The sequence below is a fragment of the Macrobrachium rosenbergii genome, chromosome 5 (genome assembly GCF_040412425.1).
Source record: "Macrobrachium rosenbergii isolate ZJJX-2024 chromosome 5, ASM4041242v1, whole genome shotgun sequence".
NCBI classification, from domain to species: Eukaryota; Metazoa; Arthropoda; class Malacostraca; order Decapoda; family Palaemonidae; genus Macrobrachium; species Macrobrachium rosenbergii.
Genome location: NC_089745.1, coordinates 17,035,279 through 17,107,367, shown reverse-complemented (window position 1 = coordinate 17,107,367; position 72,089 = coordinate 17,035,279). Strand labels below are relative to the sequence as shown.

General features: G+C 36.7%; 3 protein-coding genes across 14 annotated transcripts; all 3 read left to right on the top strand.

Annotated features, from left to right (window-relative positions):
* The first annotated feature begins 17,434 nt into the window (after positions 1-17,434).
* On the top strand, positions 17,435-21,437 carry LOC136838992 (uncharacterized). Its single transcript, XM_067104675.1, has 7 exons — positions 17,435-17,826; positions 19,012-19,060; positions 19,570-19,645; positions 20,186-20,329; positions 20,457-20,575; positions 20,735-20,846; positions 20,983-21,437. Exons 1-7 carry the CDS (start codon positions 17,720-17,722, stop codon positions 21,096-21,098), a joined length of 723 nt encoding a protein of 240 aa, XP_066960776.1. The 5' UTR covers positions 17,435-17,719; the 3' UTR covers positions 21,099-21,437.
* Positions 21,438-23,012: 1,575 nt separating this feature from the next.
* On the top strand, positions 23,013-35,856 carry LOC136838552 (uncharacterized). Of its 3 annotated transcripts, none has more exons than XM_067103674.1 (7): positions 23,013-23,287; positions 29,753-29,891; positions 32,246-32,306; positions 32,568-32,738; positions 34,102-34,229; positions 34,541-34,643; positions 34,772-35,856. In XM_067103674.1, the coding sequence occupies exons 2-7, from the start codon at positions 29,844-29,846 to the stop codon at positions 34,873-34,875; spliced, it is 615 nt and encodes a 204-aa protein (XP_066959775.1). In that variant the 5' UTR covers positions 23,013-23,287; positions 29,753-29,843; the 3' UTR covers positions 34,876-35,856. The 3 variants fall into 3 exon arrangements, with proteins under 3 accessions (XP_066959775.1, XP_066959776.1, XP_066959773.1); XM_067103675.1 differs by having other exon boundaries at positions 23,052-23,300; XM_067103672.1 differs by lacking the exon at positions 23,013-23,287 and adding an exon at positions 27,560-27,843.
* Positions 35,857-38,402: 2,546 nt separating this feature from the next.
* LOC136838560 (heterogeneous nuclear ribonucleoprotein H-like) lies at positions 38,403-63,110 on the top strand. 10 transcript variants are annotated; one of them, XM_067103701.1, is made up of 12 exons: positions 38,403-38,523; positions 45,679-45,798; positions 49,435-49,593; positions 49,890-50,033; positions 50,644-50,782; positions 52,306-52,478; positions 52,769-52,884; positions 55,796-55,891; positions 56,061-56,180; positions 56,298-56,532; positions 61,437-61,496; positions 62,431-63,110. In XM_067103701.1, exons 1-11 carry the CDS (start codon positions 38,466-38,468, stop codon positions 61,448-61,450), a joined length of 1,374 nt encoding a protein of 457 aa, XP_066959802.1. In that variant the 5' UTR covers positions 38,403-38,465; the 3' UTR covers positions 61,451-61,496; positions 62,431-63,110. The 10 variants fall into 10 exon arrangements, with proteins under 10 accessions (XP_066959802.1, XP_066959799.1, XP_066959796.1 ...); XM_067103698.1 differs by having other exon boundaries at positions 56,298-56,536; XM_067103696.1 differs by lacking the exon at positions 61,437-61,496 and adding an exon at positions 43,314-43,481 and having other exon boundaries at positions 38,473-38,523.
* Positions 63,111-72,089: the final 8,979 nt, after the last annotated feature.

Genomic DNA, 72,089 nt, shown 5'->3' with positions numbered 1-72,089 from the left:
AACGAATCTCTTGTTAATGTTATCATTTACATTCAGAGAAAGTCATGTGCTATATATTTTTTGTAACGAATCTCTTGTTAATGTTATCATTTACATTCTGAGAAAGTCATGTGCTATATTTTTTGTAATGAATCTCTTGTTAATGTTATCATTTACATTCTGAGAAAGTCATGTGCTATATATTTTTTGTAACGAATCTCTTGTTAATGTTATCATTTACATTCTGAGAAATTCATGTGCTATATTTTTTGTAACGAATCTCTTGTTAATGTTATCATTTACATTCAGAGAAAGTCATGTGCTATATTTTTTGTAATGAATCTCTTTTTAATGTTATCATTTACGTTCAGAGAAAGTCATGTGCTATAATTTTTGTAATGAATCTCTTGTTAATGTTATCATTTACATTCAGAGAAAGTCATGTGCTATATTTTTTTGTAACGAATCTCTTGTTAATGTTATCATTTACATTCAGAGAAAGTCATGTGCTATATTTTTTTGTAACGAATCTCTTGTTAATGTTATCATTTACATTCTGAGAAAGTCATGTGCTATATTTTTGTAACGAATCTCTTGTTAATGTTATTATTCACATCCTGAGAAAGTCATGTGCTATATTTTTGTAACGAATCTCTTGTTAATGTTATCATTTACTTGCTGAGAAATTCATGTGGTATATTTTTGTAACGAATCTCTTGTTAATGTTATCATTTATGAGAAATTCATGTGGTATATTTTTGTAACGAATCTCTTGTTAATGTTATCATTTACTTGCTGAGAAATTCATGTGGTATATTTTTGTAACGAATCTCTTGTTAATATCATCATTCGTTGGAGGAATACTGAACATATTTTCATTTCAAAACGATGTTTAGCGTGGCCTTTGAGTTGCTCACATGCCGTCCTCTTGTACATGCCATGTATACTTGTAACTAGCTTTTCCTAAGTACGAGAAAAAATGAAGGAATATGGTCTTGGCGAGCTGGGGATCTTTCCTAGACAGTGACCCCCCAGCAAAGTTCGTTGTCCGTTATCTAGGACTGATATTTCTTTGGGGTCATTATCTTTATGACATTTACAATCTTTTGTTAGTTCCTCGTTGGACGGGTCGGTATAGTTCTCGGATAGCACTCTGCTGGACCCGCGTTCGAGTCTCCGGCCGGCCAATGAAGATTTAGAGGAATTTATTTCTGGTGATAGAAATTCATTTCTCGGTATACTGTGGTTCGGATTCCACAGTAAGCTCTAGGCCCCGTTGCTAGGCAACCAATTGGTTCTTAGCCACGTAAAATAAGTCTAATCCTTCGGGCCAGCTCTAGGAGAGCTGTTAATTAGCTCAGTGGTCTGGTTAAACTAAGGTATACTTAACTTTTTACTGTCTTTTGTTTATGTTTTTACGGTCATCCTCAACGGGCTTGTACTAAACACGCCGCAAAGGTGGATACATAACCGAGCTAAAACCCTTAGGGTCACTATCTAGGAAAGTCCCGTAGGGGGGGCGATTAGTGCCGTGAGTGCACCTCACGCGCGGTGCACTGTAGGCATTACTTAAGGTTCTTTGCAGCATCCCTTCAGCCCCTAGTTCTAACCCCTTTCGTTCCTTTTACCGTATCTCCTTTCATATTCTTTCCTCCATCTTACTTTCCACCCTCCTCTAAAACAGTTGTTTCCTAGTGCAACTGCGATATTTTCCTCCTGTTACACCTTTGTAACCTTCTGTTCCCAAATCTTCCTTTTAGCGCTAAATGACCTCATGGGTCCCAGCGCTTGGCCGTCGGCCTAAATTGTGAAAATTGCATTCTATCTAGGAAAGAGGCCGAGAGGGGGGCGTGTGACGGCGGCTCCCGCGTAGGGATTTCCCCGCCGGGATATCCTAGATACAATGAGTGAATGATTCAGAAGGAAGGGAAGTGTCTTTCACGATGTCTGATAGACGGACGCACGATGTCACCGCGAGTTTCTGGGACACGGGATGTCAGCTGTGGACTGGTAGACTACGGGAAGTGGAATGTAACCGGTTAGGTTAGGTTTTTCGTCACATTTTTTTTTCCTCCGTCTCGAATCGTGGTTCTCATCGTAATCGTAGTTATTCCTAGAACCGCGGACATTTAGCTGAACGTCCGTGGTTACTCTGCATGATTTGGCGAAAAGGAATGCCTGCTATATAGAATCTTGTACATTTTTCGAGAGTGATTAATTAACTATGTGTATATATATGCATTTATAGATATGTGTGTGTATATATATATATATATATAGAAATAATCAGCAAACAATCACGTGTGGAACAGAAATAAATGTATGGCCTAGTGGGCAGCGCCCTTGCCTTTCAATTGAAAGACCTGGGTTCGATGCTGATGTGAGTCAGAAATTTAATTATATATATATATATATATATATATATATATATATATATATATATATATATATATATATACATTTATTTATATGAAACATTTATTTCCATGTGTCCATTTCATTTCCACACACAAGCACACACACACACACACACACACACACACACATATATATATATATATATATATATATATATATATATATATATATATATATATATATATATATATATATATATATATATATATATATATATATATATATATATACCGTATATAATATTTTACCTCAGAAGGATATCTTTTGTCATGCAGTTCAGTCGGGCATTTCTCGACAAAAGTCAACCAATAAATAAACCTTGTCCGTATAAATAGGACTGTTAGAAATAATGGAAGGTACTGTCCCAGTGACATAGGAAAGAATGTCACCCTTCTTGAGAATCATGAAGAAATAATGGAAAGCAAGCGATGAGGGCTTTGTGGAATCGCGTGCTCTCTTGCCTTGAGTCATCTGAAATGGTCCGCTTCTTTCGCGAGTCGTGGTGCAATTTAATGACTGCTTTTGAATCGCTATTTTTAGGTCCAGTTTTCGTTTGCAATTGCACTCTCTTTTCTAATGCCCATCTTAATCATTCATACGTGTTATTTTCACAGCAGTTTCAACTGATCTCCCATTACATTAACTTTCGCATTCCAAGAGGGTTCGGCCTATTTCATTCTTATTTATTCACGGAGATATTCCCTGTTCCTAATTTCTACTTCCACTTAAAATCGAAACCTTAATATTGCTAACATAAACGCTCTACTTTCTCCACTTGCCAGCACTTTCCCAAATTTTCACCAGTCTCGGCTGCTTTTCTCCACTGCCACCTATAGACACTTATCGTCCGCGGACTTCACTGCTCCATCCTAGATAGTGACCCCCAATGTATTTTCTTGGGTCGATATCTACGACTAATATTTCCTGGGGGTCATCATCTTTATGATATTCGCAGTCTTTTGTTCATGTTTTTACGATAATCCCAACGGGCTTATGCTAAACACGCCGCAAAGGAGGATACATACGGGGTTAAAACCCTTGGGGGTCACTATCTAAGGAAGAACCTGCTAATCATCTTATTATGAGACTATAATTATCTCTACCTAGTTCAGTGTTGAGCTTACACTCTAACGCAGTCAGATAACTGGGCTTACGATGCTTACTAGATGTTGGTTTTAATGCCAGATCCTTGAGGCTTTTACTCTGCCTGGAAAATCTGCAGCCTGCCAGGAACTTCATCTTCTTACGACTGAGTTGTTAGAGGTTACGTTATTCTTCTTCTATTCAAGAGTCACCATGAGTTTAGGTCGTCTCCACAATACATCTTATGTATCATGGACATCTCACGCAGATAATATTTCAGCAGAGAACTTCAGTTACCGCGCTGAAGAAAACCTCAGTTTTGCTGACTTATATTGGTGCTTATGCACTTTATTATTATTATTATTATTATTATTATTATTATTATTATTATTATTATTATTATTATTATTATTATTATTATTCAGGAGATGAATCCTGTTCATATGGAACAAGCCCGCAGGGGCCATTGACTTGAAATTCAAGCTTCCAAAGAACGTGTTGTTCGTTAGGAAGAAGTAACAGAAGGTAACAGGTAATACAGAAAGAAGGGATCAGCTGTTAGAAAAGAAAAAATTGACATATTAATAAATAAACAGATAAAAACGTAATTAAATTACAAAAGACAACGAGAATTCCTTTAGGGTAATGTTGCATTACATTTCCTGGATGGACCAGCGTTGGTCAAATACTGGGATCGTGAGTAACAACAGCTTCAGCAATTGATTTCCTCTCTTAGTCATTATGACTTGAAATGTCAAAAAAGAAAATTATAATAATAGACAAATTAAATACGAGATGTCAGATATGGTGCGGATGATGAACGCTTGCCGGATATTACCTTATCACTACACTGCTTTTGCGTCTGGAGAATGGATGTTGCACAACGATTGGCGTGTGTATCTTGGATGTCTGTGGTTATTGCAATGTATATATATATATATATATATATATATATATATATATATATATATATATATATATATATATATATATATATATATAAATATATATATATGCATATATATATACATACATATATATATATATATATATATATATATATATATATATATATATATATATATATATACATATACATATATATATATACATGTATATATATGCTTAAAAATCACAGTATATACACTTGACTTCAGTGTATAAGAGAATCCCATAGGAAAATGACAGGCTTTTGCGTCTGGAGAATGGATGTTGCACAACGATTGGCGTGTGTATCTTGGATGTCTGTGGTTATTGCAAATGTATATATATATATATATATATATATATATATATATATATATATATATATATATATACATATATATAAATATATATATATATATATATATATATATATATATATATATATATATATATATATATATATATATATATATATATATATATATATATATATTATATACATATACATATATATATACATGTATATATATGCTTAAAAAATCACAGTATATACACTTGACTTCAGTGTATAAGAGAATCCCATAGGAAAATGACAGGCAGAAGTTCAGTACCAAGCGCTTTCACGTTTATTAAAGCATCGTCTGGCCACAAAAAAAAAATAAGTAAATAAATAAATAAATAAACGTGAAAGCGCTTGGTACTGAACTTTTGTCATTTTCCGGTGGATTCATATATATATATATATATATATATATATATATATATATATATATATATATATATATATATATATATATATTTATATAAATTTACATATATGTACTTATGTATATATATATATATATATATATATATATATATATATATATATATATATATATATATATATTTTACATACATATATGTATACATATGTATATATAAATATATATATTTACATATATGTACTTATGTACTGTATATGTATACATACATATATATATATATATATATATATATATATATATATATATATATATATATATATATATATATATATATATATATATATATACTGTATATGACCAGTTTTACTTATTTATTCATTAATTTTTCAATTTATCTGTTTTTTTAATAACTGTTCTATTCTTTCTGTATTTCACATTACCTTCTGTTACTCCTTCCTAATGAACACCACATTCTTCGGAAGCTTGAATTTCAAGTCATTGGCCTTTATAGGCTTGTTCGATATGAATAGGGTTCATCTTCTGAATAATAATAATATATTAATGATAGATACAGTATAGTCTCACTAAGTATGATTGTATGGTTATTGTTTGTATGTATGTATGCATGTGTGTATGGTATAATGGAGGGAAGAACAGTGGATGGCGGTATACCTGATCATTATTTAATTGAATCAAAGGTGAAATTTTAAGGGTTTTCAGCTGGAGAAGAATAGTAAGAATGGTTCTAAATGTGGCTATAGATATAATCATAGTCAGACAAGTAATTGGTTTAAGAAAGAATTGTGAATAAAATGGGTTAGAGTCAAAGACTCCAGCGTGAGGTGATAAGACGTACGAAAAATTGCACAAACAGCTGAAAAGACCATGTATGTATGTGTATATATATACATATATATATATATATATATATATATATATATATATATATATATATATATATATATATATATATATATATATATATATATATATATATATATATATATATATATATATATATATACACAGCGTGAGTTGATAAGATGTATGAAAAATTGCACAAACAGGTGGAAAAAGACCATGTATGTATGTATGTATGTATGTATATATATATATATATATATATATATATATATATATATATATATATATATATATATATATATATATATATATATATATGAGTTGATAAGATTTATGAAAGATTGTACAACAGGTGAAAAAGACCAAGTATATATACAATCATATATATATGTGTGTGTGTGTGTGTGGTGTGTGTATGGGAACAGAATTTGCATCTTAAGGAGATATAATTTCAGAAATGAAAGTGAATGAGCAACTGGGTCCCAGAACAAAAGCTTCAAATGGAAGTAAAATCCTGGAAAGAAAATAATGATGTGTCTGAAGATCTTGCGAAAACAGTCCAGAGGTAGCTCTGAGGGATTCAGTAACGGTAAGAGCTGATGTAAATTTAAGAACGTTTCTGGAAGTTGCTGTAGAGAGTGTAAACAAATGTTGAAGAAATCAGTGACTGACCAAGATGTGTCAGGTAAGACTGGAACTGAGAAAGGTTCCAGAGGATTGACAAAATGGAATAATAATTCCTTTATATAAAAGAAAAGGCAAAATTCCATTGAACATTTGACAGATGAAACGTTGCTCATAAAAGTTGCCAGTTCTTTATTACTTGTATTCAGTTTCAGTTTGATGGAAGATGTTTACCTCTATTATTTAATTAACGAAAAGAGTACATAACAAACAGGATATATTCATTACAGGGCGTCTGAGGTCACTCAAAAACAAGAACAACTCATTTGTACTCGCTACTGGGCCATTCGCTAACCAGCCTCCATCATTATCAAAACGTTATAAATCGTGCCTCAGAGTCAAAGCTTCAGTTCTGTAATGGAATGCAGGGTCTTTCCTCCTTGCCTTCTGATTCCTTCTACAAATCCAATTTATGCTCGGCCAGATGAGACGTCAATAAATCAGGAAATGTAGTGATGCTGTCATGATAGGATATTACACTCTAGAGGAAAACCTTCGGATAATTCAACAGACACAACGGAAACACCAGCGTATGACACTGACGCGACAGATATCATGTATTGTCAGCGTAGTCCATATGACGGTCAAAGGGTATGCTGAAAGAAGCTCATGTAAAAGAACTTGAACCACAGTATTTATTTGCAAGAAAGGTATGAAAATCAGTAAGGAGGAACATGGCTAGGTTACACAAAGGTTGTTTCCACTTTCCTACGCTTTCGCTTCCACAAACACCCACTCATCTCCAGCTTCTGACGATGGATTTCACAGTTGCACCTCTTCATCGTGTCCTCAGCTGCAGCCGTTCTTCTGTTTGTTGTCGGGTCGCCGGAGTTGTGCAAAGGTTTGTCTGGTGGCCTTGAGGAGGAAACCCAAAGCTGATTTCATATGAATTTCACTAATTATCGTTTGTTTGTTTATCTGTCTTTCTTGAATGGAATGGAATATAAAATTTAGGCTGAGGCCAAGTGCTGGGACCTATGAGGTCATTCAGCACTGAAAAGGAAATTAAAAGTAAAGAAGATTTTAAAGGTGTAACAGGAGGAAAACCTCGCAGTTGCAATATTAAACAATTGTTAGGATAGGGTGGAAAGTAAGAAGGAAGAGAGAATATGAATGGAAGTACAGTAAAAGGAATGAAGGAGGTCGCAGCTAAGGGTCGAAGGGACGCTGCCAAGAACCTTTAGTAATGCCTGCAGTGCACCGAGTGAGGTGCACTGACGACACTAACCCCCTACGGAGCCTTGTTTATCACTAACTTAACGTTAACCAAAACGTCTTCATAGGCATTCAAATAAGAGTCGAGAGTCAGTCGCTAAACAATGTTTGTTACATTTGACAATTGTTCACCTTTAGCCACCAGCGCGCGTCACCACTCCCCCTTCCTCCCGCCCCCTCTCTCTCTCTCTCTCTCTCTCTCTCTCTCTCTCTCTCTCTCTCTCCCCGCACATCGCAAAGACAAACAATCCATCAGTCTTTCTACATGAATTGGAATTAGAATTGTGCCTCGTAGAAGGTTAGTTTATTCGACACCCCCTCCCATCCTGTGAGAGGCGTAGCATCAGTAAAAAATACATACACAGGACGCCCAAAATGGTTGAGTCACATAGTGAAACAGCCCCTGTCATAGGTACTGGAAAGGTCAGGCATTTATAACTTTACTGACAAGAACTATTCCCTAAGATGTTTCCCCTTCGTCCAGCTCACGGTCTAGTCTAGACTGTGGTCCGGCTAATCAGAAGCGGGGTGACATTCAGGTCCCGAGGGGATAAATATTATTCCCCACGCGAGAAACAATCATGTCCCCGGGACAATACTCCTACGGCACTTTCCCCCGGCTATGGCAGGAGACAGATAGCCAACATCCCTTCGCAGATGAAATGTTGAACGTTAGCTGTCAGCGAAACGTTCGACGACCGTCATTTATTTTGCTCCTGCTTCTTCTGCTTCCACAGGACCAAAATGGTACTTTCCCCTTTACAGGCACCGATTCCATATAATAATGACTCGTGCTTATTCTAGGAGGCCATCAATGGTGCAATCAGAATGAAGTTTCTCTTCTAGATACATTCGGATGATAAGATTCTAGACTCATTCCACGAAAAAGTAGTATAGGATCCGTTGCCCTTTCACAAAACGGAAATCTTAATCTTGAGAAAATCAAACTTTACATTTCGTCACACGAACAAACACCCTCACCATCGTTTTTTTTTTTTTTAATACGTTCCATAATGAAAAACAAATTGACCACCATCTTCGACGGATGGCGTAACTATTGTTTTGAAGTAGGATGAGTCAATTAAGTTACTACGAAACGAAAGTAAACGGAATGTGGTTACATGAAGAATCCTCACTGACCCGGGGACAACGTTACATTTCTGAGGCAACTTCACATCCTTTTTCTCGTTAGAGTTATGGTGACGGTCTCTACTCTCTGACCGTTCCGTTGCCATCTAGATGATGTGCCGTTTCAAAGGCACATCCCTCCTCCTGCTACGATTACTACCACTAATACACCAGCCTTTGCTATATCATTGTGATTCAATCCTGCAAGATCTATAGCTTAAAAAGATAATGTCCTTTTGGCTAAAAACATCGCTACCCTATTAAGAGATTTCCCTTGATTGCGTAATGAGTCTGAGTATGTCGGATGCCAAATTTTTCACTGGAATTCTTGAATATCAAGACGCGTAGAGGAAATCTTTGAATTAAAATGAGATATTCTATTTTTCCTTAGTTTATCTTTTGTAAAAAAAAAAAATGCAAAACCTTCTGTCTATTGCTGGTTTCTTTACTTTTAAAAGCTATTAAGTTTTTTATGTACTTGTATTGTGATGCAAGTCGGGTCAAAATTGTCAAAACAAGTCAAAATAAAAGTTGTGATGAGCATAACGAAACAGCTAAGAAAGATAAAAACGGGACCTGACTTTCACTCGTTCATTCTTCTGTCTTACAGTTTTCCCTTGGGCGGAGGGACGAGAGAGAGAGAGAGAGAGAGAGAGAGAGAGAGAGAGAGAGAGAGAGAGAGAGAGAGAGAGAGAGAGTTTCCAAGTTCGTTCAGATCTGCTGCGGTGTCATTGGTAATACTGTGTTCTTGTAACTCCTAGCATCTAGGATGCGAGTTCAAACCGCGTGAGAACTGACACTCATTCTCTCAAGTAACTGCTAGATTTGAAAATTCATGTATATTATATGAAAGTAATATCAAATTCACTTTTACGCTGGAACAACTGATTCAAAAAGAATTACGCAGTGTAAGTCCTATAACCCTGACAAAATATGAGCTTAGGCCTATACCTTTCTGAGCAGGGAGTAAGGTGACAACAGCTATAACCGCTAAGCCATCACGACGTTCTTAGCCATTATTATTATTATTATTATTATTATTATTATTATTATTATTATTATTATTATTATTATTATTATTATTATTTATTATTATTATTCAGAAGATGAAACGGATTCGTATGGAACAAGCCCACAGGGGCCACTGACTTGAAATTCAAGCTCCCAAAGAATATTAAGGTGTTCATTAGGAAGAAGTAAGAGGAGGTAAAGGGAAACACACAGAGGAGAGATCCCACTTATTAAAAAGGAAAACAAATAAATTAACAAACAGATAAAAATGTATTAAAATACAAGGAGAATATTATTATAGTAGCACTACACTGCATCTTCGCTTGAACTTCTGAAGTTCCAATCGCACGACATCCTCTGGGAAGCTGTTCCACAGTCCAACGGTGTAAGGAATAAAGGACCTCTGGAACTGAGAAGTTCGACAGCGAGGCACATTTACTGCATGCTGGTGCTGCTGTTAGGCGAATCTGATTGCTCATGTCGCAATCATTCTGTATATAGAATGCCAATCAACTCCCTTCATATAAAAAGATTTGCTATATCTTTATTTCGTCTCCGTATAAGTCATTCGCCGCATCACTTGAGACTCAAGACATAATTTCCCTCTCGAGAAAACAGGAAGAAGAAAGCAACTTCCTCTTCTTTACGGAGAACGCAATGACGTCAGTCCCATGTACGCGGCTGAGCATCAGCAGAAGCTGTGAAAAACCGTAGTCCTATCTGACTAAGTGTTTGATGCCGTCTCATACAGTCTGATACAGTTTAAGTAGGAAGGAAACTGTTTATAATCTCGGAAGGAAGTCGCGCAGTTTTCTCTTTCCTTTTTCAGAAAGTTGTTGTTTAGACGTTGGGATTTTAAGAATCCGAGCTGTTGTTAATCAGCTGATATTGTTGTTGTTGTTGTTGTTGAGTGGGCCATGACTTCTCCACAAAAATACTCTGGCTCCAGCAGATAGGAAAATCTGAAATGCAGGTCAACCAGACGCTTCGTAACGCCATTTAATATCATCACTACACTAACAATGCTAGAGAGAATCTACCGTCCACTAAAGAAAAACTCATTTATTTTTGGCTAATTCTCTTATGTACTGTATATGAATATACGTACATATTATATATCTATATATATATATATATATATATATGTATATGTATATATATATATATATATATATATATATATGTATGTATGTATATTATATACAGTGCATATATATATATATATATATATATATATATATATGTATGTATGTATGTATGTATGTATGTATGTATGTATGCATATAATATATATATATATATATATATATATATATATATATATATATATATATATATATATATATATATATATATATATATATATATATATATATATATATATATATATATATATATATATATATATATATATATATATATATATATATATATATATATTGCCTTATTTCAGGATACGGTACAAACTATTTCATCGTATGGGCAAAAAATTGATACGTCTCATATCACGTAGACAAACGATGGTACAGTACTGTTAATTTCCTCTACTAAGCGTGACGTATTGTCATTCGTTATCCAAGAAACTTCAATTTCCGTTGTACCCTTACGGTAGCTAACCTAATATCGTATTGTGACGAAAAAACACTTTTTTTCTCCTCTTGTTGAAGAATCTTTAGACAAATAGGAAGTTTAAACGTATAAGCCGATCTTATAGTTTTCTGTATTCCCGAAAGACTAGACATATCAGTAACTATAATCTAGCTCCATAATGTTCATTTTATTTCCAACTAGAAACAAAGAGAACAAATACAGATTACACCACAAGATGGATTTTTTCCGAGAAAAAAACTTAGCTGTTAAAATAACGAATGCTGGCCACGATTCAGATTATAGCTGGAAGCTCTTTTAAAATGCATTAACAGGTAATTGTTGTTACCTCGTTCTGATACTCCGGACCCGAGGTCGAATCGCTGCCGGGCATCAGAATATCTTCATTTCTTTCTTAATTTGGATCTAGGCCTAGTAGTTACAAATGTCTCCAAAATGCGAAGACATCGAGGATCTAAGAGGGCATTGCGGTTAATAAAAAGTTACACACACACATGTTCATATAGCTTCGAGGAAACATTTAAAAATAACGGGAAAATTCATAGGGCAATGGTCTCAGCTAAAAGTTATCATAGACATTGTTGATTTTTTTGTTCTTAGAATGACTTTTCTCTATTCTTTTTTGACAAAAGCGAATCATTTTTATGCTCTTAAGGTTTCAAATAAATAAAAAACGAATAATTGTAAATGCTGAGGAACTTTCAATTCACCTCAGATCAGCAATTTTTGCACAGGTCACCCAGAGACACGTGACAGAGAGAGAGAGAGAGAGAGAGAGAGAGAGAGAGAGAGAGAGAGAGAGAGAGAGAGAGAGAGATAATCGCTTGCTCCCCTTCATTCCATTTTAAACCTCAGATATAAAGCAGCAGAAATGAAGGACAGGTCATTGCGCATGCGCACAATATCCCAGAAACTGAACCATCTCTAACCGCGTATGGACTAATCAACAGGTGGGCCTATGCACCACCCGACACCCTCCATCCCAAGGTCTCAGGCAAAGCGAAGTCGCATGACAAAAAAAAAAAAACAAACATTGGCAAGTTACGTAAGTTTATTAGACCCAGGTATATCCAGGGCAGGGATTCTACCATGTCTGCCACCTGTATGAAACGAGATATTGAATTCTACTGCTGCGTGTCTCTCTAGATCGCATGTTTCGCCGGGTAGTTAAGTTAATGAATAACCTCTGCTTGCAAATGTTTAGCGCTCTTTTCATTTCCTTGAGTTTGCTTGTTCTTTACGGGGTGCGCTTTCGTGAATTATGTTACATACATACATATATATATATATATATATATATATATATATATATATATATATATATATATATATATATATATATATAATATATATATATACATATATATATATATACGTATATATATAAATACATATACATATATATATGTATGTATGTATAGTGTACATGCATACATCCGCATAAAACATCTACATAACTAATTTTTTCAAGCCTTCGAACTTAGCAGCTGCATAAAACGTTCTCGTCGGTTCACTAGAAATGAATATTCTATGGACTTTTTTCCGCTGATCTTTGAAAAAAAGAGCCTTCGTTTTTCTCACAATATTGTATCACTCACGATTCTGACATTAACGTTTGGATGACCGGAGTTTTATAATAATTGCTCTCTGAGGTTTCACGATGTCTGAATATATACGAACGCCCCCAGTCTAAAAAATAAAAACTTTGTTGTTTGAATATATACGAACGCCCCTAGTGTAAAAAATTAACTTCGTTGTCTGAATACATGCGAACGCCCCCAGTCTAAAAATAAAAAATTAACTTCGTTGTCTGAATACATGCGAACGCCGCCAGTCTAAAAATTAAAAACTTTGTCATCTGAATACATACGAAAGCCCCCAGTGTAAAAAAAAATTAAAAACTCCGTTTTTTAATACTTGCGAACGCCACCAGTCTAAAAAATGAAAATTTCGTTGTCGGAATACAGACGAACGCCCCCAGTCTAAAAAATAAAAACTTCGTTTTCTGAATACATATGAACGCCCTCAGTCTAAAAAATAAAAACTTCGTTTTCTGAATACATATGAACGCCCTCAGTCTAAAAAATAAAAACTTCGTTTTCTGAATACATATGAACGCCCCCAGTCTAAAATATAAAAACTTCGTTTTCTGAATACATATGAACGCCCTCAGTCTAAAAAGTAAAAACTTCGTTTTCTGAATACATATGAACGCCCTCAGTCTAAAAAATAAAAACTTCGTTTTCTGAATACATATGAACGCCCTCAGTCTAAAAAATAAAAACCTCGTTTTCTGAATACATATGAACGCCCTCAGTCTAAAAAATAAAAACTTCGTTTTCTGAATACATATGAACGCCCTCAGTCTAAAAAATAAAAACTTCATTGTCTGAATTTTCTGAAATTAAAAACTAAATACATGAACGCCCTCAGTCTAAAAATTAAAAACTTCGTTTTCTGAATACATATGAACGCCCCCAGTCTAAAAAATAAAAACTTCATTGTCTGAATACATGCGAACGCCCCCAGTCTGGAAATTAAAAACTTTCTTGTCTAAATACATACGAAAGCCCCCAGTCTAAAAATTAAAAACTTCGTTTTCTGAATACATATGAACGCCCTCAGTCTAAAAAAATAAAAACTTCGTTGTCTGAATACATATGAACCACCCCAGCCTAGAAATTAAAAACTTAGTTGTCTAAATACATACGAAAGCCCTCAGTCTAGAAGTTAAAAACTTCGTTGTCTAAATACATACGAAGGCCATCAGTCTAGAAGTTAAAAACTTCGTTGTCTGAATACATCCGAACGCCCCCAGTCTAAAAAATAAAAACTTCGTTGCCCCCAGGCAAAAAAATAAAAATATATATGAACGCCCCAGTCTAAAAAATTAACTTCGTTGTCCGAATACATGAGAAAGTCCCAGTCTAAAAATTGAAAACTTCGTTATCCGAATGCATACGAAAGCCCCCAGTCTAAAAAAATTAAAAACTCCGTTGTTTGAATACATACGAACGCCCACAGTCTAAAAAATAAAAATTTCGTTGTCGGAATACATATGAAAGCCCCCAGTCTAAAAAATAAAAAAAATGTTGTCTGAATACATACGAACGCCCCCAGGCAAAAAAATAAAAACTTCGTTTTCTGAATACATACGAAAGCCACCAGTCTAAAAATTAAAAACTTCGTTGTCTGAATATATAGTCTAAAATTAAAAACTTCGTTGTCTGAATACATAAGAAAACCCCAGTCTAAAAATTAACTTCGTTGTCTGAATATAAGAAAACCCCAGTCTAAAAATTAAAGCCGTTGTCTGAATACAAAATAAAACCCCCAGTCTAAAAATTAAAAACTTCAGTATAAGTTGTCTGAATACATAAGAAAACCCCCAGTCTAAAAATTAAAATTTCGTTGTCTGAATACATACGAACGCCCCCATTCTAAAATATTAACTTCGTTGTCTGAATACATATGAACGCCCCAGTCTAAAAAATAAAAACTTCGTTGTTTGGATATATACGAAAGCCCCCAGTCTAAAAAAAAAAAAACTTCGTTGTCTGAATACATACAAACGCCCCCAGTCTAAAAATTAAAAGTCTAAGAAAACCCCAGTCTAAAAAAAAAAACTTCGTTGTCTGAATACATACAAAAACCCCAGTCTAAAAATTAAAAAAATTAAAAACTCTAAAAATTAAAAACTTCGTTGTCTGAATACATAAGAAAACCCCCAGTCTAAAAATTAAAAACTTCGTTGTCTGAATACATAAGAAAACCCCCAGTCTAAAAATTAAAAACTTCGTTGTCTGAACGCCCCCAAGTCTAAAAAATTAACTTCGTTGTCTGAATACATACGAACGCCATCAGTCTAAAAAATAAAAACTTCGTTGTCTGAATACATACGAACGCCCCCAAGTCTAAAAAATTAACTTCGTTGTCTGAATACATACGAACGCCCCAGTCTAAAAATTAAAAACTTCGTTGTCTGAATACATACGAACGCCCCCAGTCTAAAAAGTAAAAACTTCGTTGTCTGAATACATTCGAACGCCCCCAGTCTAAAAAATAAGAACTTCGTTTTCTGAATGCATACGAACGCCCCCAGTCTAATAAAATAAAAACTCCGTTGTCTGAATACATACGAACGCCCCAGTCTAGAAAATAAAAACTTCGTTGGTGGAATATGTAAGAAAGCCCCCAGCCTAAAGAAAAAAAAAAACTTCGTTATCTGAATACATACGAACACCCCCAGTCTAAAAAATAAAAATTTCGTTGTTGGAATATATACGAAAGCCCCCAGCTAAAAAAAAACTTCGTTGTCTGAATACATACGAACGCCCCCAGCCTAAAAAAAAAATTCGTTGTCTGAATATATACGAAAGCCCCCAGTCTAAAAAAAATGTGTACTGTTTTGAATTTCATCATATCAGTCGGTTACATAATAAATAAATTAAATTCACTGAAGACCGATATAAAAAAAAAAAAAAAAAAAATCAGGCGCGCGCACACACGAGCTTTCGAGATAAGGCATCCGGGATATAACCAAGAAAAAAAAAAAACATAACTTTCAATTGAAGTGAATGAATGTCATTAAAAAAATATTTTGAGTTCAACAGAAGGAACATCATTAACTAAAATACGCTTAGAATCACTCAGAGGAAAATGCAAAGGAAGCTTACGGTTAATTGACCTCTACATGGATGGAGAAATCATAAGATTTTATTTTATTTATTTTTTTTTTTTAACCGGAGAAAGGGGTGTACTACCTAAACCTCCTTTGATAGATAATTTTTTTTAATATAAAATGGAAAGAATGGAGATTGAACTGGCGGACATTATTATTATTATTATTATTATTATTATTATTATTATTATTATTATTATTATTATTATTATTATTATTATTATTATTCAGTTGATGAAACCGATTCATATGGAACAAACCTACAGGGGCCATTGACTTGAAATTCAAGCTTCCTAAGAATATGGTGTTCATTAGGATGAAGTAAGAGGAAGTAAAGTGAAATACAGAAAGAAGAGATCACACTTATTAGAAAGAAAAAAAAAATAGATAAAAATGTATTTTTATCTAATTATTACTAGAGAATGCCAAACTTTGAAAGGAAAAGGAAAGATTAAGAGTAATTTACCTACGGGATATTATCTACGCTTTCCAGCCAAGATGAGACGGCAAATGGTCAACAGGAGGAACTTTTTTGCGCGAGCAGAGAAAGTCACCCGCATACGAATGAGCCTCCAGGTGAACAAGGTCATCTCCCGAATCCTTCTTCTCTCGAGAATCAATAGGACGGCTGGAACGTTCACAGCTCTGAGTCATGAAACTTTTTTCCAGTCACTTGTTTTCATCTTCACTCTTTCAATAGCCTGCGAGTCAGCCATAGGGATAATGATTACGTTTATGATCATGATCATGGCAGTCTAAACGTACTGTATATTCCATTATTCCATGATTTCTTCTAGGCGCCTGAGAAGATTCGACGAGCGTTGCTCGTCAGAATACGCGTCGCAAAGATATGATTGCGCCAGGACTCCCATCCACGTAAGATTGGACGTTCATGAGAGACGATCACTACCCGTATAGCTGAGCTTACACCACGTGACGTACGGCATAAGAACGTTAGTCCCTCAGCGTTTTCGTAAGCAACACTTTCCCCAAAAATACTAACCTACTACGGCTCGCGAGAGACCCCCGGAAACGAAGGCTGGAGACTCTCCTAGAGTAATTTCCCCGCTTGCTCGAACCACGTATAAAAGGCGGTTAAGCTATTACTTGGTCACATTGCGACTAGCGATCAGCAGAACCACAAGCTCTGCATTTCGTCAAAAAGTGTCGTTGGACGAGAATTTGATTCATTCAATCCTCAACTGCTGTTAGAGGTAAAACTCGCTCCCGGTCAGAAATTCAAGAGTACTGCATCTGTGAGAAGTGGAATAGATTGAAAAACAGTTGTCTTACTCTCCAAAGCTAAGCAGGAATTCTTGAAACATCTTACACATTTCTCTGCTTACCCTGCGTAGGAAGGACGCTTCCACATCCCGACGTTACCGTAACTTAAGAAGAGGGACCTTCGCTCACCATGAGACTTCCACAGAACGTTACCGGGACAGACATGACCCTCCCTAACACCCATGGGTCCTTCGTCGGCGTTTCGGGAGTCGCTCTTCTTCTGGGACTCTTGACTGGGTAAGAGAGAAGAGGAGATGAATAATACACACACACACACATATATATATACATATATATATATATATATATATATATATATATATATATATATATATATGCAAATACACATACTCACACACACATACACACACACACACACACACACACATATATATATATATATATATATATATATATATATATATATATATATGTATATATATATATATATATATATATATATATATATATATATATATATAGATATACATACATATATAAATAAAAAAAAATAAAATTCCATGTATGTGTATGTATATCCATGCATATATTTATGGTTTATATATATATATATCCATATATATATATATATTATATATATATATGTATATATATATATATATATATATATATATATATATATATATATATATATATATATATATATATATATATCCAAGGCGCAGATAGATGAAGGCCAAGAGTGACATCAAATCACAGGTTAACTAAGGAGACAGGTCATTTTCTACATTTGTCTAATCTTTATTCGGACGTTTCTTAATATTACCTTTATTACATCTTCTGGGAATCTTCAGTTCAGAGAGAGGAAGACTGAAGATTCCCAGAAGATGTAATAAAGGTAATATTATGAAACGTCAGAATAAAGATAAGAAAATGAACTGCTTCCTTAGTCAACCTGTGATTTGAGATATATATATATATATATATATATATATATATATATATATATATATATATATATATATATATATATATATATATATATATATATATATATATATATATATATATATATATATACAGTGTATATATATATATGTGTGTGTGTGTGTGTGTGTGTGTGTGTGTGTGTGTGTGTGTGTGTGTGTGTGTACCTTGCAATGTTCTACATTAGCGTCACACTAATCGCGTGTTGATTTTATAGAAATAACTCGGTGAGTTTTTTCAGTTATAGCAAAATAGTATAACGCTAAAACTCTGATTTGCAATGTAGCATATCTGAATACGTAGTGATAAGTAAAATATAATATAGAAATAAGTAAAATATAATACAGTTATAAGTGAAATATAATATAGTAATAAGTGAAATACAATACAGTGATAAGTGAATTATAATATAGTAATAAGTAAAATATATCTAATGTACGATGACAATATTCCATAATGTCTCTCTAATTGCAGATTACGGTCTCCGGCCACAGAAAGAACTGACGAAAGCGACATATCAAGTGTAAGTATTTTTTCCGCTCAAATTCATTATCTTTAAACTTAACTGGCATGAAATGAGTTGCCTTAAATACCTACGAAAATAAATTTAAAAAAATCATTGAATCATTGCACTTGGTTGCCGTAAATACCTACGAAAATAACTTATAAAAGAATCATTGCCTTAAATGCCTACGAAAATAACTTACAAAAGAATCATTGCCTTAAATGCCTACGAAAAATAACTTACAAAAGAATCATTGCCTTAAATGCCTATGAAAATAACTGACAAGAGAATCATTGCCTTAAATGCCTAAGAAAATAACTGACAAAAGAATCATTGCCTTAAATACCTACGAAAATAACTTACAAAAGAATCATTGCCTTAAATACCTATGAAAATAACTTTAAATTAATATCATCACACTTTTTCCACACGCTGTTGTCTACAAAGTTAAAGATCGTTTTTGCTATTTTATGTTTTCACCTGCCATTATTTCCATTTACTGACTTACTTACTTCTGTGTCTTTTAGAACCCCCTCCCCACCGAAGACATTGATTTCTCATCTCCTCGTCTGAGCGACGCTGATACCCACTACAGGTCTCGACGTAAGTGGAAAACATTGCTCGTTTATTTCATCCGTTTCACGTTTCCATCATCCGTAGTAGCTCGAATCATTTATTCGTATTAATCTATTTATTTATTTGTTTATTTATGTTTTTTTTTATTTTCTAATCACTGATTTGTTCTTTCTGACTCTCCCATTATCTTCTGTAAGTTCTTAAAAATGAACACCATATCCTTTCGAAGCCTGAATTTCAAGCCGATGGCCCCTATAGGCTTGTTCCATGAGAATAGGGGTCTATCTTCTGAATAATAATAATAATAATAATAATAATAATAATAATAATAATAATAGTAATAATAATAATAATAATAATAACAATAATTACCATTATAATTATCATGATAATTATTACTATTGAAAATTGGCAACAGCACTGGTTAGGGTAAAACCTTAAGCTTCACTTTTTTTGACTGAAAGCCCTTAAAAATCTGAAAGTGAAACTGGGATGCATATGACCGTAGATTTTAAGACATCGACTACCATGAACGTCAACTTCAACTGAGATTCTGTCCGATTTCAGGCTCAGCAGAAGGCATTAGTCCCAAGAGGAGTAAGCATTTGTCGACGCAAGCCTTTAAACTTCGGCTAAACAGCGATTTCATCAACTTCTTGCATATCGATAACGGATCGGTCGTCGTTGGCTCAGGACAAATGGAAAGCAACTGTAAGTATGACGATAATTCGAGATGAATTCATTCATGAACTTTTTAAAATGACTTTGAGAAATGGATCATTTCCTCCTCCTTTCACTTAATGGCATCTTCTTCTTCTTCTTCTTCTCCCCCGAACAGTGTGTTTGAGAAAGCACAAATTCAGAGTCGCACTTCTGGCCAGCGGAGAGTTTGTCGTCATCGAGTCTCAACAAGGAGGCTATCTGAGTGAAAACGCCAGCGGGACAGTTGGAGTCCATGTAAGTATTACGTGTGTGTTATGTGGGCCTGAATATGTGCATATATATATCTACCACAGCTTCATCGAAAAGGATCTCTCCTACGGAGATTCTAAAACAAATGTTAAGCGTTTGTTTTCAACAATAGGCTAAACCAGACCGATTCTCTTTACTTGCCAGAATGATGAAACGAGTGACGTCACATCAGCAACGAGGACAGACAACAGATTCTTCAGGATATTTAAGAAAGATGAGGGAGACGCGTATTACGTCATACAGAACATGCACTCTGGTAGGCCCATAGCACCATACAGACATTGTCATTTGAGCGTTGTAACACATAGACACACATTTATTTATTTATTTATTTATCTATCTCTTTATTTACTTATTTGTTTATTTATTTTTCAACAAATCTCTTATTGCAGGTCGGTACCTACACATCGAGAACGGCACCGTTTCCACAATCACTGAAGGAGAGCTGGAGAGCAAAGGAGCCGGTGTCCAGTTTGATATATTCGACTGCGACGTCACTTCCGGTTGATGCTGTCACTGGTTGCGTCAACCGTAAAGCTGGGAAAACCAAAGAGTGCGAGAGATCTGGCGGGGTTGATTTGCCTTGAGGAAAATAAATTTAAATATGCTGTAGCCTCGTAAGACGTCTTTGAAATCTCTCTCTGTACATGTTTTGTTGTCTGTTATTGTATTCGTCTATTTATTTATTTATTTATATATTTATTCTTTTTTGACCAAAGAGTAACGTGTATGAAACTTTGTAACCTAAGGCCTTGTGCGAATATTTATTTTTTTCCTAAATGGAAGTGGCTGTGATATACATGTAATGCTTCTTTGTAGTAAATAAAACGCATTTTTTAGATCTTGATTGTTTTATAACTTTTCCTGTGTGTGTTTGTCTTCCCCTTCCAACTTATATTGCAGCTTCTCTCTCTCTCTCTCTCTCTCTCTCTCTCTCTCTCTCTCTCTCTCTCTCTCTCTCTCTCTCTGTAAGGTTTTTATCCCTCCCTTTTCCCATTGCAATACGTAAAGGAAGAAGAGCACATGAAAAAGAAGGATAAGCCTAAGTCCTTCATTATGACCTTCACTGTAACATCCTGCGCGTTTTATTTGGCAAGCCCGTTAAGATCGGTCACTGAGATGTCTTTCTTTATCATTTTAAGGTGACATAAAAATCTGTAACCAGTATCTCTGTAACCAATGATAGATGCCGACCAAGATCTTCACCAATCTCGATGAATTTCAAATATCGGATACATTTATTGGTGCTACTTTGGCCTGTTATCTACGCGTCACCTATTCCGAGGTGCTAGTACTAAACATGGCGGAAGCTCTTTGGGATTCCATGTTTATTACTAGCCCTCGGGGATCAAAGTATTATATACACCCACTTCTATATTGTGTGGTCGACAAATTGTATTAATAAGCGATATCTTCGTGCGGCCGTCTACTTTATATTTACTATCCGGTGCTTAGTACTAGCACCTCGGAGTAGATGACAGATATTTATTGACCGTCAGCTCCGAAAACACAGACTATATATATTGTTTGACCAACTTTCACTGTCCTGTCCATCTTCTCAAGAGTGCAAACCTTGTAATTATCATCTCTTGGTCATGCACTTAATTAGTACTAGGCAAAATCGTACCTGCTTAAAAAATACATGACAGACACCTAGATTATCTCTCTTTAGAATATGTGTAATGGACACCAAAATATCTATTTGGTCTTTGGCCAGTTGTGGTGATGTAAGTTTCTTAGCCAAAGTAACCTTAGGACATGTATGAAACATGACTGACAAAATTCGGTTTCACCGAACAACGACAGTGTAAGAGGCAGTTGGTAAGTATGCCGTTTAGTTGTGCTTGCTTTGAATTACCAGATTGCCTAAATAATAGATATTAAATGATGATACTTTGGAATGCCAAGTAAAAGATATTCATTGGCATTTTGAGATGGATAAGGTGTTCGACCTTGTTCAGAGTTTCTTCTATTTCCTTCACAACAGCTTACTTTACTTGGATGAGTTATGAATAGCAGAAGTGTCACAAGCTGTCTTGACTACGGTTGTAGTTTAGAATAGGTCCATGCAGTGTTGCCGAAACGTGGGAATGTGGCCTCCGGTGTGGAAGTTTTTATGCACAAGATGATCGGGTGCAGAAGTGGGATCTTCGTTTTACTGTCAGCCACACGAAGCATGGAAAAAATTCCCACACATTTTTAGGGGTTTATTGTGGCCAAATATATTATTTTCTAATATTATGTGATTCATTTGCCTATATCTCGGTTATTTGCCCATATATATATATATATATATATATATATATATATATATATATATATATATATATATATATATATATATATATATATAATGGCTGGATAAAGAACCATCAAACAATGGTTGTTTACTCGCCACCACTCGCCCGCAACCAGCTAATCTGTGGTCACTGGGACTTACAGGAGGGAGGGATTCTTGGTCAGTTCTCCTGTCTTCTGGGAAGGGGCCAGCGAGTGTGTGCAAGTCAGTGGTGTGGAATTGTGGCAAAAGTTGCCTTCCTTGTTCATCATAGCATCTTGAAATATCCCGTCAGCGGATGGTTTCAGATTTGGGAATCACTACGCCTTCCGAGAATCGCCACCTCCTTCCAACAGTGCGCAACTGAGGCTGAATCCGACGGACCGAAACCTAAATAACTTCAGGGCATCGTTGCCTTGGTGAGTTCTTCAGGTTAGTGTTTTGGTCCGCTTCTCAGTCCAAATTGTGACCATTTCTCTTAAGCCGGTTTTTTTTTTTTTTTTTTTGGTATCCCGTCCCTCTTTTGTGAGGAAGATCTCAACTTTGTGGTAATTTTCTTTCTCTCTTTCCTAGTCCCATCAGCCTCCGCTGATTATAAACAACCATTGTTAAGGAATCATTTCTCATTCTTACATTGTTGCTTTTCCTTGAAGATCTGTTTACAATATTGTTTTCTTTAAATTATTACTCATAATGAGCCTTCATTCTTAGGGGTTAGTCATATAGAACAGACGTCATCTGTAAAAATAAAACGCACGCAGAAGAAAACTAAACGGACATAATTAAAGTAGGAGGGGAAAAATCAAACGTTACAAACCCCCTGTATCATTTACGTTGTCATTCAAGAACATAAAGAAAAAATGTTGTTTTCTTGGCACATCGGCCTCAATAACAATCAAAAAAGCGAGAAAAGGAGTCTTGATTCAAATGGAGGCTCTGGTTGACATCAAAATTCAGTCATGTGAATGAAATCCGTTCTTTCCTTCACGTATAATAAAGGTGTACTTAAATATACAGACCTGTAAGTAAAGGAACTTAAGTCTACGACTTAATTTCAAAAGATCTATAAAGCATAATTTTGGAGTGACTTGTATTTTAGTGTAAAAAATTACAAGGATAAATTTCGTGGATTCTATCTTGAGAATAGGGAGAAATCGGATTCGCTTGGCTGATTGTTTGAAATAATTTCACTTACTCTGCGGAGTCTGTTTATCAGGGATCGTGCTATCAAGGGTTTGCTATGTCGCCTAACATACAAAATATCGAAGAGCCGTACAGAGGAAATCGGCAAACAGCCTCTAAGGAAGGCAGGAAACCATGCGAAAGGCCATGCAGAGTTTTCACGATGAGACTGGTGTTTGTTTAGAAGATACAATAGACATGAAAACTTTACTAGGTCTATGATTAAGATCATTTAACCATGCGCTATGACTATGTTTTTTTGTGATATCAAGGAGCAAAGTGACGAAAATTTGGGCCACAGGCCCATTCTGTATAGGTTCGTCGAGTGCTGTTAGTGCAATCGATGAGAGATATTAGCCTCTTCGTCAAAATAATGACCAGTTCGGTTGTCCTGGCTATAAGATTATTGTGAATTCGGCTAGAACACGGTAGTCTTAATGCCAAACTAGCTTAGACTCATTCTAAAACATAGCTAATGTTATACTTACGACAATGGCAAGCACGACCCCAGTGTTTCTACAAGCATTGGCTTCATGGTGTAGGTAAATTTTGACAACAAAGTGCGAAAAAATATACAACAAAAGAGTTGGGAAGGCCGTTGAGATGGTCTACCCATAGCATTGGCTGTTTTGTAAAATGAGTTCTGGTTCTTAGGCCTGTAGCGTGGGGAGATGAAATGTTAACTAGACTTAACCTTCCCTACTATTTTTCCGAATTATTTCAAACCATCAATTTTGCGATCACTAGAGGACGACCTCAGACATCAGTCTCAAAAACATCACAACATATCAAGCATATTCAATATAGTAAAAGCAACGCAAGAAATAACATGTATTGGCTCTCTTAAATGGGTGAATAAAGAGCCATAGGCCTAAAGAAGTCCACAGATATGTGACATCGTTGAGCTCGGCTGCTTCGATTTCCAAATGCCCATTGACGAAGTATTTCAGTGACTGAAATTAAATCATTTAATCACATCCAATGCAAGAGTTACTAATTGCACAGGTAAACGGAGTAACTGTTTGGGTCAGTAATTCAAAGCAAACTGCACGAAGCATTTAAGCAAATTCATAGTAGAGAAACTCGTAGTGGAAGAGACACTAGCGGGTCCAGAAAAATTTCATGGGGGCCACCAATTTAATTTATATATATATATATATATATATATATATATATATATATATATATATATATATATATATATATATATATATATATATCGAATCCATTATTATTATCATTCAGATTATTGTTATTATTATTATTGTTATTTTTTCTCAAAATTTTATTCTTCTATAATAGATTTTTATTTTTTCCCATTTTTATATTTCTCATTTATGTTATTTTCTAAATCTTCCAAATTACTATATTGTCATTACTTTTCATGATGGGGGCAGGTGGCCAGCACACCCCCACCCCCACCCCGGGGGACCCGCTAGTGTCCGAAGAGACATGAATTAGTAAGAAACCCGAAAAACGGACAAAAACAGTCAAACATCGGTATACGTACATTCCTACACTCTCATATACGCATGTCTACGTCTGTATTGAAACACGTATCTGCTCAAATGTAATTCTAATGACGGAAAGCGATTCTAGACTGCATCATCCATTCGTGTTAGAAGGAAATAAAAGCTCGAAACACGAGCATATCCGTCTCCATTCCTAGATCCATTTGGAATGCCGGTCAAACAAATCACACATGTCAACAGGTACGAAGCTAATCAATATGTTGCATGGGAAGGTCGCGTTGTGGTTGTACTCGCTGCGCCTACAGATTCTTATCCACACAGTTACCATGCGTATCGTACCTGTATACTCTTTTGCTGGTGAAACTGATTTTATTCCGTGAGGAAAAACAGATGAACATTACACACACACAAAAAAAATTCAAACGGAGAGGAAGGAAGATCTTAAAAGTCAGTCTTGCTACCGTTTTCTTATTTGGCCAGACTTGAAATGTCAACATCTATTATTTTGTTAACGTATTTCCAGCTTTCCTGAAAGAAATGTCTGCACGGCCATATTTCGAAGAGTAGAATACGATTCAAATCATTCCTTCGTCAACAGTTCGGTCTGTCTGAATGTATATATAATCACTATTGTTGTGAAAGTTATCTTCATTATTTTTGTGTTATCTGTTTCCATATCACAAAATTTTCATATAATTACAGGTTTGAAGATAGCCATGCTATGGACCAATTATATTCTTACACACACAAACGCTCTTACACAAGCGTGACTTGTTTAAATCAAATGTTGAGCTATCTTGCTTGATAGCCGAATGGTCAAAGTCGACTGTCAATATTTATATCTAAAGCCAAAGGCCCAGTTTCTTTATCATTTATAATTCTTCTTGGGTGAAAGTTGTTCCCAAGGTATAATGAATTCAATGTCAAATGATTTTTGTGATTATATATACAGTATATATATATATATATATATATATATATATATATATATATATATATATATATATATATATATATATATATTGTGTGTGTGTGTGTATCTGAGACCAGGATAGGGAACTTGATAACTTATACCATCTTTTCCTTCTTTATTTAGAGAAAATACTCTATTCATTTCTCCCAGATCTATTTTATAGCATAAAGCACATTCTCATTGTTCACTGATCTCCTACGAGGATCACATTATATTCCAAATCTACCTCGTCTGCAGGAGAAAAGTATTTCAACAACAGTTGTGCCCCTGTAGCTGACACCCCCAAAAAAGTTAATTAAAGGACTGCCAATCATATACCCTTCAAGGTTACATAAGATTAACTTACGGCTGGAGGAGTTGCCCAGGGGTAAAATGCATGTGTCAGCAGTTCTGTTTCAAAGATTATGGGAAAGTTTCAGAGAAAATAAATAAGAGAAAATTCCACTAGAGCAAGAATGTGCTGATGAGTCTTCGCCCTTGGGGGAATACTAGACGAATTCTTTTCCTAGTCTCATAAGAGTTTATGATCTCAGCGTCCCTCTAACATTCTAACCAAAGAGCTCTCTTTGTTAAGAAGTCTAACCCCTTGCTGTGGCTGTGCAACCTATAATCTTCATCGATCACTTTGAGACCTTTAAGAGTTTTATCTCCTTAAATTCATTTGTCAAATTCATCTCCTTTCCTAACAGTCCGGCAACAATGTCCGTAATGTATTGATTCTCACTAATTAAGAATTTTTTCCCCACCCCCGTCTCCCCACCTCCCTTTTATCAAATAGGGCCGCTAAATCTGAAGGGGGGGGGGTGTGTTGACAGATATACATCGCGGCCTAATCGAACGCTGCAGCAGCCGGGATGGTCACAATTTGCATTCAGTTATGTCATTTGAATCCTGTCCATGTCATCTGAATCCCGTCCTTTCCCCTACCACCCTCCCCGTTCCCACGGACTTGCTTACCAGCCTCGCATACTGATAAGTTATGCAAGAGACATGCAACTAATCAGCCTACTGAACAAACAAATGCGGTTGGGGTTTCAAAGGCATCCTCCCTCCCGCCAGGCCCTTGGAATCCCTGTAAGAATTTCCGTGAAATGTGGTAACCCATGAGTCAAGAAGAGTCCCAAGACAATATTAATATCCTGCCGGTTCGTCGTCGTCAGTCGTCCTCAACCAGTGGCCGCGTTAGGAGGAGGTGACTGTGTTGTCTTGTGATAGGTGTCGATCTGTGTCAGCAAGCATGGACTTGAGAAAATGAGTGACTGGCAGGGAGCAGTGAGGTATCCTTGACTCGTATGCTTTCATTTCGACTGCTAGTCATGACTGTTAGCTTATGTTTATGCACTGTTCAGTAAGTATGGTTCTCTTGTTTCTGTTTCTAGTATTTATGACAGCCTCTACAGTACATCCAGGGCAACCTTGACAACGAATAAAAATACACAGACTCTGACAACAGAGCGTAGTTGTAGATAGATTTCTTACATATAGTGGGCCTAGGCCTACCTTGTCTTCACTCCTGCAAAAACGAGACTGTATAGATTAGCCAATCTCACTCACTAATCATTCTGATTGTTTTACACTTCTGGGACTTATCTTCTCCCATAAGTTATATTTCAGAATTTCCCTGTGACTTCATTCTAAGAACAGGTGCATGATCCTCCTTTTTCAGGTCATCTGCATTCTCATTCCGCCGGGTGCCCTATTTTCACATTGAAAGACTCCTAGCTTTTCCAACTTGCTTACTGGCCTGTTCATTTATCTTTACTGATTTGCAGTGACCACAGTTTGAATCCTGAAGTTTGCTGTGCACACGAGACAGGGAGGAAAGCGCCTGGTAATGAAACGAAAGAAGATGAACGCAAAACTGAGTTGCCCTCATCTGAGAGATAGCATTAATCGAAGAGAGGCATCCCCGTGTTTATTTTTAGTTCATCTTTATCAGCTTCTCAGGTCCTTAATCTGAAGGTGAAGAGGCGAAAGATAAGATAAGAAATGTACTAAGGAAGAGAAAAGGTGATGGCGAAAGGAATGGAGGCTGACTTCGTTGACATAAAATGGAAAACAATAATAATAAACGATTGACAGTTAAATCCGGATGGCAAACGAAGTTTGTGAAATATTATGGATGATGTTACCTCCCTGTTCAAGGCAATAATAAATAGCCTACATGCAACGTAAAATAACCGCTTCCCGTTGCCCGATATCGACGCTATAGGACAAAAACAGACTTTAAACAATCCTCATCTGTTTCGTAATAAGGATGGAAACTCGCCTTTCCGCTCTCTTGAAATAAGGCGGAATTTCGTTGTCAGTTTTCTATAAACTTGGGATTTGAACTGTCAGTCTTCTTTGTTTCCCAAGTTATATCTCGCTTAATAATGTAATTAGGTCTCATTTTCCTTTGGGGCAAATAATTATGGGATTATTTAATCAAAAGCTAGATAAAGTTGTATTGCACAATTATGCTGTTCGCTGTGTTTACCTGATCTTTATGTGACTTGATTCTTTCGGGCGCATTGATACTTCAGCCTTGTACCATTTAAATATTTACTCTCTCTCTCAGCTTGCAACTGGCTCTGTCTTAGCCTAAATCCTTTCTAGTCCCCACGCGAGCTACCTGTCGGGTGGAAACAAACACCAGCATCCGCTGAGTTCAAGAAAAAGGCTGTTAGGCTAGCACCCTCATCACTAGTCTCTTTGAGAAACCGGAATGTTATATAACGTCTTAGTAATTTAGTGTTTTATTTTGATGTCAACACAGGAGTCACGAAATGAAGTTCTGTTACAAAATCAGAGTCACACAAAAATTATCATTTCCGTCTTCACGTTGGCGTCGGAAATGGACTTGTTTCAGTTTGTTTTGAGATCTTCCACTTCATCAGATTCTAGCTGTCCTTGTTTACCAAACGAGATTCTTTAATTTATGAAGAATCACAAGAATATCGCAAAAAAAAAAAAATCGACCTATTTCAATTTATAAATGAATGTTCGAAAAAGGACTGAAAATATCAATATCCTGCAGATAATGAGTTCTTTAATCCTTTTTTTTCGAAAATTCATACATATATTAAAGTTGCTCATTTTGGGGAAATTCTAACGTACATTAATGAAAGTTAACATTAAACGATCGAATTTATGGGTTGGTCTTTGCCATTTCAAATGCAATACAATTTCAGAATAATCTGTACTCGCGAAATTTTAAAATGTATCTTGAGAGAAGGTTGTCATGACAATATTCTTAAAGTGATTTTGCCTCCCAGACCTTACACAGAAGCGGGACGACTCGCCGTGCTTCGAAGGACACCCACTGAACAAAATTTACCGACGATCTCGCCTCGCCCCGTCGAGAGGATGACTGTGGAGGGTGACTCAGCGTTTCGGGAGGGTCAAGCTCATTTGGTAAGTGATGCTTTGTTTACTCTCTCGCTGCTTCTTCTTCTTCTTCTTCTTCTTCTTCCGATCTTTTTTTCCCAGTCTTCCTCTCCTCAATTTTTCTGATGACGTTGTTGTGACTCCGGAAAAAAATATTTAATTTTGCGACGAGTAACAAGCCCGTAAACTCATTTTTTTCTCTCACTACTTTGAAAAGACATCGGATTTCCATGTTGACGAAGTTTCTGTCCTTCTCCAAATTCTTTGTTTTACCTTTTTAAAGACTCGTTCCCGTTCAGTATTTTGCTCCAGGGCTTCATAAATACTGCACTCAAGCTGTTCATTTTTACTTTAGCACCTTAAACGTTTCTGATATAATTTAATATTACTAAGTAGTTCATTCATTCTCCAAATTTATGCTTCCCAGAATTATTTTTTATTTCCTTTTATCTTATTATTCAGTGTGGTTCAGTTTCAGCAACATCTCTCTCTCTCTCTCTCTCTCTCTCTCTCTCTCTCTCTCTCTCTCTCTCTCTCTCTCTCTCTCTCTCTCTCATCATCTTTATCGTTGTTACACCTCCTACGTCATCTCCATTCTATTTCCTGCTATACTCTTCTTGGACATTCTACCTTGCTATACACCGTCCATTTCTGCTTCGATTTTTATCATTATAATGAATCATGGTCGCCTTGTACCAGAGATGAGATTCCCTTTAAGTAAGACCACCTAAAGGTGACCGCAGGTAACAGAGAATTTCGCTCCGTCCATCAGAGACCATCTTCCATTCCTCGTTGCCCTTTTGTTTGACCTAAACCCGATCGAGATTTTGTCCTTTTCGAGAATAAGTTCTGATTTGATATTCCGTCCTTTCTTTCCTCCTCTTGTTTTGCGTTCTGCGCATTTTGCTCTCGTTTTATCATTTTCTCTAGTTGTTCACTTGATTTTTGGTTGAACTTTCCTGTAAAGATAAACGGGATGACTACACTCAGTTCCATTTTACTCAAGTTTAAATTGATTCTTAGCGGTTCTTTCTGAATCCTTTTTCTCTCTCTTCGTCTTCTTCTTCTTCTTCTTCTTCTCTGTGACCCCTATGTACCCATGTTTATTTTTACAGTCAAGTGTCTATCGTTGCTATATCCGTTTTCGCTTGAAAAATCGGATTCGGTATATTTTTGTTTAATCATCTTGTAGACGATTTTGGAAAGCAAGATGACACCACCATTTGTTTCCCTTTCACTTTTCGAGACAGAAAGGATTTATCTCCAATAATAAAATGCATACACCAAAGTCTGTTCTACGAAACAGCAACGCATCAGATTCTCCCTTAGATAATCCTCCTCTCTTTTCCTTCTTCAGAAGGATGGTTTAATAATTAGCCTCGCGCCTCACACAAAGCGTCAACTTAATCGCTTGGAGTCCATCACTGCTTTGTTTGCAGATGAGACTAATAACGGCAGATTTGCATAACTGGGTCCTCTCGGTTTCACTGTGTTTCTTTATTAAAAATCCCGTCGTTCACGACAAAATCTTTTGTCTGTACTGTTTGGCCTAAACAGCGAAAAGAACGTAAAAAAAATATGTAAAAAAAAAAATGGTACTTAGCAACTTGAGCTCTCTAGCACCGAGATAAGCCAAGGACGGTTGTAAAAGATCCGAGTATTTCTGAAGCGGTACAGAGACAGTCTTTACTCTGCCACGCTGAGTGGTGTGGCCTCATTTAATTTAGCTCGAGTTGGATACACTTAGTGTTGCCACTGAGAGAGAGAGAGAGAGAGAGAGCGATCAACGATTTACATTTCAAATCTTGCACTTACATTGAGGTAAATTACGGTATGACTTCAATCATTGTCATTTTTGCTTCTGATTAATCTGTTTTCATTCAGTGTCCATACAAGCTTTGCTAACACCTCCGAAACATTGTGTTATTTCGCGTCATTTCTTCTTATGCAAGCTAACACATTTCTCAAATTCAACGTACAAAAGAAACGACAATTACTAAGGGCTGATTAATGTCTTGCTCACTCGCACTCCTTGTGTTTCTTGGTCATTAAGGTCCTTCCTTGTCATTGCCTCTCACACCATCTGTAAACATTTCCTAGGGCTGTGGACCCCTAGTAAGATGACGTACCCCCTTATATATATATATATATATATATATATATATATATATATATATATATATATATATATATATATATATATATATATACTGTATATATATATATATGCATAGTTTGTGTGCGTATAAGATTTCTGGATAAGGAAACTGAAAATGGGATCGTTCAGTTGATATAAAGTTACTTTATGAATAAGTCCAAAAATAAAGAAAAAGGCAATTTTGTTTGTTTCATAACGAATCTCCTTTTCCTCCTCCTTTCAGGAACTGCGAAATCCAAAGACACCAGTGGCGCTTGAGGTCGATTTGGTCAAAAGAAAAAGACGTGAGTGTAATTTGTATGTGCATTATACGGGCATCCTTCATCTCATCATCTTTTCCAAGTTTTCAGTTATAAACATTTTATTAGTTTGCTGGGGGATTCTTAGATTACAAACAAGTTGCATTACTAAAGTTTTCAGAAGCATTAACACAGAAATTTCCATACATATTGATCTATAACGTGTCATATCTGTATGTCTTTATTTTTGTTAATATTTGTCTTCGCATCTCTGTAGTTGATGTAATGTTGCGTCATCCCTGACAGGATCGGCCTACAGACGAGAATGCAGGCAGGGAACCCGAGTGAATCACAGGCAGGACCAAACCGAGTCTTATTTCATCCGGTTGAAAGGAGACCACGCCCTCTACCTCACCTATACTCCGGAGAATACTTCCTCCTTCGGCGTCTCCAGACTCACTGGAAGTGATAACGCTAGTAAGTAACCTTTTACTCGTTCGCTGAAGAATACACTTCTTTTATCGGGGGATATGAACTTGCACTCCAGAAATGGCCTCATACGCACAAACGCATGCGCACGTCTTCCATTTTGGCGCCAATTTTCTTAGAGGTTACCCTGATGGTCTTTATTTCTTCATTTTTTATGCCCTTGACTTCCAAATACTTTCTCGGTCTGTTTGGGAGATAAGAACTTCCCTTTTTGCGTTGGTCTGTGGCTTTCAAAGAATAAGGAATGTAAATAAAAAATTACAATGTTTATTAAAATATTCACAATAATATTATTCTCACAAACTTGGTTTCACAAAATCGACGTGGACAAAATTACAAAATAGCGTACATTAATAGCTGAAGCTGACGTTATAAACAAAAATAGATAAATTCAATCTTTAGATATGCAAACTTAAAGATTTTGAAAAGTGAAAAGGTTAAATTCTGAATTAAAATCAACCTCTTATGACAAAGTTCTTAAACAACAACATCAGCATGATGCTATTTCGGTCAAAACGTATAATGCACCACCAAACTCAAACAATGCATAACTAACGAGTCATCCCAGCCTCTAACTTTCATATCACAAAACCGAATTCAGTTGAAACCCTGTAAATAATTTACAAACTTCTGTAAACTAGAGCTCTGCACGTGAAGTTGTTTACACACTAGGGCTATCAGTCTCTCCAAGGCAAACCTAGACAAGTACAATTTATAAAATAAGGCCCAACTCACAACACGGAGCACAGCGACGCCTCAGAATAGTGGCAAGTTTGTGGACAGTCGTGAATTTACATAGAATTCAATTAGATTAATTCATACGGGCTACAAACTGAAAACAGTCGCCGAATGCAACCCACACTACAACCGCTCCACAGATTTTCCGGATGCTGAATTTTTTTCCAGTCATTTTTATAGTGACTATTAATAAATAATAACTGTAATGATTGTTTTACTTATCTTATAGTGACTGCAAGACGTACATCAGCTGGTATACTTTTTCTCATGGTTGTTTCATTTCTTTTTATGCTACCTCTTAACTCATTCTGCAAATAATCAAATGGTTTTTGCTCATCCTAAAATCATTACAAATTTGACCATCATACATTCGCAATGACTGATGAAGCAAGAGAAACTGGCTGTCATTTCTGTTCGCTTTAATTGGATGAACCCAATGCAATCTCTCACGACGACGTTGGTTTTCCCAAGGTCTAGACCTTGGGTTTTCCCGTCATAGTGGAAGCCACACAACGGCTGCTAAATAAATAAATAAAAAAAAAAGGCCACGTGGTCCATATAAGTTGGGCCTAAGTGCGACAGCGCCTCTAAGTAAGGAACTTTCTGTTTCCAGGGTGTTTCCGGTTCCATTCCTTCACATCGAGAATTCTTTGCCAGTCCAGCGGTGATCTCGTGATGCTGGAGACGCAGGAGAGAGGGAGCTTTTTATCTCCTGCAGTTGATAACGGGATAACTGTAACTGTACGTATGCATTCGACCTTAGACTCTCTCTCTCTCTCTCTCTCTCTCTCTCTCTCTCTCTCTCTCTCTCTCTCAGTCTGAAAAAGAAAGCGGTTTTTTATTACTTTGATAATTTATAATCCACTGTATACTTGATTCTTTGTGGTATCGCAATATAGTGTACATTATTATTAGAAAATGACCCTTACTTGATTTTCAGAAAATTGTCTTCCTGGAATAGGTTATGTGTACTTGTTATTATTATTATTATTATTATTATTATTATTATTATTATTATTATTATTATTATTATTATTATTATTATTATTCAGAGAGGCCTCTCTGCGAGCAGTACGACCCACATAGATTCCAGATTCTTCCGAATATACAGAGAACCAGGAGAGTTTCATGACAGAATCAAGCATTTGGCTTCAGGTGAGAATAATGACAAAACCATAAGGATTTGTTAAAGGATTTCTGTTGGTTTCTGTCCGTCTGTCAGTTTGTCTGTCGTTTTGATAAATGCCGCCTAATCCAGTACTAAGCCTTCTGTTTCTTATCAGGTTCCTTCCTCTCGGCGACGTTAGACAGAGTGGTCTTGGACAACGCATCCTCAAGCATCTTTCCCGATGACATGTTGTTCCAGAAATTTCCCTGTACGTCCTGACTGCCGCAAGTTGCAAGAATTCCCGCAATCTCTAACTTTCAGTTGCGATGTGTGGCTTATATTCTCCGCCAGCCAACCGTGAGGTAACTAAGAAGATGCGCTCTGGGTGGTACTAGAATAACAGCTTCACTGGCTGGAAGAAGGTCGCGTGCGACACGGGTATTGCGCTGAACACGAGTATTATATCACCCAGGTTACTGTTTTCCCTCCTTAGTTTTCTATACGGGGAAAGATAGCTTGGTCGACATCTTTAGACAGAGATCAGGTCTGAAACACAGAAATAATTCCTTTCGCTCTAAACTCTGCTGTTTAAAGCAGTAATAGTTTCTCTCTCTCTCTCTCTCTCTCTCTCTCTCTCTCTCTCTCTCTCTCTCTCTCTCTCTCTCTCTCTCTTCGTTGGAAATGTTTTTTTCTTTATATACGCGAAGGAATAGCAATTTGGATGTTTACATACAAATGCACACAGACACACACACACACACACACACTAGATTGTCTAGAAGCCTTTGAGTATCGCTGAATGGGAAGCCTAGCTTACAGGCACCACTGGCTGATGTAGTTTTTTTTTCGAGTGTTTTGGAAAAGAACGACTAGAATTGACAGTGACGCCAAGTTTTGCCAAATGTTGACAATCCGCAAGTATAGTACTACCTACGAAGAGTGCGCATTATGGGGCCTGATTATAGTACTACACTGGCTATTCAACACAGACTACTGTTTCAGATCTCTGTTAGTGTACCTCTCTATGTCACAGGTATTTTCACTACGTTTTGAGGACCTATGTTCTTGATTCTCTTACGTAACAAACAAGAATTCTTTTGCAGGCAATCCTTAATAATAACATTTACTGTTGTACCAGCACAACCTTCGCATAACTGTAGCCACAACCGATCCAAACCGATTTATTCAGTCTCTGAGTCTCAACATGGGATATTTATTGATAATTCTAGGGCATTTCCCGAATAAACTCGAATTGTTATATACTTTGTTTTATTTGCTCCCTTTGAGAGTCTGAAGAAACTGGAATCTATGGCGTTCTGGAGTTTTTTCTTTTGATGTGTAACAGCTTCGTTTTTAAACTAGTAGGCTATATCCTAACAAAAGAAAGAAATGATAGTTTAAGCATTATGTTGAATGATACAGCTGTTAGTTAGTTGGCTGGTACATAGTACAGGAAATTTACTTTATACGCATGCTAGGATGCAAGCATAATGTAGACGAACATAAGAGTGCTCAGTCATAATAGTACTATTATCCACCAACTGGTGCCTGGTTAGAATTTTGATATGAATCGCTGGGTGGCAGACAGCTGATTATATATACCATACTCTGAAAATACCTTACTGATAAAACTAAGCGTAAAAGGTTGTAAATTTGAATTCAACGGGAAATATTACTCCAGAAAATGAAGAATTATTCAGGTAAACTGAGGATGTAACATGTAATTTAGCCTGGAAACGACAGTATATATACAGTATATATATATATATATATATATATATATATATATATATATATATATATATATATATCCACACTATTCCTGGACTAATATAGACAAGTTATATATATATATTATACTATATATATATATATATATATATATATATATATATATATATATATATATATATATAATATCCACACTATTTCTGGACTGATATAAACATGGAAGTGATAACAGGTTTTAATCTAGGATATATTGACATCCCCCTCATATTTATGCAAAATATTTATCCTGGCCGCAACAATAAAGATTAGAATTCAGTATTCAAGTTTATGTTTTTTAAGAGCATTATAAGTATGTAGCCCTAAATAATGCATTGATAATAAAAAAAAAGACTTTGGCAATGATAACGTAGAAGCATATATCAAAAAACTTATTTGTACCTCCATTTAGTAGTAAATTTATTGGCATTCCATGCTTGGTTAAAAAGTATAATGTTGATGTGGCATATAATAACAATTATGCGATGAAAACAAACACTGATTAAGAACTCTTCTGACATCAACAAAAAGATGTGTAAATCAAATCCCGTGTATTCCGTGTTAATTAATCAATTAATCTTACATTAGCCGAGCTGAGTTAGTTATGGAAGCGTATCCTTTACAACGGCACATCCTGCTCTCTTTTCGAATATTTTTCTGAACTCTTTTAGCTAAGTTTTCCTCTTTTCCTTTAGGCTATCCTGTTCCTCGAGCCTCTCCAAAAGAAGTGTTCATATATCTTTATCATATTATTCTATTATGCTCTTGCTATCCTTATTCCTTTCCTGATATCTGAATAAAAAATATCTCGTACCATTCTTTTTCCGTTCCGCATAGGCCTAGTTCTCGATGCTAACGGACAGTAGTTTCTCTTTACTGTGCAAATATTTTTTTATTCCATTACCTGGCTACATCCTTGGGTTACTTGAGTTTTCTAGTTCCTTCTCAGTTTTCTATATTCCCACCATGGAGACTTTTGCTCCAGCGTTCCGACTTCTCCACGCAAGTCACGGTGTCTTTCTTTTATAGTTGCATTTTAGTTCCAAGATATTTCTGTCATAATGCTATTGTTTGTTTCCTTCTGATTCAATGCCATATGCCATCTTGCCTGTAATCTCTTTTTCATTATTTGTAAACGTTTTGGCCACCTTTACTAACCTTCCCTTTGATTTTATCTCATTTCCCTTTCCATAAGTCCTCTTTCACCTATGCATGCATTCATTAAGTAACTCCTGGTTCGTTTCAGCTATCCACCACTCTCCTCTTCTTTTATATCCTATAGCATATTTTGTTATGCCTGTAGTTCATCGTCTCTTCCTTCTAAGTTACTCAGATACTATATTCTCCCACCTATCATTCTTCTTACTTCACTCTTGCATACTATGGCACCTCTAAGGTTAGTTTGGACTGACTATAACATTTAACTGTTATTCGCTCAAGCCACCAAAAATATATCTGGAGGTGTTATTTCCTCAAGCTGATTCGATAACATCAATTGTAGGAATTCGTAGTTTTTAATGTATTTTGCTAAACATTTAGATTGAATTTGCCCTTGCTTTTTCGCATATTGTTGGTGTCCAAGCCATATTTGTTCCTTACATGCTGATGAAATTCCATCTAAACGTTTTCACTTTCAGCTAATGACTGTACTTGTCGATTACGAAAGTTGTTTTTTTCATTTTCCGTTCTTTATAAACTGCCAGCAAGCTATGTTACGGCGGGGTACATAAGACATGCGTGACATTTACCACTTGCTGTCCTTCTTTAACTGTCAGAGATATGGTCACATTAATTTTACAGAGTTTGTAGCAGTTGCCATATTAACGAATGTACTTCGGATTTTGCTGAAAAAAATGTGTAAAACTTTAATAGCAATATTCCGTGTAGTTACGATAGCCTAAAATTAATTCTAAGATTAATGGCAGATAGTGTCGTCTTGTGGTTATTACTATTTCAAGAAGAAGCAGTGAGTCTCATTTACATCTCTCTTTCAATTCCCGACAACTTGAACTCTGCTCGTTTGAAAAGCGCGCCCCAGCTGCGCCATTGTATAGTACGCATGCGTAGACCGATTCAGTACAAAAGTTTGCCGCTAGGGGTGCATGTTGGGGAGAGAGAGAGGCGGTGCTTGTGGAAGGGCAGAGGGAACGCGTGTAGAAGGTAAACACTTCCACCTTTTTTTACTTTGTTTTTACGCACGGAAGATTTGAATTCAGTTGAATATACGCCTCGGAGGGGAGTTGCTTTTTCTTTGGTTAGTGTGGCATGTTTGTCGGTCCGCTGAAATCAGGGAGGAAATGAAATTGCCGGCGGTGACGGTAACGCAAAGGACAACGCCATAATGTACGAGCGGCGCGTCATCGCCTTCAAAACACGTTATTACTGGCCGGTCTCTTATTTTCCCGGAAGGTCGTTTTTTTCATTTCTGCGCGTCGTCTTGATGCTTTCGAGAGCGTCTTCGGGATTCGTGGTTGTTTTCTTGTTCGTCCTTAACCCGTCGAATGTGTTGTGTCAGGCCTGGTTGTTTAGAGAGCGGTTCCGGGCGGTACCCATCGAACCCCCCCTACCCGCCACCACCCGACCGCTGCCGTATGTTGTTTGAATCAGTTGTTCGTTTTTGTTTGCATTCTTGTTGACTCTGGTGTACTTTTGTTATGCGGTAACCTCCTCCCGGAGTTCTTAACCACATAGGCCTATCCTGGTTGGTAAAATTGAAGTGTTACCTCGGCCTGGTTCCTGCCAGTTGCCGACCCGGATATTTACTGCCTTTAATGTATGGTGTTGGTTATATTTATATCTTTCTTTATGGTTCTTACTGTTTGTTGTTACTGCTTTTGTTACGTTTTTACGTTCCTCCCCAAGGTGCATGTACTGAACACCGCCTGAATTAATAAACGTTGGCATAGGCTGGGTCTTGCTGTTCCTGGTTCCTCGTGGTCCACCAACCACAACAAGGTTGCCGTGACTTGTCTTTTGAGATAGCCGAAGTTTGCAGCAGCTTTGCATATACATACTTTTTAGTATAGGTGTTGTCTGCTTACGTATGTTAACAGACCAGTTAAAATATATTAGGCCTGTCATAGGAAAAATATTCAGGATATAGCATGCATAGGCCTATAGACTAGGCTATTAGGTATCAATAATTGATTATTCTTTCACTGATAAGATTTGTGATGTAAACAGTCAGTTCCTTTGAATACAAAGGGTTCATGATTAGGTTGGGGTCCAGAGCAGAGAACACCCCCCCCCCTCCAACAGCCAGTTAAGGGCACAACATCCTATGAAAGGCCAGGTAAAGGTAGGTCTGGTTAGGTTACATTCCCTCTGAAATGCCTACTTACAGTTGAAGGGTAGCCTAGGCCAGGCCATGTGGCCCCTCCTGGGATATTGGCTCCAGTTGTGCAGTTACTACTGCCACCATCTGATATTAATTTTTTTTTTTTTATGCTTGTACCTCTATTCCAAAGGGCTGGTACTTTTTGCACATAAACTGGTAATTACCAAACCAGAGGGCCTCTGTAGTATTACATTTTACCTGTGATTTTTATATATTTTATTTTATCCCTGAACTTCACTCAGGTTTCAGCATAAAGCACAACCTTTTATTTATTTGGAATTTGACTCATTGCTCTGTATATTCCAAATAAATTTGGTTACCATCCTCAATATTTTTTTATCTCCAAAAGTAGTTTCACACTGATCTTGACATTAAACTGCACTGTTATATCTACCGAGTAGCGTATGTAAATAGCCCATTGCTTAAGTAGATAAACCACTCTTGAGCACCAACACCTCAAATAAGCTAATGTCCCACCAGCAATTCCCAGTTATCAATAACTTGATCATGAATGCAGGTGCTCTTTTCACAACAGCTGCTTGCACTCTTCCTTGAGTTTGATTGCAATGATGTCCATGATCAGTAAGCATTAAGTAGTTTCACTGATTTCCAGTGCAGCAATTTAATGTTGACCGTTGCTTGTAAGCAACATGGTTCCTATTAGCAGACTTTGGGAGTTCTTACTTCCTGCAGTTGCGTAAGGAAATTATGGCATTTAAAAACAACAGTGGTTATTGAAAAGCTAAATAAAGACTAACCTCCCCCCCCCTTTTTTTTTTTAACTTAACAAGTGAGACTCCTTGCTAATCCATGAAACCAGAGCTGTTGAAAAGGATGGCAAATGTGGTCTACATAACATCTGGTTGGGGCATCTCCACTTAATATAGTTAATGTAGGAACAAATCTTGAACTTGACTAACGCTTGGTACCAATAATAGGGCCAATGAGTATTTGTTGAAATGTTTTGTCATTGATTGATACATTTAGCACGTTACAAAAATAAATTTGTGAATTACATTTTAAAAGGACCAGAAAACCCCATGGCATATGTCAGCCATGAAGGACATAGATCTAGTGCTGTTTGCATTGCTGAGAGAGGAGTTACTCGGTAACCCTGTCAAGTTGGGCAAGTGAACAGTACCGTAGCTTTAGAAAGGAGACGGGCCTATTTGCAAAGCTATTGAAACCAGCTAAAGTACTGGAGGCTCAAGGCATTTGGGAGGGTTTTCAGTTGAGAATGACTAGCCTATGGCTAGCACCTAGCAGTTGAAAACAGTGAGTCAGTTATCAGAAGAATGATAGGAGCTTTGTTGTTAATTTTTGGTAGGGTGGTGATACCTTGCATAGTTATTTCCATTAGGACTGTTACTAGCAATAAGAGCCTAGGTATTCCCACAAAATATCCTTGCAAGAGAAGACCTCAGATATAAAATTATGCTCTTGGTCATGAGTCAACTGTGTAGACATGGCACAACACAAGAATTGCTGGTAATGGGCACTGTGTATGCATGAGCATTAATGGTACCACAAGAGCAGCTGTGCTTCCAGGTTTGAGATGGTAATTGTCATCACAGGTATATAGGATGAGGCAGGTGTGTTTCTCTTGAAATCTTTAGCTAAAAATCCTTATGGAGGGAGTCAACTGGCTATCAGCCTAAGAGGACCCCAAGGGAAATCAGCTTGCAAAGAGAGACTAAGTTAAGGGAAGTTGATGAATAAGCAAATATGGAGTAGTAGAAAATAACATCAATACACCTGAAATAGGTGACATCTTTGAAAGCGGGAGTGAATTTTTGTTCCATGCTTAAACATTGGAAATCAGAAGACTGCAACTGCACTGGGCAAACTATTTGAAATTATAGTTTTATACAAAATAATGCTTGCAAACTAAGTAGTATTAAACCTGATACCAGACAATGACACAGCAGCAGAAGTCTGCATAGTGTTGCAAGTTTTGTATGCATGCATTTCAGCGTTGATGGGAAGTAATGCCAAGCCGTTCTCTGAACGTTGATTATGAGAAGGCATTTAACAGCATTCATTGATGAATATTATGGGACAGCTTCATCACTTATTCTTGTTAAAATGTAAAATTTCAATATGAAACCATGAATAAAGCTAATGTAAAGTGAATTTGCAGCAAATATTGGGTGCCAAACAGGCTTTTTACTTGTGTATTTTATAAGAGAACACCGGTTAGAAGTAGTGATAACCTTTATACAGACTTAAAATATGATGCTGGTGCTGTTTTAATGAGTAAAACACCAGAAGCTTTACAAAGCTTGCTTATTAAAATGAAATTTTAAATTGTATATATATATATATATATATATATATATATATATATATAGAGAGAGAGAGAGAGAGAGAGAGAGAGAAAGAGTTAGGATGTAGGGTAAATGTAAGAAAACCTGAAACATGAGACTGCACAGTGATAAAAGTAACACTAGTTGGGGAATCGGTTTATGTTGAATCTTTGAAATATATACCATATTTACAAACTTCTGATGTAAGTAGTATTGAGAATATGGTTGACTATAAAAGGCAAATGAAGCAACTGGTAGGCTAAAGAAGGTTTTTGAAGTTATGGAAATTAAATGGGCTACTCCAGGCTGAAATTGCTTACAAGAGTTAGACTTAAAGGATATGTTATTAATGTTGTACATTCAAATAGTTTATGGTAATTATTTTTACAGTAGTTATTAAAGGTGTGCAAGAATTTTATCCATTACATAAAACAACTTTTATGAATGTAGTATTATAATAAGTGAGGTGATCGGGTGTAAATAAAATGGTCCTGTTAGCCTTTACTAGGTTTTTATTTTTTTTATATTTTCAGTACATTTTAATTGTTTGCATGGTTATCGTATTCCTTACCGTTTTTTATGAGGAATGGCAGGGCACAGCTAAAGACAACTGGTCTGGTTTATTTTAAACTTCATTTATTTTATTGGTGTCATCTACAAATCACTTGGTAAATGAATTTGAATCAACAAGCTTATAAATATGCTTTGTCCAAATATGGGAACACCAGAGACAGATCCTGTTTCTCAGACAGATGCATAAGAATGACCGAACCACACAAGGCATTGTGTGACCTGGATGCTTACCTGGCCAGGTTGAAGAGGCGTTCTTCAATTTTTCTGAAATGGTTGTGTTGGAGCGCTGACTGCTCTGAATGCACTGTAATTAGTTGGTAGTTTTCATGTTGGACTAATGTGTGAAAACTTTGTATGGGGGTAGTACTGTCAGTGCAACTCACTTGAAGACTGTAGGCATTAATAAAGTGTGTCTGTAGTGTTCCTTCAGCCCCCACCTTCACCCACCCTTTTTAGCCGTTTATTTTTTATCTCTGTTCATCTACCTTCAATCATGCTGTCCAAACACAAGCTCCCTTTTTGCAGTTTCTTAAGCATTGAATGGCTGAAAGTGCCCTGTGCTTGGGTTCATAGCTGAATTTTGATAATTTATAAATCAGTTTAAAATCTATTCGGGAAATGTTCAATCATTTTGGATATACTGCATGATATTCAGATCTGTTGGCAGATAATGATTTACACCCACAAAAGTACATAGTGGTCAGGCTGTTATTTAGTAATTTCTCCATTCTTAGGTACATTATGTCTTGGGTGGGTCGATATGCATTGCGAGCATTTGGAAGGCACTTTGGATTGCAAACTTCTAAACTGCTCTTGTCCAGGCATGTTTATTGGCTAAAAGTCAAGTTCTAAGCCTCTGTTGTCTGCAAACTTCTTGACATCCTTTATAAGATTATCTCGAGGTACAGTAATGTCTTCAAGTGTATAAATAATAACTACCTTTATAATTGAAGGGAATTTCACTGTCTTGCTTCTAACTACAACCATGTCAATAGGAAGAGACATTAGGATTAAAAGAGTTTTAGCAGAAATTACCATTTTTGTCAGTGCTAAATGTTTAAGAAGCAGCAGATTTGGCTCAGAATGTAAGGAAAATTTGTGACAAAAATGTTCTGGCTCTGTTGCTGAAGTGAATGTGCATCTAGATGTCTGAAAGTACAAGCATCAAAAAGAAATTGTTCATTTGAAAGTAAAAAAGTATTTTACGGTAATTTCACCTTTTAAGTCTGTTAATGGGAATTTTAAGAAATTTGAACCTGCAGTGAAGTTCCTCCGGGTATAGAGAGTTCAGTATTAACATGAAATCTAGGCACTTGGCTCCAATAGCACTGTATAACCATAGGCTGACCATGAACAGTGCTTGGTGGAAGCTGAAAAATCTGTAAAGATCACACTAATGGACTGGTTCAAATTGCAGTATACATGATGACCTTTTGTAGTTGACAGTTTTTAGTCTCCTATGTGACTCGCCTGATACTAGTTTCTTAATCAGTTGCATGCTTTAGTATTGAGCTAGTCAGTTTTAATGACAACTATCTATGCAACAGTAAAAGATTGGCTTAGTAGTATTGTAAGACATTAAATGAACATTATGAAGAAGGGTCCAGTAGTTATAAGTTACCAAGAGTAGAAATGTTCACCAGTGTAACCATGGAATGGTTTCAGTATTTTTTCCCATGGAAATCCTCTGGAGAAACTCCAATAACTGTTGATGATGGAGTATGGTAAGAGCTTGTTAAGGATTTCTAGTCAAATGACCTGCCTTTTGTTGATCAAATCAAGACATAAATACTTGTAGGTCAATAAAAAATCATGCAGACCATAGGAATGTCAGATATCAGATGTGTAATATGACAGCAAAGGATTTCCAGTGAAAAGGGATGGGCATGTAAGATGTGATATAGTTTTCAGTCAAGATTGGTTTATGATCTCTTGAATATTAGCTGTTTGGAAAGATTAAATGAGTGATGAAAAAGAAAGGAATAGAGCCAGTATTTTTAAATTCCATTAATGACATTGGACATGTGCTGGAGACACTTGAAATGCTTAGAAGAGAGTAAAACTTAAGGATGGGACCAAGTGTTGGTTGGGGGGAAGTATTGGAAGTTCATGGCTTAATATCTGTAGAGTTCCACCTTTATGTGATAGGGGTTAGTGTCAGAGTACAGTCAGGCCTGTTTAAACATTAGTTTGGAATTTATTTTTCATCTTTTATGCCTTTCAGCAGCAAACACGGTTATAAACGAAGATCACAGCTTGTTATACTAATTTCTGTTTGATTTCTCAGCAACAGAAAATTCCTTGGTGTTTTCTGTAATGGCTTTGCTTTTGTTTGGTGTGTGTTCCTACTTTTTTCAATACTCTTTAAACTTTTTTTTATTGCTTATATTAAATTTTTTGTTTGCTTTCTATAGAGAGCACTTTTTTTTTTTTCACCTCCAGTAATAGTTGTTTTTATGCCTAAGATTTTATATTACGTTGATTTTTTTTTTGTAATATACTTCTAAATTCTGTATCAGCTTTGTTTTACAAACATTTATATATATATATATATATATATATATATATATATATATATATATATATATATATATAGCAGCAGAGGTATGCCCATTTATAAATGAGAATATAAAAAATGTTTACATACAGAATACTTGGATTGAAGCTTGATTCGTCTTGGAGGTTTGCATTACAAATGAGGCAGAATGGGAAAGAGATTGTTTGAAGTTGGATCACAAGGTTTTGGAGAGTTTCATAGTCATCATCATGGTTGAGGTCTCTCAGGATATGGCAGCTGATTTTGTTGTGATAGTGTTGTTGGCTCATTTGTTGTTTGCTTTCATTCTTTAGCCAAAGAGTTGCAGTGCACATGATAGAACCTTTGTGGTTATCATTGTTTGTGTATTGGTGGGATGCTTTTCCCCTCTAGTTGATGGCTTTACAACGGAAAAATCATAAAAAAAAAAAAATGAATGTTCGAGGTGGCTTGTGATGATATATTAGTATATATGCTTGATACAATATACAGTATGTATATATGCTTTATACAGTGTATGTGGTTATTGTAAAGGCAATGATTTTTTTTTTCTTTCTTTCCAGCATCTCACACAGTAGTTAAAATGGGAGAAGGTGAAGGAGAAAACCACAGTGATGACACAGTCATCAGAGTAAGAGGGCTACCTTGGTCAGCGACAGTAGAAGACATACTGAAGTTTTTTGGTGAGTGATATTCTAAGGTTCATTGAGTTGTCATTGCTTTAAAAGTACAGGTAGTGCTCGAGTTACGATGGGGTTAGGTTCCAAAAAACCCAACGTTTGTTGAAATAATCGTAAGTCAAATGTAGCCTAGCCTACACTGGGGTAATCAGTACCATGTATACATATATGGTAGCCTAGCCTACACTACATATACAGTATAGTAATTATTAATGTCAGCTAATTCTGCATGTTCAATGCAGATTGACTTATGATAATTCAGTATAAAGAGAAATTGAACAAAACTAACCAGGGTTAGGATAGCGTACAGTATGGTAATCGATCGTAAACAGTAGCTAGCCTACAGTATATTCTATACATATATGGTAGAGTAGTAATTATTAATACCAGCTAATTCTGCAGATTCAATGCAGATTGACTTATGATAATTCAGTATAAAAAGAAATTGAATAACAAGAAAAATAATCAGACTGTACTGTAAGGGGTACTCACCAAGATTTGGTCCGTCGTCGGCACACGTAATTCACATGAACGGTGTCAGGCTGTTCATGGCTACGGATAACTAAAAATCGGAAGAGGAGGAGGATGATAAAGCTTCAGGATCATCAACTGGCTCCTCTTCAGATAGTATTTCTTCTTCTGTTAGTTCAGGTGTTTCAAAATTAAGAGATGAAGGGGATCGAGGCTCAAATGTCAGGGTAGGGGTGCGGGTGGGGGTAGGGGAGGCAGAAGGCGATGCCACTGGAGTTGTTCTCTTAAAGAAGTGTTCCATTGTCGGTTGCATAGTGCGTTTTTTTCGTTCTTCATAAATGACTTGGTAACATGCAACAGCGTCTTGATGTGCTCTTTTAACTTTAGCAAACCGTTCCATGTTCCCATCCATTTCACTCAAAAGTTTCAGTCCATGTTCAAATGAGGCAAAAACCTCTGCTAGTGCTTTTGTCGTAAACTTTCGCTCTGGCTCTTCTTCAATTTCTTCTTCCTCGTCTGCTCTTTTTCTCTCTTCTGCAAGCGCAATTAAATCTTCTGCCGTAAGCTCTACATCTTGCACATCTAAAATCTTGGATGTCTTCCTCATCAATTTCTAAATCTAAACTTCTCCCAAGTGTCACAATCTTTTTATTAATTTCCACAACTTCTTTATCTTTATTGAAACCTTTGAATGAGTTCACATACACTTGTAGCAGATTTTTCCAAACCCCATTCATACATTCTTTCTTTACCTCCTTCCAAGCCTTTCCAATGTTCATAATGGAGTTTAGAACATTGAATTCCTTCCAGAAAGTCCTGAGATCTTTCTCCTCATTATCCGTAGCCTGAACAGCCTGAGCAAACGTGTTCAAGATAATAGGCCTTGAACGTAGCGACAGCGCCCTGATCCATGGGTTGTATGAGAGAAGTTGTGTTTGGTGGCAGAAACACAACTTTTATGTTCTCATTAATATCTCCGATGTTCTGAGGGTGGCGGGAGCACTGTCTAGAATCAGCAGAATTTTGAAGGAGATTTTTTTTTTCCCTACAATAATCTTTCACTTCTGGAATAAAGCATCGCACAAACCAGTCTTGAACAGCATTGCAGTCATCCATGATTTCTTATTATGGTGGTAATGCACAGGAAGCGTATGCTTGTCGATTTTCTTTAATGCTCTTGGATTTTCGGACTGATAAATCATGAGTGGCTTAAGTTTATACCCAGCCACATTTCCCCCAAGCAGAAGAGTCAGTCGATCTTTGTATGCCTTAAACCCAGGCATCATTGTTGCTTCTTTATGGATGTAGGACCGTTGAGGCATACGCTTCCAATACAGTCCTGTTTCGTCGACATTAAAGATCTGCTCCCGCAAGTACCCTTCATCAATGACGATCTTTTGCAGAATATCCTTGAATTTAGCGGCTCCTGCGGCGTCAGCGCTTGCTGCTTCACCGCTAATTTTCACACTATGAAAATTATGACGGTTCTTGAAGCGATGAAACCATCCAGCACTTGCTACAAAACTTTTGTTGTGGTTATCATCATAGTTTTTCTTCAGTTCATCGAAAAGCATGCGAGCCTTTGTTTGGATGGTTAAGAGACTGAGTGGCATACGCTTCTGTATCTGGTCCTCCATCCACGTGACCAGTAACTGCTCCATTTCCTCCAAAGGTCCTATCCTCTTCTTTGATATAAGTGTCGAATGAACTGAAGCAGATGCCCTTATAGCATTCATTATCCGTTTTCGTCTTTAAGGATGGTGGATACTGTCGACTGAGATAGATGCTCAAACGCGTGCGATTACCATGACTGGCTTTCCAGCGCACGCTGGTTGATAATTTTCATTTTCTGCTCCAGAGTGATAGACTGCCTCTTCTTTTTCGCACCACCAGCACGAGACACACTTGGGTGTTTGGCAGACATAGTGATACAAATTTGAGTTTTAGAGTTTGGTGTATTCACAAAAGCACAAAAATCATAAACGAACACTGACCTATTTTAACTTCCGCACAACGAGAGCAAGCAAGGTCGACTCATTGAATTAATGTACCTGTTCCAGCCTCTCGCCCAACGTATCGCACACCATACACTGCCTGGTTGTACATTGTTGCCTGCGCCAGTCACCCGCGAAATTTAAAAAACGTATTTTCAAAATATTGTCGTATCGATATTAATTGCTAACCCCATTGTAAGAGCGAATTATCGTAAGTCGAAATATCGTAACTCGAGCACTACCTGTACAGTGTTAATCAGTAGTGAAGAATGAAAATTTTTATTCAAGTGGTGTTTTGCTTGGTACCCCTTTTGGAGATGTTTTTGTATGCTTTACAATATTTTTTTCTCTGAACAAGAAGAGGTTGATTCTTTTGGAATATTCGAAGTTCAGCCTTCATCTAGACTACTAGGTGAATCCTTCAGATTATATTATGGGCTGACAAGGATACTTTGCACAAAAAATACATTGCATTTGGATCAGTGTCTTAACTGTTTGAAGAAGAAGAAGAAAAAATTCAGCTGGCTTAACATATACAGTAGAAAAGATTAATTCCCCACCCCTTTCCTTTGGACAAAGCTGCACCCACTGGTTAGCTATTTACTGAATCTGTTACTTCTTAGTGTAACTTTTTCTCTTGTTATTTCTTAGTGTAACTTTTTTTCTGCAGTTTCACCATTAGACCCTTGTGCTTTGTCTCAGTTTCTAGGGATCACAATCTTGCTGTCCAACCACTCGAACTCCCTCTTTTCACTTTAGGGCTGAGTAGGTGAAGTTACCTCAGTGCTTGGTTTTTAGTATAAATTCTGTAAATCAAATCCAGTCCTATCACTACCTGAGAAGAGATATCTTACGTGAGTGCTGTGTGTGTCCATTTAATGGTATTCATGAAGTATATAGTTTATATTTACAATAACATTGGATTTTATAAGAAAAAAGCCTTCAGGTCAGCCCTTCAAGATTTTGGGTGTATGAAGTGGCATGGGTTTTTTTTGAAGGGTCATTCAACATCACTTTGCATAAAACCTGGTATATGATGATATTTGCCAGGATACAGGCCTTACCAGTTGTAGGAAAGTTAGGGCTTTAAGTATTCATCAGTTTGGCTCAGGATTTTGGGGATTAAACACTGTGATTAAGGGTTATTCTCTATAGAGAATACTGGTGTTTTCAGATGGAGTTACAATAAAAAATGGACGGGATGGAGTACATCTTACATTATCACGGGAAGGTCGTCCTAGTGGAGAGGCTTACATTGAAGTTGCTACAGAAGACGATGTTGCCTTGGCAGAGAAGAAACACAATCAGCATATGGGCAGAAGATATATTGAAGGTTGGTGTGGGTTGCCTCTGAAGCCAGTATTGAACAACTCATAATTTAGTTATTTCTGGCATATTTTATCATTTTGCTCTTCAAATGTATATGTCAGTCTGGTTAAAAAATGTTAATGAGTATCAGTCTGGTTTAATATTACAGTAATGAGTATGTCTTGGTTTTCAGTGGTTTAATATTACAGTAATGAGTATGTCTTGGTTTTCAGTTGAAATATTTTCAGTTGCTACCATTTTACTAAAGTAATATCTTGGAAAACTCTATGATGTAGTTACACAGTCAATATTTTTTTGCAGTATTCAAAGCAAAGAGATCGGAGATGGAGTGGGTTGTCAAAAGAACGGGATATGGCACCTTGGGTGGTGAAGATGAAGGATGTGTACGTTTGAGAGGTTTACCTTTTGGTTGTTCGAAGGAAGAAATATCACAGTTTTTTAATGGTGGGTGTACTCTATCAATTGCCTGTAGATACATTTTTGTGAAATATCCCTTTTTGCATTAATTGACCATTGATGTTTGAGAAGTTACGATTACTGTAGTGTTGAATTTGTAAGAACTACTATTTTAAGTTTATATGCATTAGTGTGGTTCGTCTTCACTTTCCTGTTGTGATTTCATTTACAATAATTGCAGTAAGTCTTCCTAGTTTATATCTCACTAAACCAGCATTTACCTAAAATTAAAATCCTGTTTGTTAAAGCTGATGTAAAGAAGTATATACAGTATCAATTTTTCTCTGCTAAGAAGTGGTTCTCATCGTTAAGGCAACCTAATCATGCCATTGGCAGTGATTGATTTCATAGATGTGCTATAGTAATGCATTTAGAAGGCTATGGTTACAAATTTGGGTGGAGATGGATTGCATCTTCACTATAATAGAATGTTGGTGAAAGTTGTTAAAACTTAAAGACTTGGGTTTACTCTAAAGCTTGAAAGTTTCTAAGGTTATTAAAATGGATTCTTAAATTTGTATCCTCTTATTAAGTAAGTGCTTAATTTATAGATGTCTCGATTTTCTTAACAGTATTCTTTTTCAATGTCGCTGGGTAGGGTTGGAGATAGTTCCGAACGGGATAGCTCTGCCTACCGACTACCAGGGGCGGCATACAGGGGAGGCATACGTTCAGTTTATAAACAAAGATGTTGCGGATAAGGCCCTTGAGAAGCATAAGGAAAAGATAGCGCACAGGTGGGAAGGCAACACTACAGAAGAGTAGAGTTGCACACAGGTTAACAGTATAGTCAGGGTGGGGGGAAGGTTTGTGGGCAAAGTTTCATTGCACCTCAACCTACATATGGCCTCACCTCTTCCAGTTCATTTTTATGCTTTTTTCTGTTGATTTTCTTTTTTTTTATCAGTGATTAGTAGTTGAATTGTTACCTTTTAAGAAGCAGTGTTTTTTTGGTTTTTTTGGACTGAGGCCTATGTAGAACATGGTAATGAAATTTGAAGCAAATCAACCCTAAGGCACCTTAAGGGTCGTAGCTGGCTACTGGTGGAGAGGAAGGGAGGGTGGATTGGGAGGGTTTCGTACTTCCCAGGATGTTTACCTTGCATTTTTATGGCTGATTATTAGGCCTATTTAGTTTTAACTATTCAGACGAACAGGTTTGCATGAAGAAGAAAAATTAAGGCAAGGAATATCCAATGTCCCCTTGGAGAATGGTAATGACACAGTAATAGTTTCGTTGTGCTTATAAAGGAGAGAAGTAAAAGACTAGGCATTATGCTTGATGTTAAATGTTATGCAGTACCATTCTCTATCCCGTAAACCAAACCCCAGTTTACCTAAGGTATGCTGGATTAGGGAGGACCGTAGGGTGGGAAGTGTTAAAGCATCCCAAGCAGTGCTCCCAAAGACAGCAATAATTTTGGGTAAGGGTTAAGATGTATTGTTAATTGAATAAGGGCTTCCATTTTCTTTTTATATTTCATTGTTGAAATGCATGAAGGTAAGATAGCACAATCAGACATTGTTTTCATTCAGTTTGGGTTGTACATTTACCATTCTCAAGTCAGTGAAATTGGTGAAGGAAGTCCCAGACAGTTCTAAGCATAAATGTTAGTCATAAGAGAAGGTGACAAGGGCACTCACAGAAGATGCGTGGAACCTGAGAAGCTGGAAACCCGTGGTGGGCGGGTGGGCTGGCGGTGAGTCAGGTAGGCAGAGAAGAGGAGGAGAAGGCTGGAGCAGAGTGGGCACTCGGGCGTTGGGCCTGGGCCGGGCTGGGCCACTGTTGGGCTGGCCGGGAAGAAGCGGGAAGAGTGGCTGGGCCGGGACACGGGCTGGTGGGGCCGGGCCTGGGACTCGGACTGTCATCTATGGTGGTAATAGTTATAACCTTTTTAGAATATTGAATTTAGCAGTTATGAATAATGTAACATTAACTTGGTTATGGAATTGGAATTTGTTTGCGACTTTATCTCATCTTGAAATAAGTGGATTTTCATACTCTTGGTGAAAGTCAGGCTCTGTTTACATGAGTTGCTCATTTTAAATCTGTGGTAAATTCATTTTAAAGTGGAAACGAAGTACTGAATATGAATTGATACTCTTCAGGGGACCATTTAATGATATTGGTAATGTTAACAGAAAATGGTATTGTACTTTGTTAAATGTGTACACTCGCACTATCAGAGGGGGGTCACACTTAAATGAGGAGTCCTTAATCCATTGCATTATTTTCTATGTTGATCTTTTTCACCCACAGATATATAGAAATCTTCAGATCAAATATGGGTGAGATAAGAGCAGCAATGAGTCCAAAAATGCCCAGACCCATGGGTCCAATGGGTGGTTACAATAACCGACCCACTCCATACGATACTCGAGACCGCTTTGGAGGGATGAATAGGTACGGCATGGGAGGCCGAGGTCGTACAAGTAAGTTAACTTCATGGTTTAGAGGATGAGTTGATAACTTTGTGAAGTGCAATGGTTTTAATGAAATTTGCTTTGGAAAGCGTGTATTAGTTTTAAGAGTAATGTTCTCTTTGTGATTATAAAATATTTTGGCAGAATGATAGTTATTGGGTTGAAAATTGTCCTTACCCCATGTGGTGTAAAAATTCAAGCATAATGAAGTTTATATATTGTATTGGGGTTTGATGGAAAGGTTATGCTGAAAATCTCGTGAACAGAGTATGAAAATTGTAAACATTTAAATTTTGCAGGAGGTTACAATGATTTTGATGATGGTCCTGGCTGGGGTGGATCCGGGGGTTACAACGATGGGCCTGGTTGGCAGAATGGCAGAGGTGGTGGCCGTGGAGGTCCTGGTGGAATGAAGGTTAGTCCCTGGTTTTGCATAGTAAAAATGTGACCATGGTAAAGTTTCAGACGGTGGACAACAAAGAATTCAGAGACCAAATGGAATGTTGCCTATATATTGTCTTGTTCTGAACACTTGTACCCCCCTTTTTTTTTTTTTTTTAAAGGCTATGGCTGCAGAAATTAATGTTTTCTTTAGTTTGCCTTACTTTCTTCGTATCAGACCATTTCATTTTGATTTTTCCTTCAAATTGGATATATTACAACCAAGCATATGATGTCTAGAAAATGACCAAGTATGCACTTTAATTTTGTTTTTTGTTGGTCCTTTTAAATTGTTCTTCAATAAATCTTTATAAATTGAAGACGCATCAGCAACCATCTTTCCACTGCCTTGGTAAAATGCAGTAAATTTGGAGTAAATTTGAAAGCATACCATGACAAAATGAATAATTTACAGTCATGAGAAGCTCTTCAAAATTACTGCCTTAAAATTCTTTTGTACAAGGTAATAAGAAATTGGTTTGAAGTTTGTAAAATGCGTATGTCCAGCTCATGTTGGGATTGCAGAAAAGAATGCTGCTCATCCCCCCTGTACCTTTCAAGTTTCACTTGTTCTGGATCTTTGAAACTGTATTTATTCAACATGAATGTATTAAAAATTAAACCCACTGGAGGATAACTGCCATTTTATAAAGTAACCAACTGTCATTCGTTTTAACAGTGGCTATTTGATAAATACCTTGTATAATTTCTTGGTGTGAAGGTACGTTTCAGTACTTATCTTGAAATACCTGGAAAGTATGTGACTACTTTTGTCTTATTTTAGCAAACCCATCAATCAAATATAAGCAGAACTTATATAGGCCCATCAGTTTGAACAAAAAAAAATCCAAATATGCATGGTAACCAGTTCCATTGGATTAGTGACAGTTCATTCTTATGTGGTCTCTTGCTAAGACATGTTCTTGTGTCCAAGGGCCAACATGATCCTCCCTTTCCAATACTATAGCCGGTTCATTTTAGGTAGATTCTTGTGCCTACGAGACGTTGGATTGGCGGCCTCTGATTGGTTGGTACCGGAGATAGGCGGCTCGCTCACCGTCATTTTTACATATGTAGCTCAGAAAACTAGTAATATGTTTATATTTCTTCATTCATCTCACGTTTTGCACAAGATAGGGAAATTTTGGTCGTACCATAGGATTCGGTATGGATTGTACAACTAAATCATGATTTCCTGAAATCAATAAAACACAAAGGAATTACAAGTAAAAGAAAAGAGAAGCGTTTAATTCTTTATACCTGATTTTATTTATCATTGGATTTTGCATCATTCATGCAATCAGGATAAAACTTGTGTTTTCATACAGTAAATTCACCCTAAGAATATGTCACATTATGTTGCATTTGTTCTCGACTCAGTTTGGCATTAGTGCCAAGAGACGGTGATCTGCAAACTGTGAGAGCTTTGAGGTGCCATTGACAGTTGCCAGTTAGTGATAGGAGAAGTTTGCAGTTTCAACAATATTTACCATATTATGTCATTAAATTTTCTGTAAATAAATGCATAGCATTCCCATTATGACTTGTCAAACTTTTTCACTCCAATATCGTATATGTCCCTGTTATTTATCGTGTAGCCTACAGTATGCAAATTTCTCGTCTAGACTAAATTGAAGCCAACACATGCAGATGCATCGATCTGATTATTAATTTTTTCTTATCAGATATGTCCAGACATACAGACATATATGATATTGTAGTGAAAAAATGTGACAGTCATAATAGGAATTCTATGCATTTATTTACAGAAAATGTAATACTGTAACATAATATTACAGTAAATATTGTTGAAACTGCAAACTTCTCATATCACTAATTGGCAACTGTCAATGGTGCCTCTAAGCTCCTGCTTTTTGCTGATCACAGTCTCTCGGCACTATTGCCAAACTGAGTCAAGAACAGATGCAACATAAGACATATTCTTCATTTTCTGTTCACATATCACATGCATCTAAAATCTGAAAGCATCAGCGTAATCAGGGTGAATTTGTATGAAAAAAAAGTTTTATTTTATCTTGATTGCATGAATGATGCAAAATCCATTGATAAGTAAAAGCAGTGTAAAGAAGTAAATGCTTCTCTCTTCTATTACTCATAATGCCTTTGTATTTTATGTTATTGATTTCAGGAAATCATAATTTAGTTGTACAATTAATACCGAATCCTATGGTATGACCAAAACTTTTGTATCTTGTACAAAACATGAGATAAATGAAGAAATATAAACATACTGCCAGTTTTCTGAGGTACAGACATAAAAGTGAGACAGTGAGCGAGCCACCTACCTCCGGTACCAGCCAGTCAGAGGCCGTCAAACAAACGTCTCATAGGCATAGGGCTCACCCAAGAATCTACCTTAAGTGAACCAGCTATAGTGCAATTTCATAATCTGATGGCCTAGTATTTGAGTTATTTGCTGCATACTAGCTTTTAGTTAGCAACTGTGTAGCATTGGTACAGAGTTGCTGTGAGTAGCCTGCTAACCCTTCTCTGTTTCCTTGGCTTTTGCTGGTGTTCTCTCTTTTTGCTTAGTAACTTTATTTAGTTTAGTGATTATTAGTTGTTGAGATTGTATTAATTTCATGTCCAGAGCTTGTATTAATGTCACATACAGTCAGAAATGTTTCATGCTGGTGTACCTGGATGCATTTCACGCAGGCATGGATAAATAATTAAGATGATTGTGCTTGTATAAAAACTGGCAGCCACCAGTAAATCACAAAAGATACAAAACCAAATTTATATTTAGTAATTAATTACACAGTTATTTTTAAACGCATATTATATGCAAGTTATATAACTTAAAAGTGTTCATGTATAGTAGTAGGCTGTCTACTGGTTACAAGGTTGGGTTTTATTTTTAGGGGAACTTTGGTGGACGAGGAAATTGGAATGATACTGGCCATTGTGTCCACATGAGAGGTCTCCCTTTCAGAGCTACCGAGATGGATATTGCTGATGTGAGTAGATTTCATTTGGCTTTTATGTGTATAGCATGTAGATTGAAACCATAATGGATGTTATTGCGTCTCATCAAATATGCTTAGTGATATTTATGCCATGGTAAATGACTATATGTTGTAACATAATCTCCCAACAAAAAGTAATTGAGGCACACTTTCTCTTCAGTTTTTCAGACCCCTTAATCCTGTAAATATTCACATCATTATGGATAACCAGAATCGTCCCTCAGGTGAAGCAGATATAGAATTTGCCACCCATGATGATGCTGTAAAGGCCATGTCAAAGGTAAGTGATTAGCAGTGTTAGTGTGCTGCATTTTTTAGTTGAGCAATATAAATGAAAATCATAAAAACATTTCCCTTTGAATCTGTGTTGACTTATTTTTTTTAATACATTTTACAGGACAAAGCCAACATGCAACATAGATACATCGAATTATTTTTAAATTCTACCCCTGGTGGTAACATGGGAGGCCCAGGTGGTCCCATGGGTGGACCAGGTGGACCAATGGGTGGACCAGGTGGACCAATGGGTGGTCCTGGCTCAGGTAGTTTTGGTGGAGGTGGTGGTGGTGGCGGCAACTTTGGAAGTGGGGGATTTGGAGGAGGATATGGAGGTGGCAGTCGAATGGGCGGAGGTAGGTACGTTGCATTTCTACTATTTATAGGAAATAGTATGGAAGTGGGTGGGAGGGTCATCAGTTGTCAGTACAGCACTGAGTATTTGGATAATTTCCTTTAATGATAAAACATGTATATGTGTGATTGTGTCTCTCTCTCTCTCTCTCTCTCTCTCTTCCATCCTTGATTATTTGCATTTGGAGGGATTAGCATGCACTACCTTATCTAATTTGAGTTAACGTGTATGTCAGCAAATATGTTCAAGGAGATTGAAATATTTTTGGTGTACTCATAATATTACAGAGCTACTAATATGCCATGAGACATGTTTGACACTTTTTAACCACTCATATCAATAACACACGTTGCATTTTCACTGTTTGTTAGATGAGAAATGTCCATAAGTCATCTCTGTAGGGTTAGGCCAGCCCTGTGAGAGCAGATAGTCAGCTCAGTGGTCTGGTTAAACTATTTTAATAGTAATAATAATCTCTGTAGGTTTTAAGTAAACCTGCCCAATAACCTAGTGGTTTGGCTCATCATAGAGTAGCTGAATGTTATTCTGCCATTGTACTTGTGCATATATTCGACCTGAAAATTTTTTAGATTACTGAATAGAGGAGCTACTTTAGTTTTGCCTTAAAATAAAGTGTTGAAACCAAAAGTAGTCATGAATGTGATTTTAAGAAAACTATGGATCAGAATTTTGAATTGCTTTATGAAGATGCTTATGAGTGGTCAAGTAGAATTACATCTCGACTGTTTTACACCTGGAAAAAAATTTTTTTTTACCAACCAATATCATAGTGCCCATATGTGACAACCTTGCCTTGCTCACAGCCTCTTCCCTCCCCCTCCCCCCATCCCTTTTCCTTATGGGCTTGAAATAACCATCTGCCAAGCTACAAGGCCTCTTCTCATTCTCAATGTTAACAGAAGGATGTTGGACCCTCCAAAATTTTATGTACATTATACCTGAATGTCTAAATCCATACCTGTCATAGAAGAAATTACAGCAATTTGAAAGTTGAAATGGCAAGTCCCTATCTTAGAGATATTGCTTACGTATGCTATAGCTGGAGTGATAATCATCATCTTGGCTATGTCCATTCTTAGAAAAATCCGCCACCAATGTCAGGATGCCCTCTGAGTAACGGGATTTAAAGAGGTGTGTCTTTTATAAGTAGATCTTTTCTCCTTCATCACAGTGTCCTCTAAAATTTATACCCTAATGGGATTAGGTAGCTGCAGCATATATCGTGTAATTTTGTAAAAAATTGATTTTATTGTCTAGTAAATATAGTCACCACATTTATTTTACTTGTTCACAAGTCCATACTATTTAACAGTCCCTGTACATACGCTGCCAGTTTTATAGTGCGATAGCTTGACACCTCAAGGAATGCCATGTAGGTGCCGGACCTAGCTATCAGATCCCTGATACTGCCTCCCTCCCTCCTTTTGATGTTGGAAACCTGTGGCATTTTGCTCTTTGTGCCATTCGCCATGAGGATACCCTGACTATCGAAGGTTTGGGCACGAGACGTCTGGAGGAGTTGGAGTTCTTCCCTCCTGACCTCTTGCCCCCCTACCCAGGCTTCGTTAGGCTGACGGAGGAGGCCTGGGTACGATCAGACAAGGTCCCAAAGGAGACGGTGATCTTCCCTAGGGACCAGGCCCAATCGGCTCTGCTTCGCACTCTTACGGAGTCAGTGAAAGTGTTGCAAGCACTAATTAAATATGTACTGTACAAGGTCCAACATTTTACCTTTTGATGAGTCATAAATATAATAAAAAATGGAGGGGAAAAATTCAAACTTAAAGATTACCATTCAAGATGCGAACATCCAGACAATTATTCCAACATTAAAAATGTTTATTTTACATTCATCCAGACAATTATTCCAAGATTAAAAATGTTTACTTTACATTCATCCTTGCCTTTTTTCTTTTATCTCATTTATCCAGTGGTTAGTCTGCATTATTTTCTGGGTCTCTTGATCACGCTGTACAGCTACAACTACTCCATCTTCTTTCCTAGGTTTTGTCTTTTTCACCTTAGGTACCAGTGATGACTCTGCTTTATTTTCTGGGTCTCTTGATCATGCTGTACAGATACAACTATTCCATCTTTTCCCCATCTTAGCAGTGAATGTCTGAAAGTGCCCCTATGCTTGGCTTTTTAGCCTGAAGTCCAATTATTTCAACAGTGAAACTGTCAGTTTGAAAGGTTTTTTGTTAGTGCAGTGGAAAAGATATCAGCAATGATGTCGGATACTCAAAATCACCAAATATTGTATCTTAGGAAAATGAATAATGATATTCAAAATCAGCAAGTATATTATTACTTAGACTGCTACTGAAGATAGCACCAGAAAGATGGTGATTGGCTTGTGATTATGTTTGAGAGGCACACTCTTGTGCTTCGTTTTGTTGCCACCACCCACTTTTTCCTTACTTTTTTTTTATTTTTTTATAAATTATAAAATTACATCAAGGTTTGCTTAGGGTGTTGCCTCCAATAACCTTTATATAATTTAAAAAAAAAAATCCATTTATCCATTAAGATTAAGGAAGCCTGTTGTTTTTATGGTTGTCAGGTGAGGAGGAGGGGATTGTGGAGTAATAACAAAATTACATAGTAAACCTGTTGTCATTACATTTAAAATTAATTTATGCCACTGAAAAGTGTCAACAATGATTAAGCATCTGGATTGCTTTCAAATCCAATTGCATTTACATGAAATGCATTCATGCAATCGAATTAGTCTTGATACAACTACTCTGCTTCCAAAATGACGACACCCAAACCAGTATCATACCATGAAAGGTAACTACAGACACAGAGGGAAAAAATGCTTGCATATTTGAGAAATGTGATTTGACGAATTTTTGCTGTCATGAGTGGAATATTAGAGACTGGGCTTGAAGAATTTTGTCTGTAAAATTATTAATGTGAACTGGGCAAAGCTAGGGAGTTCTTATGTTCATACCAGCTTTTAAAGGGATTTGTTTGAATTAGGAGTGGAAATTAAAACAAATCCAAGAACTTTGCCATTTAAAAGGAATCAAATGAAAGAAAATGTGATGCACAGGTCAAATAGTAATATTTGGATATGATTTATGTTTTGATCACATTTTTTATATGATATAAACTTACTGTTTTCAGAGGAAGCGCTCACTCCAAACTCAATGTTTATAAGAGCAAGAAAACCAGGAATTACCACAGACAAAGAGGAAAATGGGATTTTATTAAAATGCTCTGCTTCCAAATTTTGAGTTGTCAGAATCCTGGAATAAAAAATTACTTGGCTACTAAAGGTTTCAAAACCATAGTCATTATGATGCAGTCAGTGCAAGTTTGAGTGCTTCAGTTATCAGGTAATGGGGCATACACTAAACCACCCCCAGCCTTAATAGCTGTTCCATTCATAACAGCTGTTGGTCCAGCTCTCTCGCATAATGAGAAATATGGTTTGCTACTTGTGGTGTATATATTTGCAAACTGTTGCATCACTGCAGTATCAGACTTGAGAATAAAAAAAAAAAATTGTTGGGTACATCATGGACTCCATCATATCTACCCAATAATTTTTTCAGCAGGGAATAACTCCATAATATGGAGTTATTCCCTAAGTGGTCTTAATTGGTGACATATTTGACTGTCAGATTCTGTTATGATAAAGCTTTAAGCCTTTAGTCATCATCATAGGTGATTGAGCATGTTCAAATTAATTAGGCAGAACCTTAGCAAACTGGTGTAAACAGCTAACATGGATGCTGAGTGCTAGACTTGCTTACTAGTATAAATTCCCTATCTTCCTAACTATAGCATCCATTAAAACCAGAGATGTGCTCTTTAATATCACTACAATCTAAGGAGTAGTGTTATATGCTCTGCCATTATCCATTTTAGATTACACACTTCATTAATCATATTTACTGCCTTATTAAGATGAGACATTGTCTGTCATAATGCATATCAGCCATTACTGATTAACCAGTGCGCATATTGTTTAGACATTTTCATGGCTGTCTTGCCAAATGGCCCAAGATGGAATGCCACAGGGCATTTCATTGAATCCAAAGTTGGCTGTGACATTGCTTTTTGCAACAGCGAGGGGTTCAGATGAGGTGGTCTCCTATGGGAGAGGGTAGGTTGTCAGTCCACCTAAATCCCTCTTGACTTTTGAGTTAGGTGTGAGTTTTGTAGCTAGGTCATTATACTGTTGCTTGTTTTTAGGTGGGTTGTTGTAGCTAGGTCATTATACTGTTGCTTGTTTTTAGGTGGGTTGAGAAAGACAATCTCTCTCTCTCTCTCTCTCTCTCTCTCTCTCTCTCTCTCTCTCTCTCTCTCTCTCTCTCTCTCTCTCTCTCTATATATAATATCTTCTGAGTTTAGTTTATTAATAGTCCAGTTATGCCAGTGAATGTGGACCAATAGAAATCCAACCTTTTATGTTGAAAAAGAGAAGGAAATAGTTTGGCAAATGAGTCTTGGCAACTTTTTGAACATGGGTATTTGATTAGTTATAACAGTACTTGAGGAAGAAACTGTATGTTATTTATCATTGTAAGGGGGGTGTATTAGTGAGAGAGAGTCATGGTTTTCCTTTGGTAATTGTTGTAATAGGCCCCTGCATTTCTTAGCATTGTCTATGATGCTTTTGTGAACTGGAAAACAACTCTTGGTGAAAACATGCTAACACAATATTTAGGTAGACCAGTGCCATAAAATTTTGATAGGTGGTCATTATGATGAGCTGCTCTTGCGCCATACTGCTCTGCGGCAGTTGAAAGTTTTTTTTTTTTAAATTTTATTTTTCAAGTTTGAAAGTAAGGAAATATAACCAGTATTTTTTAAGACAGTCTTAGGAGTTATGAGTGCGAGTTTCAGTTCTTCCACCCCTTTTTTTCTCAGGTTTCAGATATTGAGCTGTAGCAGTTATGATGTCCATGATTAATGACTACCCTTTATGAGGTAGGGCGTGAGATAACTGAGCAAGAGATAGTTGATTATCAGAAGTAATTTCTACCATGTATGTAGTTAAGCCCCAAAGAAAAGTCCATTTCTGTATCTTTGTCGCACAAAGATAATAGAGCATTTATTGAGATGCCTTGATTCAGTGATGGAACTGAGTCTTGATTGATATTTTTGGGATAAGGAATAGCCCTAAGACATACAGCACTCTGTATGGCATGGGGTGGTAGTGTTCCAATCTTACCTCTTGGTTATCTTGTGTAGTGTTCAGACTTGCCTGTTTAAGTAGGGCTCAGGTGTCATGGTTTGGTACATATTGCAGCTTTCATGTTATGGCTACTATACTCTTTAGATCTCACAATTACCACATTTAATGCTTAAATATAGTTAATAGTATGAATAAATTCTATTTATAGTTTCTTGTTAAGAATTGAAGTTGATCTAGGACAGTAATTCTACTAATTGCAGAGAGGGTCACTGACTGGAGTACAAAGATGAAAATGTCTTCACATTTCACATCATACCTACATGACAATTTTGCAGTTCATAGTAAAAAATGCATTGCACAGAAAAATTGACAATCAGTTGTATCAAATTTAAAAGATTGCATGAAACATCTGTTTTACATTGATGAAAGTTTTCCTTTCGTATCTGATGACTTTTGGTAACAATTTTTAAGTGTGTCCAAGCACCAAAATATCTTACTGTATGGGTTCAGTAAAAAAAAAGTTAATGCATTAATTGGGAAACGCTGCCTGATTTTGTGCTGTATTGTTAGTGACCCTGAGTAGAAGATGTAGAAACTAACCTAATGAAGTTAATTTCCTCATGTAATCATTGTCCTTTTTTTTTTATATATATATATAAGGTCTAGTAGATATAAATTAATAAAATTGACCTTCTTTGAATCTTAAGAGTTTTTCTCTCATTTCAGGTGGTAACTTTGGAGGCGGAGGATATGGCAACAATGAAGGAATGGGGGGAGGCATGGGAGGAGGGGGAATGGGAAGTGGCATGGGGGGAGGGGGGATGGGTGGCGGAGGTATGGGGGGAGGCCTAGGTGGTAACCTAGGTGGCGGTCTCTCTGGGAGCCTAAGAGGCATGGGCGGCGGTGGTGGCACCGGCTTCACCACCAGTAGCTTCAGTAATGGATATAATCCCAATAGTGGATTTGGTCCTGGAAACCAGATGTCAGGAAATAACTATAATAGTTTTTGTTAATCTCTTGTGTGGAAATGTTAAATGTTTCAAGTTGTTTTTCTTTTTTCTTTTTTTATTTTGTTGAGTTAGGCAACAAGGATGAAGCTGAAGAATTGATTTTTTTGCAATTAGACCAAGATTGGGCCTTTCTCTTTTGGTTGAAATTTAACTAATAACATTAGTATGCATGGAAATCGGTCTAATTTTCACCTAGTGTGAGGCGTAAATTGTTTAATATTCCTCTTTTAGTTAGATCGAGATGAAGAAAGTTGTAACTAGAGATAATTGGGATTGAGTGAAAGTGACATTCCATACCATTAAAGAAATCTGCACGTCCCTGAAGGAATAAAAGGGAATGACAAATGTAATTTTAGGATTTAACATTTAAGGTCTCAATAAAACCAGTATAATGTCTTTGAATGGGTTTTTTTTTTGCTTGTCATGATACCAATTGGAAGGAAATGTCACACTTAGTTGCTTTGGTTAATTCATTAACTGAAGTTTTCAGTGGCTGCTGTTACTGTGATGTGCATAGGTCATGTGCTTTTGATCTGACAGGGTTCAGGTTCTAGGAAGTAAATGACACCTAGTATGACAGGTCATGATTTTTCTCTGCAGCCTTTTCAGCTCAAGAGTTTTGTTTAAGGTGGACTTTTACTTCTGTGAGATCACCCAGTGGATTGTCATTTGCTTCACCCCATTATTACATAATCTGCAAGCTATGGGCAGGCAATTTGCCATATTCATCATTAAAAAGTTAATGCAGAAACAATGATTACAGTAATTACAGATACCAAAAAACAAAAGTGGCAACTAGTATAGCTGAATCTGAACTTCTTTATTATGAATGGATAGTAGGCAGAGTGATCGTATCAAAACAGATCAAATCCAGTTTTGAGTATGTGTTCATCAAAACCATAAAAGATCACTGTACTGAACTGATTTCTCTCTTCAAATTATTTACACTTAGTGACGCAGTGGATACTTCATAGCTCACATGACCAAATCCCAGAATCTGTGTGAACATCTAAACTTTGAACACGAGTGACTGTGAAGGTATGGGAATTAGGAAATTTTGTCAGTATTCATTTTCAAGAAGTATTGGATTCAAGTTGTCCACCAAGCATATTATTTCGCACTCCCACACTACAAGGATGGTAATGTGCTGCACCACCTCCCCATTTATGAAGGCACTGTTTGACTTGTGCATATGTTTAAAGGTGCCTGTTACATGATCCGTCCTTAAGGAAATGCTAGTAAACAATAGAAATAATCTTTAGATAAGCGATGTAAAGAATAGAGATTTTATTGTTATTCAATAGACCTAGTCTGCCTTTTGAGAGTTTTGTCACTTGAAAGCAGCAGCTTATTGAAGTAGAAAGTTATTCTGGCAATTTAACTCCATGAAGCCTCAAGACGTGAAGATTTTGGTACGGGACATTTGAGCTTGATTGAGGAGAGATTACATCATCTGTCCTAGTGAACATGAAGTCTAATCCCTCTGTACCCTGTTTTAAAATCCATTCCAAATGCTGCTTTGTAAATTACCTAATATAATTCTTATGGCCATAAATTTTCAGATTTTATATTTTAAATATTAAGAGTTTAACCCATTGATGCCCAGAAAAAATTTAGATTTTTCAAATCTTGTAATTCACACGTTATGCATTAGGGTGTAAATAGACCATAAATGTTGTTTTAACATAAATGTTTTTTAAAACATTTGGTTAGGTATTTCAGAATCTATAGCAAAAAAATTACTTGCGTGAATGCATCACTGGGCACAGTACCCTTCCTCCCTGTTGCAGGAATGCAACACTGGGCATAGTAGCCCTCTGTGTTGTCGGAACACAACACAAGGGTTTTGAATCCTCTGTTCTTTTGGGTCGTGGTAATTAACGGTTGCTTTAATTAGGAACATATGCAGGGCAACTGAAGGTATCCTAAGGTTATTTCAGGTAAACAAAATATTGTAAGGTGAGGTATGTTGTACATGATATTGTTAAAATAAAAATAAAATAATTGTCACAGTATTGCTATGCTAAAGATGTCATAGTAAGGAAAACAGTAAATGTAGCTTTTACATAGTTTTTAAATGCAACAGTAGTCCACTTGTGAAAAAGAACACATCAGCTTCTTGCAGTGTTTATAGAAATTTATTAGTCTAAGTAATTATATTTTGTATGGTATTCAATGGAACATTTATAATGCTGTGGAACCGCATCAGATCACCCTCCATGATATGACGTAGTAATTTTTTCCGTCTGACCGTAAATTTTTGAACCAAAAAGTATTCATCACTACCTTGGTGACTTTCCAAATGTTTACAGTTAAGTCAGTGGACTGTTTTGTAATATTCGGTGGAATCTTCTTCTTCTTCTTCTTCTTCTCCTTCTCCTCCTTCTCCTTCTCCTTCTTCTTCTTCTTCTTCTTCTTCTTCTTCTTCTTCTTCTTCTTCTTCTTCTTCTTCTTCTTCTTCTTCTTCTTCTTCTTCTTCTTCTTCTTCTTCTTCTTCTTCTTCTTCTTCTTCTTCTTCTTCTTCTTGTATGGTCAGTTAGATCCTGTTTTGACATTTCCCAGGGTAAAGATCAACGAATTATTATTATTTTATTATTAGTTAGTAGATGAAACCTATTCATATGGAACAACCCTGCAGAGGCCATTGACTTGAAATTCAAGCTTCCAAAGAGTGTGGTGTTCATTAGGAAGAAGTAGGAGGAAGTAGAGTGAAATACAGATAGACAAGATCCTGCTTGTTAAAAAAAATTAATACTGTAAAAAGATAAAGATAATGTAATAAAAGTCAAGAAGGAATAGTATTAGAGTAGTAATGCATTGTATTTTCCCTTAAACATCTGAAGTTCCAGTTGCATCTCCTCTTGGGAAGCTGTAGGCAAAACCCAGAGTAGAACAGGCAGCCCATGGTTTGTATCCGTATCATATTGGTTTTCCACGTGAACTGCTCTGTAGGATGCCTTCCATATGGAATCATGGACTCGATAGAAATATTGAATGGTCCAAAGGCTTTAGAAAGGTTCTCTTTAGAATGTCCATAAGTGATTTTAGTTTTGCAAGTATATTCTCATTGCAGAACAATGTTATCAGCATCATGGAAGTACATGATTTCCTCAAATCTGTTTCAATCCATAAGTTTGATACAAGCACATTTTGAATATCAATTCAGTTGACCAGTATAGTTTGTCTGGATACAGACCCATATCCAGAAAGCAGTAGTGTTCCAACAAACACCATCTCATTACATGATAGAGGAAATTGGTGGTTACAATACTTTGAATGGTTAAATGTGGTCTGGGAAAGGAATCAAGGAATAACTCAAATATGTGCTGGCTTTTTAGGTACATCTGCAATAAAGGGCCGATGTGAAATTTGATTAGATTTTATCTAATTGTCGAATATACTTGGCACACAGTTGCTCAATTTGGATTTCTTTGCTTGGACCTTAGAATCAGGTTATTGTGGAGTACTGTTACCAATGAAAACTTGGGAAGCCAACTGATTGCCAGAGAAAAAATACAGTCACCGCATTCTATTTTTCAACGATTCCCTGAACTGTTTCGACATCCTCTAAATAATTTATATGAGGTGTGTTCAAAAAGTATCCAACCGTTATTCATAAAAAATACATTTTAGATACAACAATCTTGCACTAATCTTCATAGTAGTCCCTTGGGCTGCCACACACTTCTCCCAACAGCTCTACCATTTGGAAGCAGTGCTGGAATGCCTCTTTTGAGATGGGGTGCAGCTTGTCTGTCATTCTGCATGATGTCTTCTCTGGACTGAAAAATGGACTCTTTCAGGGCATTTTCAGCTTGGGGAAAAGCCAGAAGTCACACACAGCCATGTTGGGAGAGTAGGAAGCCTGATAAAGCACAGATGTGTTATGTTTAGCCAGGAAACTGTATCAAATGTGAAGAATCGGCTGGTGTGTTATCATGATGGAGCTTTTTCCCAAGCTTAAAATGTCCCTTTCAATTTTAGTCCAAAGAAGATATGAAGAATGCAACAGACCAGCTACGCCCCACCTCAAAAGAGGCGTTCCTGCGCTGCTTCCAACGGGTAGAGCTGCTGGGAGAAGTGTATGGCATCCCAAGGGGACTACTTTGAAGGAGATTAGTGTAAGACTGTTGTATCTGAATACTGAGTATTTTTTTATAAATGAAGGTTGAACACTTTCTGAACACACTTCGCATACAGTCGACCCCTGGTATTGGGAGTTATGCATACCGCTACCCCCGCGAATAGCTCAAACCCCTGAATGCTTAAAACCCCTCAAAAATGCTAATAACTCCCAATATTGATAGTCTGAAACACCAAGAAGCCTTCTAAAACTTATACCCAAATATTTTCATACTTTTATCATAAAGTGCATTTAGTCACAAAATATGAAAATACAGTAATTTGTGAATATTTCTCTGAAAAGTACTGCAAGTAGGTGAATGTTCCGCAAATGTGTATATACGTTCCACAGAAATAGGCAAATAGGTGAAGCCATGAATCCGAAACCACAAATTTGGGAAATCAACTGTATGTATGTGCTTTATATATGAATGTATGAAAATGCATTTTAAAAAGGAATGTGAATAGAATGAAATTCTCATCACTGAACTCGGATGCCCATTCTTGAGTAAACTCAACTTACAGACTTGGGATGCCCAGTGTTGCATGAGTGCAACAGAAAAATTCAAAACTTTTATTGCTTAGAATATGAAAACTAACCATTTATATGTCTTGAGCACTGATGCGAATGTCGATTAACCTGATCAATATACTGCATAATTTTTTTCAATCATGACGTGTTGTATGTAATTTCTTATATCTGAATCCCATGAAGAATTGAAAAAACCTCAAAGTTCTCGTTACTTTTTTAGTTTTAACTATGTATTTTTATCAGAAGGTGACTGTTCATCCTCTTCCCACACTCTTTCTTGCTACTGATACTAGTAGAAAGTCTATACCTAAAGGCATATAGGCTGTAAGTCGAAACAAGTTAAGACAATTTGTATTGCGCCAATGCATCCGTTAGCGGATCCAGAAAAATTTCATGGGACCACCAATTTTCATATACATTATATATATGTGTACAGGGAGTCCCCAGTTTACGATGGGGGTTCCGTTTTTACGCCGCGCCGTAAAGCGAAAAATCGTCTAAAATCCTAAGAAAACTACTTTTAATGCTTTGGGTGTATTAAAAACTATGTAAACTGCAATTTTTATTGAGTTTTTCATTAAAAAAAACTTGCAATTTTTTTTATTCTGCCGTTTTGGAACCATATTTCTAACAGATCGGCACACGACGTGTCGTAAACAGGAAATAATTTTTGATTAATATATTTGAAAAGCGTCGCAAGCCGGACCTTTCGTAAACTTGGGACTGCCTGTATATATATATATATATATATATATATATATATATATACACAGACACACTGTATATATACATACATATATAGTATATAATGTCTAATATAGTTTTTCTCAATTATTTCTGTAATAGATTTTTATTTTTTCCCATTTTTATATTTCTCATTTATGTTATCTAAATCTTTAATATTATTAATTTTGAAGGGGGTTGCCAAGTGCCCAGGTCCCCCCTCCCCACCCCCACGATCCGCTAGTGAACGCATTACTAGGCATAAATAGCTTAAATTACATTGAATGTGGCCATTTGGGATGTCAGTAACCACTGTTATTGCACTATAAACTCATTTGTTCAACCATTATGCAATGTAGCTTTTAGACAATAGCTGTTTTAAGTCTGTATCTTTACTGTACTTCAGTGAACTGCTAGAGCTCTGAAGAGAGGAACTTGCACCTTACTTTAGAAGCTATTAAGAATCTAGCTTTGTTGGGGAATATGACTTGGAGAGATTTGTTGCCATATCCTTAAATCCCAAATAGAGCTGAGGAGCTTGAACTGCAAAATCTTTTATAAAAATTGATAAAGTGCCATCTGTTCCAACATGAATGTTACCAGACCTCCAATACAGAGCACCTTGTAGGGGCCTAGTGCCTAATCTTTGCACCACACATGTTGCATTGCAGGCGTTACTGAAGGGCTTTTGCAACATCTCTTCAGCCCCTGAAGAATCAACTTTTTTGGCCTTTTACTTTACATCCATTCCTGCTTCCTTTCTTCAGCCTGCTGTCCAATCGGTCCATCATTTCTTGGTGCAATTGGGTGGTTTTCTCCCATTATCACTTTTAGATTCTTGTATTTCATCAGTTTTATTTCCTGGATGCTTAAATTTCATAAATTTATGAAAAGCACCTGTCAGATGAGATTGATTTTTCAGAAGGGGGCTCGGAGATCTATGCAGATGGTTCTAAATTAGATGAAGTAGGTTGTCTGAATGTTTGGAGATCAAGTACAAGAGGCATGACTACCAGATGGTTTTTTTAAAGTATACAGCAGAGATGACAGCTATAATCCTTGAGTGACTAATAGTTGACTTGCTTGTTTGCAAGGCTCAAGAGTGGCTTTTCCACAAGCTTTATTGAATAATATTCATGTCTGCTGGGTCCAACCCATGAGGAGGTAGACAAGTATGCAAGACTACGCAGTAGTAAATATTAATTGAATTAGTTCCCCGCTTGGATGTGAAAAAACCCGTAAGGTTATATTTTCTAATGTGTCAGGAAGAGAGAATTCCCATCTAATCAACAAGAAATATAAAACCATTAGAATATTGGTCATCATCTTTCCAATGTGGAGCAAGATTGTTTGAAACCAGTTGAGGATTGTGTAACCTGCCAAGGCTATCAGTCTACTATACATCAGAAGATCGTGGCAACCAAGTGTACTTAATGAGTTATCAGTTGAGCATACTTTGATGGACAGTGATGGAGAATCCATCTAGTTTGAAAAACCCTGTGTGACATTCTAGTTTGAAAAACTTTATGTGAAATTTTAAGTTAGGGTAGATAATCCTGCCCTCATCAGTTTTGAGATTTAAGTTTAAAATTATTTTCATCTTTTTTATTTTAATATAACCATAGAACAGGTTTTGATGCAGGAAAAACTTTTTTGGTAGCTCCTGTTCATCCTCAAAGGAGTTACATTCTCATGGTTCCTCCCAGGGCTCCCTAAGACACCAACCAATTACAAAGAATTCTCTGAGGCCAGAATAGTGTTTGTTGTCACAGTGATAGAATATAAAAGACTCCGAACAGGAGGGCCCTATCTCCTGTCCTACAACAATTACCTACCTAGACTACAGCATACTTGCACAGATGTGACAAGAAGTCGACGCCATCTCCATTACACACTGGCCTGTCCAAGAGTTTGCTTGTCCCCAGGATGTGCTCTGGAACCATGTTCAACTACACACTTTATTCCCCAATTCTACATTAGTCAAGCTAAGTACATATTTTTAAGACCCACTGAAAAGGTTGTTTCTTAAACTTTTCACGGGCAGGCTTATTTTTGTTTAAATTGGGAGCCAGTAAGCCTCTTGCAAGGTGAGAAGTTAGGAATAATTCTTTAATTGCTGTGCTGTTTTTTTTCTTGTTTAACAGTGAGATTTAGCATTAAGGCAATAATATTAGACAATTTTGTTATTGAAACTTCTTATAAAATGCCCTTTTAACACTGATAGATAACATGAAGTTACTGAAAGGGTAAATATGGGTAAAATAATTAAAGTTCATCTTATACTTTGCCAAATGACCATAGGGTCCCAGTGCTTGTGCTGTATCTGTAAAGTCATACATTCTTCCACTGTCTGCCTGTAATATCTTTGCTTGTGTTAGTTATAATGAAATTTTAAAAGTATTTTGCATTTTTTCAGGTATACAAACTAGATCCTTTTATGTTTTCAGTATTCGTCAGGGTAGTAACTGTTGGTGAGATGGGGTGGACTGACCTGCCATCATTAGCACTTTCCTCGGCATCAGGGACTTTGAAGGGTGGTTTAGGTGGTATTATGATAAAAGGCTCTCTTTCTATACTTGAAAAATACAAACTACTGTACATTTAAAAATTACAATTTGGGATTTGTTCATACAGCAATACATATTTTTGCCTTTTATGTAGGAGACTCTCTTCTTAGGTAGGAGATTAGTCTCAAGTGATTGGCAAGTTGAAGCTCCATGCTCCTGGTCACAGTTGAGTAGAAGAGCAACAATGACCTCCCAAACAATCTGGCCTAGGGAGTTCCTGACCAGCTTGACCTTTAGTTTTATGCCATCAGAGTGCCTTAGGGAAGGTGCTTTTTTGTCCAAGAGGAGGTAGGGGGCAACACAAACCTGAGCAGCCACCACAGGCCCTTTGGAAGTGGCTCCAAGGATGTGGGCGACATCCATAAGAAAAAAAGTAGGTAAAGTAGTTGGATGCTACTGGCCACCTGCCCTCATTACCTGTGAACTGAAAAGTTCTCTGAACAACTAGAAAAAGGCCAGTGCCCCTGGCTACCTGAGCTCTTTCCTGGGCTGGACAGTCATCCTCCTCACAGGATGAACTTTTGTTTGTTTGATCATTTTATTAAGCCAGAAAGAGGGGGTGTTCTAGACACCACCTTGTGCCTGCTGGTACTACAGTGAGACCGCAACAGATGTAAGAGGTCGGGTTCTCATTAGATAGTGCTGTGGGGCTCACAATGGACACCAAAGTATCTCACCTGGCATCCTTTGACATAATTTCAGACAAGACCAACAACTGATGGGTCCTGAGTGTACCACAAACTCGAGAGCAACAGGAATCCCCAGTCTTGTGAGACCCAGATAAGATACAAAAAGTCATGTAATGCTGCAATGAGGCTAAGGCCAGTAGAAGTAATCTTGAGGCAAGATCTCAACCCAAGGCCTCTACCAAGGGCTTTTCAGTGATTCAGGTGTGCACCCTACACCTCTTTCAATGTGTCTGTGAACAGAAACATCTCATGAAGCAGGGGGTTTCAGGCAACTCCCACAAGGAGGTGTTTCTTACTTCTTGCTCAAAGGTTACGAGGCTGAACAATGCTACTTCAGGGTGTAAGTGGAGGTACCTGTGCAAAACAAGCTTCTTTGGAGGCCAAGCTGGTTGCTCCTCTCATGAAAGGAACTGAAAAACCTCCCAGAGTCAGCTGATGTAAGAGTGTGACAGGCTGACAAGAGGCAGTGATTGCCCCTCAAGATTAATAAGTTCACAATGAGTGGAACAATGTCTTGAGAAAAAACTGCTCCAGCTCTCTCTAAATGGGTTTTGAAGAACCCTGTGTTCGGGTAGATTCCCCAAAGCAAGAATTGGAGCCTCTCCCAAAAGAAGCTAACACACCTGTCTAGTGTGGCGAGCATTCTTGGACTATGGATGTGAAGAATTAAACCTAGCAGTACTGACTGCTGAAAGACAATTTGACATTAACTCATAATTACTCAAACCGGTTGTCCACATTA

What these genes read in the sequence shown, in the direction of transcription:
- LOC136838992 (XM_067104675.1), top strand. Translation starts at nt 17,720, where the DNA reads ATGAGACTTCCACAGAACGTTACCGGGACAGACATGACCCTCCCTAAC. An exon ending in CTTCTGGGACTCTTGACTGG is followed by an intron (nt 17,827 to 19,011) that starts GTAAGAGAGAAG and finishes CTCTAATTGCAG; the next exon opens with ATTACGGTCTCCGGCCACAG. An exon ending in TACCCACTACAGGTCTCGAC is followed by an intron (nt 19,646 to 20,185) that starts GTAAGTGGAAAA and finishes GTCCGATTTCAG; the next exon opens with GCTCAGCAGAAGGCATTAGT.
- LOC136838560 (XM_067103694.1), top strand. Translation starts at nt 38,865, where the DNA reads ATGTGTTGTGTCAGGCCTGGTTGTTTAGAGAGCGGTTCCGGGCGGTAC. An exon ending in AATATCACAGTTTTTTAATG is followed by an intron (nt 50,034 to 50,643) that starts GTGGGTGTACTC and finishes GTCGCTGGGTAG; the next exon opens with GGTTGGAGATAGTTCCGAAC. An exon ending in GGGAGGCCGAGGTCGTACAA is followed by an intron (nt 52,479 to 52,768) that starts GTAAGTTAACTT and finishes TAAATTTTGCAG; the next exon opens with GAGGTTACAATGATTTTGAT.
- LOC136838552 (XM_067103672.1), top strand. Translation starts at nt 27,788, where the DNA reads ATGCTTTCATTTCGACTGCTAGTCATGACTGTTAGCTTATGTTTATGC. An exon ending in GGGAGGGTCAAGCTCATTTG is followed by an intron (nt 29,892 to 32,245) that starts GTAAGTGATGCT and finishes TCCTCCTTTCAG; the next exon opens with GAACTGCGAAATCCAAAGAC. An exon ending in CACTGGAAGTGATAACGCTA is followed by an intron (nt 32,739 to 34,101) that starts GTAAGTAACCTT and finishes TTCTGTTTCCAG; the next exon opens with GGTGTTTCCGGTTCCATTCC.